This window comes from Dermochelys coriacea, chromosome 8, assembly GCF_009764565.3.
Source record: "Dermochelys coriacea isolate rDerCor1 chromosome 8, rDerCor1.pri.v4, whole genome shotgun sequence".
NCBI classification, from domain to species: domain Eukaryota; kingdom Metazoa; phylum Chordata; order Testudines; family Dermochelyidae; genus Dermochelys; species Dermochelys coriacea.
Window position 1 is genome coordinate 21,877,417 of NC_050075.1, and position 56,996 is coordinate 21,934,412.

General features: G+C 47.9%; 1 protein-coding gene across 4 annotated transcripts; it reads right to left on the reverse strand.

The window, feature by feature from the left end:
- Positions 1-15,002: 15,002 nt before the first annotated feature.
- On the reverse strand, positions 15,003-42,552 carry SH3TC2 (SH3 domain and tetratricopeptide repeats 2). 4 transcript variants are annotated; one of them, XM_038414902.2, is made up of 18 exons: positions 42,294-42,552; positions 37,408-37,527; positions 35,784-35,888; positions 34,827-34,954; positions 33,657-33,762; positions 33,062-33,205; positions 32,726-32,927; positions 31,868-31,941; positions 30,724-30,919; positions 28,222-28,352; positions 26,167-26,208; positions 24,355-26,064; positions 24,049-24,229; positions 21,515-21,653; positions 19,687-19,809; positions 18,704-18,854; positions 17,794-17,990; positions 15,003-17,577 (listed from the first exon to the last, which is right to left on the reverse strand). In XM_038414902.2, the coding sequence occupies exons 2-18, from the start codon at positions 37,415-37,417 to the stop codon at positions 17,386-17,388; spliced, it is 3,831 nt and encodes a 1,276-aa protein (XP_038270830.1). In that variant the 5' UTR covers positions 37,418-37,527; positions 42,294-42,552; the 3' UTR covers positions 15,003-17,385. The 4 variants fall into 4 exon arrangements, with proteins under 4 accessions (XP_038270830.1, XP_038270827.1, XP_043346733.1 ...); XM_038414899.2 differs by lacking the exon at positions 42,294-42,552 and adding an exon at positions 38,737-38,885; XM_043490798.1 differs by lacking the exons at positions 15,003-17,577; positions 17,794-17,990; positions 19,687-19,809; positions 42,294-42,552 and adding an exon at positions 38,737-38,885 and having other exon boundaries at positions 18,720-18,854; positions 21,515-21,661; positions 24,047-24,229.
- Between the last annotated feature and the right edge of the window lie 14,444 nt (positions 42,553-56,996).

Consider the following 56,996-nt stretch of genomic DNA (forward strand, 5'->3'; position numbering starts at 1 on the left):
CTACTGAAACTCCAGTGCTAAACTTAGATGTATATTACATCAAAAGCAGCATTGCAGGGGGAAAATATGGCAAATGAAGGAAAATATGAGATCCTTAACCTGGTTGAAATACTGGAAAGACACAGAATGCATCAACCAGGTCAACTCTGTGCCAGTTTCAAGATAGGGTTGGAAAGAGTCTGAGAGCAAACTATGCAATCAAAGATTTACAAGTGCTCATGTTGGTCATTCTGTCAGGATGAGGGGAGAAGCCCACCTGCTCTCAAGAATACTGGAACTAATGAGATGAGATAAGCATCCAAGATAGCATCATATATACAAGCTGTGATCATTGAGACTGAAACTTTCTAGAGAATAATTAATAGCCATTCTGGAATAGAAGTGGGTTTTTTACCCACGAAAGTTTATGCCCAAATAAATCTGTTATTCTTTAAGGTGCCACTGGACTCCTTGTTGTTTTTATGGATACAGACTAACACGGCTACCCCCTGATACTGGAAACCCACAGCATCCCCAACAGACCTTGGTGCACAGAGAGAACGGACCTTTTCACCACCCAAACTACCTCATTGTACATAATTATTCAGGTTTCTAGGAGCTAGATGAGCTGTCAGAAACTACCGCAGCCACCATGATAGACAAAGCTAGGAAGCATTTCAACAGGCATGGTATCCCATACAATGTAGTTCCAGACAAGTTGATTCCAGTTTATTTGCAGTGATTTTGTGCAATTTACTTGGGAACGGGAATCCAGTCACACTACATCATCACCATACCACAGCTAGTCAAATGGCAAAGCTGATTGGCAGTTAAAATTGCTAAGTCTCCGTTAAAGAAAGCTGCAAAAAGCAAAGAAAATATATGGCAAGCCATTTTTGAATGGAGAAACACTCTTACAGAAGACATTAATAGCATTCCGGTACTACACTTGATGTCAAGATGAGCGCATACCTTGGTATCATTAATAATGGTACCAACATTACTACCTCCAGCAGTGGTGGAAGGAGTAACAGACAAAAAGGAAGAGAGAGACATGCAAAGACTATGACTGACAAGCTAAAGACCTCCTAGAACTAGAGCCCAAAGATCCTGTCAGGATCATATTGTCTCCTCCAAACAAATAATAGTTTTGGAAGCAAGCTAGGTGTGGTGAAAAGATAAATCCTTGTTCATGTAATATAACAGTGGGTGAGCATATATTTCAACAAAGCTGCACTGTGAACACAAGACAAAAACCACAGACAGTAAACTGTGCACTCTGGTGAGACTTGATCAGCCGGAATACAGGCCAGTGAGTGACCAATACATACCAGAATAGCCTCTCAACACACCACATCATCAGAAGACCTATGTGCAAGGCCGTCTCCTGTTATCTTAAGAAAAACTTGCATTCACTCCAACATCAAACTGCCTGCAAGGTATAACAAGCAAACATCCTTGTGCATTCCTTCAGCTCACTGTCCTGCACACAGTCATCAGCACAATGACCCAGTGTGCTTTCACTCTCCACTTGACCATTTACCATGGGCAAGTCACTGCACCACTCTGTGACTCGGGAAACAAGTTTCAGTCTTGAAGACACTTTTTGGCCCTCTGGAATCCTTGCAGAAAGTTGGTTTCACTGCAGCCTTCCACACCCCAGACATTCAGTATCTAGAAAACAGAGACAGGGCCCACGTGCATCTAGAATCGAATCCAGATTTCACACACATGGGGGGTGTTCAGATGGGAGGTTTTGGCTTAGCCCATTATAGAAATGAGAGGCCATGATGTGCAGAGCTAGGGCTAAGGTTGGGACCATCTCTTTCAGAAAGTAGTTGGGCTCTATGGGCAAATACAGGAGACATTTTGCTCTTACCAATAGCTCACTAACAACCTGAGACATTTGAGCCCCTGCCAGGGTCCTCTCTAGTGCTCTTCCATTGACCTCATCAAGTGTTGGAACAGGCCACCAAGCAAGGAATGTTGGCCAGGACAATGAAGCGATTCTTAAACTCCTCTCGAAATGCACCTTGAGGTCTTTGCTTTCCACCAGCACAGCTCCTTGGAGATAGGTAGAAGTGAGCTGAGATTTACAGTTCACATGAAGGATGATACCTCTAATACTGCACAGCTTGGGTGGGATCCCCATGAACCTCTGGCCCATAGATAGATATGTATACCAGCCTGGAATCTGGTTCGTGGAACAAGGTGATACACACACTGTACAGTCTGAGGCTTTTCCCACCCACCCAGCCTCACTCATGGGAGATAACTGTAGAATCTGCCCTCCACCACTCAAAACTACTGTCCCAAAATCAAAGCAATTCCAACACTTTAAGAGGAGGTATGTCTATGTATAAAAATTCTGGGGCATCTTGGAACACAAGGGCTTCTGAGGCCACAGAAGGGCGTATAGGATGGGAATAACTGGGAAAGTGCATGCTGGAATCTGTGCCTCCTGATCCCAGTGGACAAGGGTTTTTCTAGCACAACTGACAACTTTGAATAGTACAGTAGAACCTCAGAGTTCTGAACACCAGAGTTACAAACTGACTGATCAACCACACACCTCATTTGGAACCGGAAGAAGGCAATCAGGCAGCCACAGGGCCAAAAAAAAAAAGCAAATACAGTATAGTAGTGTGTTAAACCTATATACTAAAAAAAATGAAGGGAGAAGTTAAAAAAAAAAGATTTGACATGGCAAGGAAACTGTTTCCGTGCTTGTTTCATTTAAATTAAGCTAATTAAAAGCAGCATTTTCTTCTGCATAGTAAAGTTTCAAAGCTGTATTAAGTCAATCTTCAATGTAAACTTTTGAAAGAACGCCCCTAGTGTTTTGTTCAGAGTGCTGAACATTTCAGAGTTATGAACAACCTCCATTCCCAAGGTATTTGTAACTGAGGTCTACTGTAGCATTATACTCTGCCCAAAGATTCTCATACACAGACACACGTGTTTCACAGCTGGAGCGTTCCTTTATTCCTCCATTCTCATAAACATTGTGCTTTGGTTTCTTTCTTGGTTGGCTATACTTTTGGGTAGATCTGAAGGGCAGACTGGCTCTGGGGAAGAATTCCAGTGAGCATTTTCTAAAGGGAGCATGATAGCCTTCGATCAGCATCTCCTTTAGTTGGGATGGGAAGATAATGAGGAGACTGGTAAACACTACCTGTTCAGCCACACCGAGGTGCATGAAGTATATAAAGTGGGCAATTTAAATTAAAATTAACTTATTTTCCCAGCAGCACAGGTTTTGTTTCAACTATAATTGAGATCATAAATATGCATGGTCGGCAGCCTATAAGAGATAGATGGTAGGAGCCCAGCAGAGCCAAGAGGCACTAAACATAACATAACTTGCTTAAATTAAACCCTCCCTTCCCACACACTACATTGTATACAGCGCAGCGGGCCTCTTGACTACAACCTGTTAGTGTGCATTAAAATAGTGGGGGAGAAATGACTGGATGACTCAACATGTTAAGAATGCAGTACCAAGCTTTTGAATGGTAGGGCTTTGGTATGCAGCATGGCAGAGTGATTGAAGAGTTATTTGACAGGTTTCAGAGTAGCAGCCGTGTTAGTCTGTATTCGCAAAAAGAAAAGGAGTACTTGTGGCACCTTAGAGACTAACAAATTTATTAGAGCATAAGCTTTCGTGAGCTACAGCTCACTTCATCGGATGTTGATTTGAACTGTGGTAGCACCCCTACAGGAAGGGATAGGGACCACAGCGTGCTAGGTGCTGTGCACATGTGAAATTAAAAAGACAGCCCCTGCCCCGAAGAGTTTACAATCCAAGCATACGATGAGACAACAAGTGGACAAAAGCAATTCAGTGGGATGAAGGATGGGGAACAGGGAAATGACAGAGCTGGGGATAGTGAATAGCTCTACCAGTGCACCTGATTTGAGTTTTAAAAAGGGACTCGAAGGAAGAAAAGGTAGTGGCTTTATGGAATTTTAGACAGAGACCCTCCCTTGCACAAGGGATGATGTGGGAGAAAATTCATCATTCCCTCAGACACCTTTGAACTAATGGGAAATGAAAGCTGGCAGTGCTGGCAGAGCAGAGAAGGGGACCAACAGCTCAATAACATGTAAGAGCTGATAGGGAAGCTGAAGCAAAGATAAGATATAGGATAAGATAGCCAGCTACTACTGAGACATGATGCTTAAAACATTTATTTGATTTGATTAGTTGAATGAGATGTAAAGTAGGGGTCAAATTGCAAAAAAGTGTGGTGCTCTTGGGAACTCTGCCCACTCAGATGCCACTCAGAATAGATTGTGCAGCTCTTCATGATACAATTGTCCTTCTCTTTTCTTCTATGCTTTCATCATTAATGAAATGGGTAACAATGCTGACATTTAAATTATCCTTGCAAAGCTTCTGAGTTAACACTTCACTGAGATGAATGGGGCAAGTCATACTTCTCTTCGCTTTTGTTCCAGACTCTCTGCAGACTCAAGCAGATGTTGCTACATCATTGACACTCACGGCATGTTTCAAAGGGTTTCTTCACAACTATAGGGGATACAATCATTTTTAAAATGAGAGCTGAGATTCTGGAGCACAAGATGGCAGTTTGGTTACACTATACCGCCAAGTACTCCCAAATTCAAGACCCGATTGATAGCAAGCACATTATCCATGCTGTAGGCACCTTTTCAAATTTGAACTACAAAGCTACAGCACACAACCTGTATCATAATATAACGGGTTGCCCATTTACCCTCCACAAATGGCCACCTGCAACTAACCACATCCGCCAGGCTAAAAGGTTAGGTTTCTGGTCTGCTATTTATGTCTGGCAGACCAAAGTAGGGAGTGTGTGGTTTCTAGGTTACCTTTCATGGAGCCCATGGTGTGTCACACCCACAAGGGAGCATAGACAGCCCTGACAGCATTTGAAAGCCAAACAGGGAAACAACTGGGGATGATAAATAGACATTCTCTTTCTGAAATCTGTTTGGACTAGAAGAGGACAGAGTAGGGAACAGGGTAAATATTTGGCTTAAAATACAGTCCCCTCCAAATAGAGATGATTGGCAGGTGGTTTATGTTGTTGGGATGGAAACCTGCAGAAGGGTGGCAGCGACATTGTGGTATCAAATGATGACTGGGTGGGAAGTATTTTAATTGCAGGCTGCTTTTTCCATCCTGCTACCCTGTTAATTCTTCCTCATCCTGCCTTGGCTCCAGGGAGGATGGGATGGTCATGGTGCCATGGTGGGCTGAGACTGAGATGCAGGACACTCATGAAGTCCTGAGCAATCTGCTTGCCTGGTAGCTTTCCCAGCTCATGCACAACACCCTGAGGTCTGGATGGCTCCTGTGCGTCACTGAGAGAGAAGTATGCACAGGAAATCTGGCAGCAGCAATCTCGTCTCGCGTGAGTGCCAGCGACTCGCATAGGAAATAGCCCAAGTGCCAACGATTCCTGTCACGCTGCTTAATTATGGTAAACTGGAAAAAAAAGAAAAGGCTCAATGCTCAAAAGCCATGAGGGCTGTCGTGACACAATCTAGGAATCAGAATGAAAACAAAGAAACTGGCCCCTGAGCACCAGAGCGCCTTTGAAAGAGGAAGAACAAATTCTTACATAACAAGAAGAAAAGGAGTACTTGTGGCACCTTAGAGACTAACAAATTTATTAGAGCATAAGCTTTCGTGAGCTACAGCTCACTTCATCGGATGCATTTGGTGGAAAAAACAGAGGAGAGATTTATATACACACACACAGAGAACATGAAACAATGGGTTTATCATACACACTGTAAGGAGAGTGATCACTTAAGATAAGCCATCACCCACAGCAGGGGGGGGAAAGGAGGAAAACCTTCCATGGTGACAAGCAGGTAGGCTAATTCCAGCAGTTAACAGAATATCAGAGGAACAGTGGGGGTGTTACACCCAGAAGTCACCTACTACAGGACAGGCCCAACAAAGAAAACAACAGAACGCCACTAGCCATCACCTTCAGCCCCCAACTAAAACCTCTCCAACGCATCATCAAGGATCTACAACCTATCCTGAAGGACGAGCCATCGCTCTCTCAGATCTTGGGAGATAGACCAGTCCTTGCTTACAGACAGCCCCCCAATCTGAAGCAAATACTCACCAGCAACCACACACCACACAACAGAACCACTAACCCAGGAACCTATCCTTGCAACAAAGCCCGTTGCCAACTCTGTCCACATATCTATTCAGGGGATACCATCATAGGGCCTAATCACATCAGCCACACTATCAGAGGCTCGTTCACCTGCGCATCTACCAATGTGATATATGCCATCATGTGCCAGCAATGCCCCTCTGCCATGTACATTGGCCAACTGGACAGTCTCTACGTAAAAGAATGAATGGACACAAATCAGACGTCAAGAATTATAACATTCAAAAACCAGTTGGAGAACACTTCAATCTCTCTGGTCACTCGATCACAGACCTAAGAGTGGCTATACTTCAACAAAAAAGCTCAAAAACAGACTCCAACGAGAGACTGCTGAATTGGAATTAATTTGCAACTGGACACAATTAACTTAGGCTTGAATAGAGACTGGGAATGGATGAGTCATTACACAAAGTAAAACTATTTCCCCCATGGTATTTCTCCCCCCCACCCCACCCCCCACTGTTCCTCTGATATTCTTGTTAACTGCTGGAATTAGCCTACCTGCTTGTCACCATGGAAGGTTTTCCTCCTTTCCCCCCCCTGCTGTGGGTGATGGCTTATCTTAAGTGATCACTCTCCTTACAGTGTGTATGATAAACCATTGTTTCATGTTCTCTGTGTGTGTGTGTATATAAATCTCTCCTCTGTTTTTTCCACCAAATGCATCCGATGAAGTGAGCTGTAGCTCACGAAAGCTTATGCTCTAATAAATTTGTTAGTCTCTAAGGTGCCACAAGTACTCCTTTTCTTTTTGCGAATACAGACTAACACGGCTGCTACTCTGAAACCTTACATAACAAGAGCACTAAGCGCCTTCCCACCTACCACTGGCATATTGTTTTCATTTTACAACCAGCAGAAGTTATTTCTATAATTAAATACTAGGCAGGTGCTCTGACACTATGGTCATGGGGCCGTATAAGAGCATATGTGCATGGTGGGTGACCCCTGCAGTGTGTACTTCCTACCTAGGCCCCCCCCCCCCACCCCAACCCAATTCTGGCTGGGGCAGCTAGAACTCCTCAAACGGGCTTTCACAGCAGCACAGCCTTTCTGTGCCCCTAAGCAATGCAGGCTGAAGCTTCCAGCCATAGTGTAGCTCCAAATGTCAGCACAATGTTTATATGAGGGGAAAAAAAGGTCCTTTACATGGAGAGTGGGATTTTCTGAAGCTCCCCATTACCTTCATGGGCATAGATTTAGGTTCCATTGAGCAGTTCTGAATATCTCACCCTTGGGATACGTCTACGCTGCAAATAAAAGGTTCTTAACTCAGGTTATCTAACTTGGGCTAAAACAGCAGTGAAGACACAGCAATTCAGCTTTTAACTCTGGTTAACTCAGCTTGAGTTTATCCCCACTCCCTTATAGGCTTGAAGTCAAGCTGATAACCTGAGTAAAGCCGAGCTGCCGTGTCTTCACTGCTATTTTAAAACCGTTAACTAATCCAAATGCAGAACACATTTGTTTGCTGTGAAAATACATCCTGAGTCTCGTGATCCCTTATTACATGAAAGGGGATTTTGTTTGGTTTTATTGTAGTTGGGGGTTTTGTTGGACAATCCTGGATAGTTACATAATGTAAGTAACTTGGTGTAACAATCTGGTTATAAAACCATTAAGAAATGTTGGTGCAGGGTGTTAGTGGGCCCGGACATTCCTTTGGAAATTAGTGATTTGACACTAAAGCTTTGCTGTTCTACAGCAGGTCTCATTTGGGGATCTCAAGTGACCTTCCCAAAGTGGGATAAGCTCCATTTTACTGAGTGTTCCTAGTCATGCCATGAGTCAAGACAAAGGATAGAACAGAACTCAACACTTGCTCTCTCTCTTTCTTTTCCTTCCTTTTGCATTTAGTGCGCAGACCTTGTGGCACCAGGCGGCATGATTTAGATTGCAACATTTCAGTTATGTTTTCATTTTCAAAATAAAAACACGACAGTTAGTTTGTACCAACTTGATACTTCTGTTCAATATTAAGGATAGGACAAAAGAGCCAAGACCGTGCACCATTCAGGTTTTAGTCCTTCCTCTACTAGGTTGCCAACTTCGAGGTAACAAAAAGCTGGGACATCCAGGATGATCCATAAGACTGGAAAAGTGGCAATGTGTACTGAGAACCTTCACAGATCTCCCAGGACAGCTATTCAAAAAGGGACAATCTTGGGAACACCTAGACAGGTGGCAACCCTATCTTCCACATATCCTCTTTTATCATGCACTCCTGAAAGTGGAGTTCTCTACATTCCCAGACGTTATCCTATACAGAAGCATACTGTCCCCTACTGGGAAGCTACCATCATAACATCCCTTCCGTCACATTTATCTGAGATAGCAAAATTAGACATGACTTCCTTAACCTACTTATATATTTAACATTCTGTTATACTCCCTTACATTTATATGTATGAGTAACAAGACTTTAAACCACTTGCCACCTTTTGAGTGGCTAACTCAACTTGCTGGGTAACTAAGGTATTTTCCTCTGAGGTTCAGAGGGCTGTTGTTTGACACCTTAGTATTGTGAAAATCTGTTAATTGTTAGGCATCCATCTTCCTCAGGAAACAGGGGTAGCCATGTTAAACCAAATGAAACCAGCTAGCTTGACATTTCTGTCTTTATCTTGAGATACATTTTTCAGAGGGTTTCTTGGCTTGGTTTTGTGGGTTTTTTTGTGCCTGGAGAAGCCATTTATAGGGCTCTGAAACACAAGATCTGTTCTTCTCATGGTATTTCCACTGTCCAAGAACTGAAATACGATCTTCCTCTCTTTCAGGCCCATAAAAGGGCCCTTGAGGCATTAACAGAATATGAACATGGAGTGCCAGATTGTGCTCTCACGCTGGTGTAAATCAGGAGTGACTGCTAAACCAGTGGAGTTAGACTGGTGCAAACTCTGCGTGAGTGAGAGCAGACTCAGACCCCAACTGCTGGAAAGCATGGGCTAGAGCCCTTGCTCATCTCTAGTAATTCCCATAGCAGGAGGATTTCTACCAAAATCTTTGGTAGGCACAGTGACTGGAGCTGTTGTTTCAGTTGTCACAGGCAAGCATATTCCCATACACACCATTTCCCCTCTTGTGCCATTTTAGCCTCCTTTGCTGAAAGATGAATTGAACTATCTCCATGAGCAGCAACCAAGTCCCAGCTGGGTCCAATGTACAGAATCAGACAGAGCCAGCTGCCCAGGGCAAGGGTCCCAGACTGGAGCAGCATAATTTGATGGCTACCTATTGTGAGAAGAGACTTGATCCGAACTTCCTTTATTCTGCTTCTTAACCCTTTGGGGTGAATTAGTATTCATGAGAAAGAGGGATGGATAGTGGTGGCTAACACCAAGTGCAGGGTGGACAGATGCTTTAAATCATAGAGACTAATGATGGAGAAAGATCTATTAGACCTCTTGGTCTGTCCCCCTTGCCAAGGTAGGATTTTCCCTATGGTCTAGCCTTTTGTCCATGTCCTACAGGATGGGGCTTCCTCACCACAGCTCTGGCCTACGCACTACAGCTGCTTCTGCTATTCCCAGCCTGTGCACACAGACACCAGCTCTGCCAATGCACCTGAGTCTTGGTTTGCAGCACGTCTTGCTGCTCCGTTCCTTGGTCCCCCTTCCCCACCCTGTTCCCCCATGGACAGTAAGAGTACAACAAACACACAGACGCCACAGCATGGGAACAGGGGCGACTGAACTCTCCAAGTTTCATTTTATTTCCACAAAAACAATGAAAAGTCCGGTGGCACCTTAAAGACTAACATTTATTTGGGCATAAGCTTTTTTTTACCCACAAAAGCTTATGTCCAAATAATATCTGTTAGTCTTTAAGGTGCCACCAGACTTCTCATGGTTTTATGGATACAGACAAACACAGCTGCCCCTCTGATATTTTATTTCCAAGCATTACTATTCAGTTGAATTATCCCTGGCTATCATGACCTCACATCCCACTAGGAAAGCAGCCCAGATTTGACAGGGTAGCAGAGAAGGGAACTGGTGCTACATGGGACATTCCCAAGAAGAGATTTTTCTGTATTTATTTTTCCCAGGCAGCACAGAATCATTCGCTGTGATTTAAAGGGGCCATGTCAGGTTACAAATCATGGCCAGATTGTCAGTGGAGCAAACTGCCATGTCTCCACTGACTTCAGTAGAGCTACATTGATTCACACCCAGCTGCGACCTGGCCAAATTTCTCACCTATGTGAGAAATAAGACCTTAGATAATTAACACTGAAAGGAATTTTTTTTAAAGAGGAATTTACTTTGCACCAATTATGAGGTTATTTAATTTCTACAAGGATAAATGCAAACTAAGATAGTGAGACTGTAATCTCTGGGGTTGGAACGATGTCTGCCTGTGTCTGTGGCAGTGCTTTGCAATATGGGATCTAACTACAGCGTCTGGGCACTACCACTGTACAAATATAATCAGTAATAATTAAAAGATGCAAATAAAGACAAGCATGAGATGATAAGTGAAAGTGCCTCAGACTAGATGACACACAATCTGAAAGTAGCCATGGTGAACTCCAGATGAAATCTAGCCAGGAATAAACTATGGGCAGAACTCTCTCGGGTCCCTCCTTTCGAGGACATCATCGTCTTAGCTGCACCATTTTACCCACACCTGAGGCTCTCTGACTTTCCATTGTTGAAAGTGATTGACACCAGAAATGCAAAACCCTGATGCTGAGGCTGTGGGAAGAGTTATTGTCTCTAACGAAAGGAATCTGACAGCATTTGACATTCCTGCATAAGTGCGTTTTCTATGTCCCTCATTTTGGGTCTTTGTTGCACTCTGTGCCCATTAGCTGGCTGAGAGGCATGACAGAGAGAGAAGGCCCCCTTTACAACTCCCTAGAAATACCAATGGCGCTTAAAGTGCATGCAAGCTACACTACACTTACACTACCAGAGTGGTGTGAAGGGATCTCAGTGTAAATGAGAATAAGGTTCTTTAATTGCATTCTTCCGGATGCTCTAACCTCCAGCTGGACCCAAGGCTGGGATACTGGATCATCTGATCCAGGGAGCCCTGCATTTCACACCACTTTCAGCTAGAAGATCTATGAAGAACTCGATGAGGAACTAAAGTTAAAATCCAGATACCATTGTACAGATCCTCAAGTCCTATATTTTCTGTGTAACATCATAGGAAAGCTCTGGGTCATCCTCTGCCACCCAAGTGATGTTGACTGCTAGAATTTCCTTGTCATGAACAGACATCCAAATAAAAACCATTTTCGTCCCTCACAAGTCTCATGTGCCTTTGTAGTGCACCTAAGGCCACTTTAGGCATTGCCAGACTGAAGCAATACTAGTGCTTGGCCTCCCATCCCAGGGCACAGCATTCCCTTACCCTTACTGTATCCATACTCTGTGTCCCTCAGAGCCAACAAACTAAGAAGTCCTGGCACAGTCAAGGAATTAATATGTGACTGGAATAACAGAGACTTGTGGGATAACTCACATGACTGGAGTACTGTCATGGATGAATATAAACTGTTCAGGAAGGACAAGCAGGGCAGAAAAGGTGGGGGAGTTGTATTGTATGTAAGAGAGCAGTATGACTGCTCAGAGCTCCGGTATGAAACTGCAGAAAAACCTAAGAGTCTCTGGATTAAGTTTAGAAGTGTGAGCAACAAGGGTGATGTCATGGTGGGAGTCTGCTATAAACCACCGGACCAGGGGAATGAGGTGGACGAGGCTTTCTTCTGGCAACTCATGAAAGTTACTAGATTGCAGGACCTGCTTCTCATAGGAGACTTCAATCATCCTGATATCTGCTGGGAGAGCAATACAGCGGTGCACAGACAATCAAGGAAGTTTTTGGAAAGTGTAGGGGACAATTTCCTGGTGCAAGTGCTGAGGAACCAACTGGGGCAGAGCTCTTCTTGACCTGCTGCTCACAAATGGAGAAGGATTAGTCAGGGAAGCAAAAGTAAGAACCTGGGAGGCAGTGACTATGAGATGGTCGAGTTCAGGATCCTGACACAAGGAAGAAAGGAGAGCAGCAGAATACAGACCCTGGACTTCAGAAAAGCAGATTTTGACTCCCTCAGGGAACCGATGGCAGGATCCCCTGGGAGAATAACATGAAGGTGAAAGGAGTCCAAGAGAGCTGGCTGTATTTTAAAGAATCCTTATTGAGCTTACAGGGACAAACCATCTCGATGTGTAGAAAGAACAGTAAATATGGCAGGCGACCAGCTTGGCTTAACAGTGAAATCCTTGCTGATCTTAAACACAAAAAAGAAGCTTACAAGAAGTGGAAGATTGGACAAATGACCAGGGAGGAGTATAAAAATATTGCTCAGGCATGCAGGAATGAAATCAGGAAGGCCAAATCACACTTGGAGTTGCAGCTAGCAAGAGATGTTAAGAGTAATAAGAAGGGTTTTTTCAGGTATGTTAGCAACAAGAAGAAAGTCAAGGAAAGTATGAGCCCCTTACTGAATGAGGGAGGCAACTTAGTGAGAGAGGATGTCAGAAAAGCTAATGTACACAATACTTTTGTTGCCTCTGTCTTTATGAACAAGGACAGCTCCCAGACTACTGCACTGGGCAGCACAGCATGGGGAGGAGGTGACCAGCCCTCTGTGGAGAAAGAAGTGGTTCGGGACTATTTAGAAAAACTGGACAAGCACAAGTCTGAGGGTGCTAAAGAAGCTGGCGGATGTGATTGCAGAGTCATTGGCCATTATCTTTGAAAACTCATGGCAATCGGGGGAGGTCCCAGAAGACTGGAAAAAGGCTAATGCAGTGCCTATCTTTAAAAAAGGGAAGAAGGAGGATCCGGGGAACTACAGGCCACTCAGCCTCACCTCAGTCCCTGGAAAAATCATGGAGCAGGTCCTCAAGGAATCAATTCTGAAGCACTTAGAGGAGAGGAAAGTGATCAGGAACAGTCAGCATGGATTCACCAAGGGCAAGTCATGCCTGACTAACCTAATTGCCTTCTATGACAAGATAACTGGCTCTATGGATGAGGGGAAAGCAGTGGATGTGTTGTTCCTTGACTTTAGCAAAGCTTTTGACACGGTCTCCCACAGTATTCTTGCCAGCAAGTTAAAGAAGTATGGGCTGGATGAACGGACTATAAGGTGGATAGAAAGCTGGCAAGATTGTCGGGCTCAATGGGTAGTGATCAATGGGTCCATGTCTAGTTGGCAGCCAGTATCAAGCGGAGTGCCCCAAGGGTCGGTACTGGGGCTGGTTTTGTTTAATATCTTCATTAATGATCTGGAGGATGGTATGGACTGCACCCTCAGCAAGTTTGCAGATGACACTAAACTGGGAGGAATGGTAGATACGCTGGAGGATAGGGATAGGATACAGAGAGACCTGGACAAATTAGAGGATTGGGCCAAAAGAAATCTGATGAGGTTCAACAAGGACAAGTACAGAGTCCTGCACTTAGGAAGGAAGAATCCCATGCACCGCTATAGACTAGGGACCGAATGGCTAGGTAGCAGTTCTGTAGAAAAGGACCTGGGGTTATAGTGGACGAGAAGCTGGATATGAGTCAACAGCGTGCCCTTGTTGCCAAGAAGGCCAATGGCATTTTGAGATGTATAAGTAGGGGCATTGCCAGCAGATCAAGGGACGTGATTGTTCCCCTCTATTTGACATTGGTGAGGCCTCTTCTGGAGTACTGTGTCAGTTTTGGGCCCCACACTATAAGAAGGATGTGGAAAATTGGAAAAAGTCCAGCGAAGGGCAACAAAAATGATTAGGGGGCTGGAGCACATGACTTATGAGGAGCGGCTGAGGGAACTGGGATTGTTTAGTCTGCGGAAGAGAAGAATGAGGGGGGATTTGATAGCTGCTTTCAACTACCCGAAGGGGCATTCCAAAGAGGATGAATCTAGACTGTTCTCAGCGGTAGCAGATGACAGAACGAGGAGTCATGTCTCAAGTTGCAGTGGGGGAGGTTTAGGTTGGGTGTTAGGAAAAACTTTTTCACTAGGAGGGTGGTGAAGCACTGGAATGGGTTACCTTGGGAGGTGGTGGAATCTCCTTCCTTCTCCAACCTCTTTTCCAGGTCAGGCTTGACAAAGTTCTGGTTGGGATGATTTAGTTGGGGATTGGTTCTGCTTTGAGCAGGGGGTTGGACTAGATGACCTCCTGAGGTCCCTTCCAACCATGATATTCTCTGATTCTAAGGCAAGGTCCATGCCCCACTCAGCTAGTCTGAGCTCATGAATGAAAAAGAGAGACGTCTTTAATCCCTATATTTCGGACAGCAAAAGAGGTTGGAACTCAACCTCAAGTATCTCAGGAGGTTACTGACTCGGGCTGGGCAAACTACACTGAAATTTGAGACTAGAGACTAAAGAGTAGCGAGAGGAGGAGAGCGATCTGCTAATGGCTCTTCTAAGAGTCTGCAGTACTTTGAATGGGATTAGGATTTACCTTCCCAAGCTATCCCCAGGACAGAGTGACAGGCTGATGGTGTTGTTGACTGGTCTCACTCAGGTAAACAAGCAGCAAACAATCCATTGCCATGTCGACAGATGCTCCATACAGCTCAGAGGGGGGAATGAAGCCAGTGTTTGCAAAAAGCATTAGGGCAATAGAAGTCATTTGTTTACGATTTACGAATAAATAAAACAGTATGAAAATGCTCTCGACTATGTCCCTTGATGAAGACAGGGCTGGACGTATAAGACGCTAGTTGTCCAAACATGGAGCCCTCCACAGGTGTTCCTGAAGCACTGGGCCTCAGCATCTTAACCCCCCTCCCATCTCCCCGAACCAGTTCGTAAATCCATATCAATTAAAATGAAAATCTTCCTTGTTTGTTTTCAATCAGGACTCAGACATGTCAAGCTGGAAGAACTGTGATTTATTGCCCTCAAGTGGTAAGACATGGTAAGAAAAAAGCCAAGACATCTAGAGCCAGGTGCGAGGTGTTCAGGAGCACTGTGTGTACTTGGCACTTGCCTATCTGCTTGTTCCATTGCCACTCTCTAAAGTGTCTTTCTACATCTCCAGCACCCCATGCAGCTCAAAGCTTCACAGTATGAGATGTCCTACTGACTTAACAAAATACAGAGGGGCTAACTGCTACTGCAGGCAACCAGGGGTCTTCACAGAAACACTCCCTCTCCCACTATCACAGGACCTATCCCAAGGGAGTAGGCGTTCAGATGCAAAGCAGGCTGGTGTGAAGATGCTCTGCATGCCCTTCCCTCTGCACAGCACACCCTTCTGACTTCCCCGGCGTCTGCCACCTGTGCAACGGGCGGTCCCTGCACAGGACGCCTGTTAGCCACTCCACTTTACAGGCCAGGAGGTCACTGTCAGATTTGGGATTTGCCAGGACACAGTCACTTCTCCTCCCTGCTGGGCAGTGCTGGTGGGGCAGAACAGTGGCTGCCATGCTCCCCCTTCCCCTTCCATCCCACCCCACCCACAATGGCTCTCCCGTTCCACAGATGGAGCTGGCTGCCTTTCTCCTGAGAACCCTGGATTCCAGGGGCTATGGAAACAGGAAGGATATGTAGCATTATGGAGACAGCAAGTGTGTTACATTCCCTCCCACCATCACTCGCCCTCTTCCCCATCACTCCCTGGGCAGCAGATATATACCTGCTTCCCCAGCCTTCCCCATCCCATCAAATATAATACCGGCAGATGGGGATGGGAGCGACAGAAACACACTGGTTCTTGGAATCTCTCCTCCCCTCCCCTTGACAGGGCTTCATACCTGGTAAGAGGAAGTGGATGCAAAGGGCTCAAGAAATAGAGATTTTGTGACATGTTTTTCCTTTGAAATCTCCCAGCAGTGAAAGGTACTAATATTTAGAAACCAGCAGCAGCAGCAGGATTGGACTGCAGATCATGGCCAGAGTAGAGACGGCACCTCCAGCACTGCTGCTGCTCCTTGTGCAATGCTATGTTGGTTACTTTTCTGCAACATCCAGGCCAAAATCTGACTGTCCCTGTGCAGACAGGGAGAAAGAGCTGGGCAGAGAGAAGAGTCTCTTCCACCCACTCTTCCCAGAAGGCACCAATATTAAGACAGACCTAGTGCCAATCTGGGTTCCCATCTGACATATCCATGCAGCACAGCCCCTAGGAGGCAAGGCCAGTGTGGCTGAGGGGATGATCACAGCTCATCATCCCTGCATATCTGCTGGGATATAACTGGAGGTGCATGTTGCAGCTTTGCACAAAGTGACAGCAAGGGTTGCAGTTTAGCAATCCCCTAACCTGTGCAGGCAGAAGGCGGACGCATGGGCTCCTCCCTCTTCCCACGACATTCATGCCGCAAAGCCAGAATCCTCTCCTACCCTTTGCCTGTGGCTTTAGGAAGGACAATTCCTCCCTCCTGCATGGGAAACTGTCACCTATTTACTGTCCCCAGATAGGTGCTGGACTAGCTGTTGGAACATACATCATGGTGCTTTGTAGGAGGGATGCTTTATAACTGACCCTGTATGCTTGTGGCATCTATGTAGCTCATCTGCCCCCTCACAGACAGGAGACAGACTGAACAGAAAATACAGAAATAAATAATACAATTCCTATCGGACACGTTAAAATACCCCTGGAATTAGAGCCAAAGCTCCCACTGATGGCCCCAAAGGCTATTTGCTCAGCCCAAGTCTATAGGGCTGCAGGTGGGAAAGGCGTATTCTCTGAGATGAGCATCGGCCCGATGACCATACAAAACACTTTCCCACCATCAGGGATGAGTTTCAGCACCAGTCCCCTCAGATCAGCTGCGTTCTTGGAGTGCCATCTAGTGGCCACTTCTATAATCTCCATCACGTGCATTCCCAAACGCTGGAATCCTAGCTCAGGCTGATAACTGAGTTGCCACTTAGCCTCCCCCATGCAGTACAGCGCATGCAGTGAGTCTGGTTTGGAAGCAGGGTATGGGTGGTGTCTCCTACTTATGTGCTTTGCTGTTAATGCTAACTGATCAGGCTGGGATGATGATTTCATCTGGTTTCCAGATGACCCAAGAGCAAAGCCTGCTAGTGAGCTCAGGGGAAGGTGTCTTGTCCCAAACAGCTGATCTTTCCATCTGAATGTTAGACACGTGAAGATAACCTGGCTCAGGAACAGGTCGGGGTGCAGGACTATTCGTGTGCTGTTTGCTGTTGTTCTGAACGCACATGGCCACCCTTCAGCAATGAGGTAAGAAGATAACTTGGTTTGGATGTTTTCCGTGTTGGAGTGTGTGGGTCCCATGAGGTGGCTTCTCAGATGACATGTCCTCCTTCGCTCAGCCACCTGGCCCGATATGTAGCACACCAATCCGGGCCCTTGTGCCACAGGGGAGCATTGTATATGAGAGCCAGCTTGGCATGAATGGCACCTTGGAGCTTCTGGTCTCCCAGCTCAGTGGCAGCAGCCAGGGCCAACAGGAAGTAAACAGCAGCATCTTGTTCATCCTAACCACAAAGGACAAGGGAAAACGTGAGGGACTGGTTTGAATTGAAGTGCCCTGTGCTGGAACTGGACCAGGGCCCAGTCCCTGGATCTCTGTCTACATTAATGTGGGACCCTTCTGTTCTAGCAGCTGAATTCCAGGATAGGCAAAGGGATACTCTAGCAGATACTCCAGCTAGACCATTATATTCAGCACAGCATGGAAAGATGCTTCTCACCTTCAGTTTGTGCAGGGTCAGGTTGCCAAGGCGGCAGTAAACCTTGCAATAGTACATGGCCTCTTCCGCACATTGCAGCGCCGGAGAGTGCAGGGCAAGTGTCTTCAGATAGCAGTCCTCTGCCATCTCATACATCTGCAGGAAATAGTACACCGTAGCCAGGCGGTGAAATGCAACCAGCTCTTGCAACTGATCTCCTGGAAAAAGATATAATGATACTGCAGCCAGCTATAAATCATTCCCATTCCTGGACAACTAAGCATGGAGCCCACAGACCCTGAGGAATTCTAGAATGGGTGTGCTTCACAGTTAGGGGAAGTGTGGACATCTGTGAATGAGGGGATGGGTGAGAATGGACATGAAGATGGTACAGTGGGGACATGCCATCAACAGGATCATTGTCACCATCGGCACAGGTTAACAGGGGATGAATGCTTCTGTGTATATAATTCAATATATAATTCTATGGGTATGCCAGGACTGCACAGGTTCTTTCAACACAGGATGCAGCTAAGAGCTATATATTGGCATTGGCAGAAGCAATTTTGCCAGGATGGTGAGGAGTCCATTGGGGATGAAAGAACCAGGGCGGTGAGGCATCACCACATTACAACCACCCTGAATATCCAAGGCTCTGGCAAAACAACGAACTTCCCATCAGACTCAGGTCTCCCCCATGGCAGTGTGGGAGAGCTGGGCATTCCATGAGACTATCAGCCAGGGCCCCATGTGCTTAAAGAAGACTTTACCCCGAGACAGTAAAAGACCATCCAGAACCTTCATTCAACTAGGAATTTACCTTCCTGACCAATACATTCAGACAGACTTTTCTCTCTTGCCCCCGCCCCCACTCTGGAAAAGACATGGGGACAGATAACTCCTTATGATGCCTGGGGACTGAACCACTCACCTACGCCACTGCTGAGCCTGGCTGCCAGTGTGGCAAATTCCAGGGCCTTCTCGTAGCCCTGCAGCCCAATGTGCAGCTCTGCCAGCTTATTGAACAGCCGCAGCTCTGTCCTGGTGGCCTTCAGTTTCCTGGCCAAAGGCACAGCACCTCCCTGGGGAGAGAGGGGGACAATAGCCCACAGCCATCTTGGGCAGTTCCAGTTCAAACCCTGCACGGCACAGAGTAGCCACAAGGTGCCAGCTACAGAGGAAGGATGGTGCATGGGTCAGGGCATGAGCCTAGGACTTTAGAAAGCCAGGTTAATTTCCCTGCTTTGCCACAGAGACCATGTGTGACCTGGGCAAGTTGCTTAATCTCTCTGCCTCAGCCCTTACGAACAGGAGTTAATAACACTTGCCTACCTCTCAGGGGAAAGCCCTTGCAGATGCTATAGTAACGGGAACTGTGCAAGAACCATAAATGGCTTCTGCCCTCAGTCCAACACACTTGGCACATTCTCTCCTTGGCTGTTTGCCCTGCCATGAAGCATCCCTACAGCCCACGCACTTTCCACCAGCCGGTGCCCTGCAAGCCTCAGAACTCAGTTCTCCTGGGTACAATGTAATTCTCTGTAAAGACAGCCACGGTTGCTCGCTATATCCTGTGAGCTTCCAGGGAAGCAACAGCTCAGGCTTCCTAGGAAACCCTGTCCCCTCTCGCAGCTGAGCTCTGACTGACGCAGCAACTATTGCCGGAGGTCTCTGGGCTTCAGAGCCGGGTTACCTGATGCGTTGTGCCTCTGGCCATGCCCAGCAGAGTGCAATGGTCATCTTTGCTCTCTCATGCTCGGACACATCCCACCTCCCCACCACCGTTTTCCCTTTTCAGCTTCTCTATTGCCTTTTCTGAATGACTTCACAAAATATGCCGCTCCGCTGGAGATCTCGCTGTGGCCATTTGCACAACAGGGTCACCCTGATGCCAATGCTCTGTGGGCTAGGTACCCTGTAATATTCCACTGCTCGGTGCCTGTTTCGGCTGCCATTGAAAAAGATATCCCCAGCCTCTTCATACAGGTCCATGGCCAAGGACAGCTCCCCTGGTTTCAGTGCAGTCTGTATGGCTGCCTGGAAGGAGAAGGACTCAGGGTGAGAGCCTGAAAGAGGCAGCACCACATTCACACTCTGAGTGATTTTCTACTATAACAATAAGAAGCGTAGGCCCAAGTCTTCAGAGCTGAGTATATGCATAATTTGCGTTCTCAGTTGCAGCAACTGTGCATGCAATTAGGAGACCAACCGGTCATTTGCATTTGGATGCACAGTTACTGCTATTCATGCACAGCTAGCTGTGATAACTGCCTTTGTAAGTTACATGCGTGCAGTTTTGACGTTAGGAACGGAACCCAAATTGCCATGCAGGTGTGATGTGCCAGACTGACATCCCTGGAAACCAAAGATATCTGAATATTATTCACAGGAAGTGGAACAGGGCAGCCAGTGGCTGTGCAAGCTTTCCCCAGATGCTGCCCTGCTGTTGGGCTTCAGCCATGACTTGATGGAACCACCTCAAAGGGTGCTGAGGGAATCAAAATCTAGAGAGAGGAAAGACCAGCTGCGCCAAATGTATGGTGTGCGTGTAGCTACATTGACATCAGTGGGGCAGCACCCGCTTGTTGCAATGATGAATTTGGCTACAAGGTCCTATTTAGGCCATCTCCCAGCCAATGCAGGATTGTTCCTTAGTATTATGCTTAGTATTATAAATAATCTTCCCTCAGACTGGGAGACCGCCACCGTTGGGAATTGCTGCCTGATATTTAGCCTATACTTCCCCATCCTTAATGAGAGGTCACTCTCCACTGCTCATTAAATCCATGGCCTCTCTGGTGAAACCACCAGCCAGGAGGTTAATTACTACCATTGACAATGGTGCCATTGATCTACCTGCTGTGAACATTTGACCATCAGGAAGGAGGCTGAGGTCACCCATTCATTACACATAGGCCCATGAGCAGCCATCTGATCCTGACAACTTCCAGTCACTAATGTCTAGGTTTAGATTCATGCTGGTGACATAAAGGTGAATGTCTCTCCCGTTACTAGCACTAAACCCCGTGTCAGCCAGTCCCAACAGCTTAAAGGGTTCCTGATGCTGTGTATCCAGGCTGTTGCTTTACTGCACATCCTAGCAGCAGATCACACCATTTGCAACCCTCTGCTCTGCTTAGTCTGGGGCTGATGGGAGGGGCACCCTCTTTAAAGGAGATTGCTTCCCACAATCAATGTTTCCACCAGAGATTATGGGCCGTTTTTCCCCTTTACTGTTCAAATGCTAGAATCATAGAAATTAGTGATGGACAGAACCTACTAGATCATGCAGTCCAGTCCACCCAGTTGGCAAGGTAGGATTATTCCCTATTCTACATGGTCTAACACTTTGTCCTTCCTGTTCTTAGTCCTAAGCAATGGGGATTCCACCACTTTCCTTTAGTCTATTTGGCTTTCAATGGGATTTGGGCACCTAACCCCTGACAATCCCTCTGAAAATCCGAGTTTCTATTCTCACATGCTGAATCCAATGCCTTTCACTCAGGAGGTCACCAAACCCCAGTGGCTGTGCATGTAACACCTGCTATTCCATACACACCAGTATGCTCACTTCTCCTTCAGTTGGTGGTTTGCCAGGTAACAGTGAGGGAGCCTCTGACGGTTGTGATCTTCTTGCCGAAGGCACTCCTAGCAAATGGGTGGCTGGATGATCGGTAGCCAGGCCTATAGATTAACAGCAAACAGCTGCCATGGCAAACTCTTCCAGCTACTCACACCCTACCTGAAAGTACATTTCCACCAGCTCATCCTCTTGCAGGAGATAATAGAGCCTTCCAGCCTGCAGCCAGGCCTGAGCTGCTTTGGCTGTCTCCCCCAGGTCGATAAAGATCCTTAAGCTCTGTTTGGTGCAGTCCAGAGACCTGTAGGGTTAACAAGTGATCAGTCATTACAGAGAAATTGTAAAGCTGCAGCTCAGCAAAATGTCCTGCATTCCTTCTCCCTTTGTCACGGCCCCATGTGGACCACCTTCCGTTCGGCTCCCTGGCACTAACCCCAAAGGTTACTCCTGTACAGAGCAAATCGCGGCTGCATGCAGTGACATAGTCCAACTACACGAGCCATGAGCACTTACATACATCAGCTCTCCAGTCAGCAACTTTTGGTTCCCCAAACACATCTCTTTCCTGTTCACTCCAGCTAAAGGGGAACTTCCACTAGCAACAGTTCCAGGGCTTAGCTCCTCTTTCCAGGCCACTAGCAGGCAAACTGACAAGCACTGGAGCATGTCATTTTTCATCCAGAAGGGGGCAGTGGCATGCAGGCGTACCAGCACAGTATGGGGGCTCTGCCTGTTTGGTTGTTGTCCTTGGGGCTCCCAGACTCCAGCTTTCCTGTTAGTTCAGGGAGGGAACAGTTCAGAGGACAGGTGTCTGCTTCCTGCATTCCTTCCCTCTGAGCTCACTGTGACCTTGCATGGGCAGGTTACTCCATGACCACATGGCTGGCCAGTTAAATGTTCCACGGAGATTGGTGCTAACTTAGTGCGATTCAACATGTTTGCTTTTAAAAAACTAAATACTACAGTTGTCTGTCAAACTCTGTGCGCCTCCCTGTCCCCTCTGGCCTCATCTGTTCAAGATATTAAGAGGCGATTTGATTAAAGAGTATAATACCTTCATAGGGAGAAAACAGTGGGTATTAAAGGGCTCTTTAATCTAGTGGATTAAACAACAAGAACCAATGTCTGGAAGCTGAAATCAGACAAATTCAAATTAGAAATAAGGTGCTAATTTTGAACAGGGAGGGTGATTCACCACTGGAACCACCTACCAAGGGAAGTGGTAGATTCTCCATCTCTTGACGTCTTCAGATGAAGATTGGGTATCTTTCTGGAAACTCTATTTTAATCAACACCAAGTTACTGGACTCAATCTAGGGGTAATAGTGAAATTCTCTGGCCTGTGATACACAGGAGGTCAGACGGGATGATCTAATGGTCCTTGACAGCCTTCAAATCTATGCCTCAAGAAACAGAACCCCCCAAAGTCACCCAAGGAACAAGTATTTGATAATGGGCTCTTTGATCTAGCAGACCAAGGTACAGTGCAATCTTGACAGATTCTGACTGGAAATAAGATGTACATTTTTAACAGCTAGGGTGATTAACCATTGGAACAACTTACCAAGGGCTGTGGTGGGTTCTTCATCAATGGCAATTTTAAAAAATCAACATTGGATGTTTCTCCTAAGAAATATGCTGTTGTTCATAAGGAACGAGTTGGGGAATCTCTGGCCTGTATTATACAGGAGGTTATACTAGCTGATCACAATGGGCTCTTCTGGCCTGGGAATCTATTAATCTGTCTGTGCATCGAGGGGCACTGGAAACCAGGCATTTCCCCTAGGAGGTGTTTCCCCCTAGAATTTGCACCCTCAGTTGATCTGACAGAGCTCTGAGCCTATTGATCTCTGTGACACGATGCAGATTTTTGCTGAAGGGTATTTAGAGTGTCAGAGGCTGAGTTCCTATTCTGGCTAGGGACAGCAACTAAATCCTAAAAAAATAAGTGCTGGAACACACTCCCAGTGCTTTTGGGGTTATCACTCAGTAATGAAAGAACTGGATCACCAAAAGAAAAAAAACCCCAGTGCCAGAACAGCATTCCGGAGTGTCCAGCACAACTCAAGCCCTAGTTAGGGAACCCCTTTCAGTTGACACTGAACCAAATTCCTCCCCAGCATAAGTCCACTGGCATCAGCAGAGTTACAGAAGGGATGGATCTCACCTAGACCCAGTTCAATTGGTTATAACTCACCGGTTTGTAGTAAGCTCTCTTTATTGCATAAGATGCTCCTATCACAGCCTCTTGAGGAGATGCTTATTAAAATTTTCGCTCTGTATCCTGTGTGCCAGGTCAGTGTAAGGCTGCCAGCTCTTACAACTTCAGGTAGTATGCAAGAGATAAGGCACTGTGTGTATTTCCATGTAGTTCAAATATCAGGAACTACTACCTATTTTAAATCCTATCGCATAGTGGTCACCATTAAAATTTAGACATTTGCCAAGTTACCATATGGTTACAATATGAGATATCGGCAGAGATGGAATAGTAAAGGCTGGCAAATGTTGCCTTTTTCATGACTTCTGCTGATAGAGTGTGAGGCACGGTAAGTGCTATGACACACATATAATTGCCCCTTCTTCATGGCCCACTGGAGACCCTGCCCTGTACATTTGAGAGGAAGCTGTTGGTCTTAAGCAGAAACTCCCAACCAGCAACCTCTGCAATGGGTATGATCATGGGACTGACTTACCTGGATATGTCTAGAGTCTGGTAGAGCCGGCTGAGGGTCTGCAGGACTTTCCCTTCTATCTCTCTGTCCCGGAGCTGCTGTGCCAGGGATACCCAGTGCTCATGGTAGGTGATGCAGGCCCTGGGATTTGGGGATACTTTGCTGTAGAAATGGCAGAGGGACTCAGTGATATGAAGCTGACCTGTATGGTATGGGGAGGGGGTACGATTAAATGGGGTACATTAGAACTAAGAAGATACAGCAAAAAGACAAGTACCTTCTCTCTATACCCTCCTCCCTCAACAAAACCCTAATTAATATACTCACTCTTCACATTGTGTGACTTCAGGGCAAACACCAGTGCCAGCTCATAACAGAGTTTGCTGTCTTCTATTCTGTGCCTGCTCAGCATGACCTGTGCCAGCCACAGCAGGACCTGCACCAGCTCTATCTCTGAGTCTTCCCCACCCTGGAGTTCAATATACAGTCGAACAGACTGGAGGAAGTAGCTCTCTGCCAGCTGGGTCACCCCGCACGAGAGAGTCAAGTGTCCAAAGTTGGCCAGGGCAATAGCCTGGTTCCGCCTGTTGCCAGTCTCCTTGGCTTTGTTTAAGGCCCATAGGTAATTCTCTGCTGCCTTCTTCACCTTTCCTTCTTCTTTGAGGGCAATGGCCAGGAGGTTGTGAACTGCCCCATCCTGAGTAACACTGTCTGTCTCGCGCAGAGAATGCAGGAGCCGCAACATGATCGCCTTAGCCTTAGCCGGCTGGCTGGCCAGAACATACATCCACCCCAAGGAAAGGGAAGATTCAAAAGCCTCCTCCTCACTCATCAGCCTGCCAAGGGCTACAGCTCTGGCAGAGTAATAAAGTGCTCTATCTAACATGTCATGCTGGAGGTACATTTTGGACAAGACAGCACACAAGGTCTTCTGAGTGGACGGAGCTCCACGCTCATGGGAGAAGGCCAATGCATGCCTGAGATACAGGCAAGCAAGTGCTGGGATGCTGCTCCTGCCCAGCTGGCTTCCCAAGAGCTTGGAGGTATTTTGGAGGACTAAGCCAGCTCTCCATATAGGCGTCGGTGCCCCCTTTATGCCACTGGGAACAAACAGCCTGGTGGAAGCCAATGTGATGTGCGGCAAGTACTTCTTGTCATAGAGGTAGCTCAGGATAGGGGTGGTGTCCAAGCATGTGGCACTGGAGTCCTGGCTGGAGATGCAGGTAGAGAGGAACTGAAGGCGCTCTGCAAAGGGCAGGACCTCGTCATATTTGCCTAACTGCAGGAAAAGCTTGACAACAAGAAAGCAGGCCCGGGCCTCCAAGGGGGCATTGCCCACGACGATGGCTTCCCTCAGGATGTACTTCACGACCTCCAACTCGTTCTCGGAGCTGAAGCAGTGTCCAGGCAAGCAGGCCAGCAGGGCCACGGCTTTCCCCAGCATGGAGAAGAACTTGTGCCTCATCTTCTGCTTCAGGTAGATAGCGGCAAGGTTCACATGCAGTGCAGCCAATAGGGGCAGATCATCAAACCCCTTGTCCATGACATTCATGGCTTCTTCAAAATAGACTCGGGCCTGGGAGAACTTGACCCTCTTGATGCACAGCCTGCCCAGAAGAAAACAAAGCCTGGTGTGAGCCCAACCTAGGTGAGTCCTCTTGGCCCAATTTCTGGAGGTCTCGAGGTACAAGACCAGTTTGTCCTCATCAGAGAAGCCATAAAAAGTGGAGTGGAGGAAGGAAAAGGAGAGGTCATAGAGGCTTTGGAAAGAAGCCACATAGCACCCTTGGTTAAGGAAAGTCAGTATGGGGTCAAAGACTTCAGAGTCTTCCATGTGCCGAGCATTCAGGTCAATAAAGAACTTGGGGTCGTCAAGATCATCTGGCTCCCGCAGAAGAAATTCTTCCAGGGCAGTGGGGGATGCTTCGCCCTCCGGGCTAGACTGCTCTGTGTCACTAGGTGTGGACAGGCTGTTCGCAGCAGATTCCCCACAGGTCTTGAGCAGCTGGACATCCTTATACCCCTGAAGAGCAGCCTCTGAAAGGGACATATAGACCACAGAGAAATGTTTCCCCACATAGAGATTCCTCCTCAAAATCCAGCAGAACAAAGTACATCTCCCCATTCACATGTACTCACCAGATGGCCCTCCTGGAAACGTGGCTGTGGGTTCGAAACCAGCTACACGGCCAACAGAAATAAAACATGGTCAGTGCTAGCAGCCAGAGGCAAGCGCTGTAACCGCAAAACCTGTCCTGGAAGGGTTCCGCTGCCCCCGTCCAGGATGCTGAATCTCGGCTAAACTCTGACTCAATGGAGTGGATTTATTTCTATATTCCTACTCTATATTCAGCTAGAATTTCAATTCCCCACCCCCCATCCTGAACGGCTAGGATCAATGCAAGAACATGGAGAACAGTACCCAAATGCTGGATGGTAGCAGGATTTATTTGATTGGGTATTGGCAACATCACACCCACACAAGAAACGAGAGAGTGTCATCTTTTGTGGCTCAAGATTTTATCAATGCCATCTCTCACTGACAATGAGGCACTCCGGGGAGCAAATTGCTAGTGGAGGGGGCGGGGGCTAATGTACTTTCTGGGGATCAAGCCTGTCTTCATTTTCATTATGTGTGCAACCCCCTCATCCCTAGAGGCTTGCTATTAGGGGACACACATGCTCTGCCTTTCACACGCCTTTTCACATACTCTGGACATGGCAGGTGATGCATTTAAGAGTAATTGTCTTGTGTGTGCAGAAAAGTGTCCTTTTAAGCACAAAGCTAGAAGGCAAGAGAATTTATAATGCTGCAGCTCTCTTGTCTCCCATCTGAAGTGCTTTACAGACATTAATGGATTAAGCCTCCCAAACTGTAGTAGAGATAGCTAAATATTTTTATCCCTATTTTTTAGATGGGGGAACTGAGGCTGCAAGGTTGGGTATCTTGCCAAAAGATCACTCAACAAGCATTGGGAATAGAAGCTGGGAATCCTGGCTCCCACGCTCTAGCAAGCAGACATCACTTCCATTCACTTTAGCCATTTAACAATCTCAGAATCCCACTGCAAGCCCAGAAATGCTGGGCTAGGGAACAGAAGTGGCGGGGTCTCTGCTCACACACATCATGTTTCCCACTTGACAAGAAAATCCTTTGAATTCTTTTTGCCTCTCAACATTTAATCCTTTTGAAAGGGCTTCACTAATTCGTCCAATCCCGGCAGGCTGAGCCCATCTCCCGAAGGAGCTGCCTCAAACCATGAGAAGGTCATTTACTATGGGCTGGGGTGCAGCATTAGCACCTACACACAGGTTGCCCAAGGCCGGGAACAGTTAAGTGCAGCAACCTCTACTGGTGAGTTACAGTTTAGGGTTAGGATGACCCTGCCTGAACCAGTCCTGGAATCAGAGGAGGGAAGCACTCTCCCAAGTTTCAGGTTGTATTAGCAAGGCCCAGATCTCGTAGGTCCTGAGGCAGGTAGGTCAGGATGGAGACCTCCCTATAGCCCCTAGGACAGGGGTGGGCAAACTGGCTTGCAGGCCATTTCCAGCCTGTGGGACCGTCCTGCCCGGTCCCTGAGTTCCTGGCTGGGGAGGCTAGCCCCCGGCCCCTCCCCTGCTGTCTCTCCTCTCCCGCAGCAACGCGGCTTGCACCCACCCACCTCCCATGCTTTCAAATAAGCCTGTCCCGCCGCTCTGAGCGGCAGGGTAAGGGTAAGAGTTGGATAAGGGGCAGGAGGCCCCGGGAGGCAGTCAGGGGACAGGGGGCGGTTGGATGGGGCGGAGGTTCGGCGGGGGGAGGGCGCGGTCAGGAGACAGAAAACGGGGGGGGGGTTGGATAGAGGGTGGGATCCTGGGGGCTTGGGGGGGGACACGGAGCAGGGGAGGTTGGATGGGGGTGGGATCCTGGGGGAGCAGTTAGGGACAGGCTATTTGGGGAGGCACAGCCTTCCCTACCCAGCCCTCCATATCGTTTCGCAACCCCGATGTGGCCCTCGGGCCAAAAAGTTTGCCCACCCCTGGCCTAGGACTTGCTCCAGACACGGCCCCTCCTGCATGCACTTAGCAGCTCATTTCCCCCTTGAAGGTCCGAACGTGGGTATAAGGCAGGGAGCTTGCTAGAGACTACCAGATTGGCCCCCGTGTAAGGAGAGACAGGGCTGCAGCACCAAGGAGACAGCTGGGGGCACTCACCAAGCCTGTACACAGAAGTGATGTCTGTGCGGGCCAGGTCCTCGAGGAGGCTGGTGTAGTGCTGCTCGCTGCCGGGGAGGAGGAGAAGGGAGGATTTCTCTTCTTCACTTAGAAACACTGAACACTTTCCCCTGTGTTTGGGGCACAAACCAGTGGGAATTAGCCAGTGCAGCTCTCCATGCCACCCGCTCCTAATCCCCCCCACCATAGCTCTACCGTGGGGCAGAGACAGGGCTCCCAACCCCTTCCCTCCACCACCATCAGCGCTCTGTCATGGTTGGATACAGGAGCCCAGCTCCTCTCCCCCATCAGAGCGCTGCCATGGGAACTCAGCGGGGTTCTCAGCTTTGCTTGCCTCCCACTCCCTGCATCCCGAGGCAAATCCTGCCAGCGGAGCTGTGTCCTGGAGCTGAGGCAGGGCTGCCAAGCCCACCTCCTGCAGTGCTCCACCACGAACCGGTGGCAGGCAGCCTTGGTCCTGAGCAGCATCCTGGAGAGAAGGCCAGGCATTCCATAACCCCACTTTATTGCACCACGTCGTGGGGTGAAGGCAAGGCTCCCCGAGCAGCTGGAGTGGAGGTTGGGAATGCCAGTCTGGCTACGCAGCAGGACTGGGCTCACGGAAGGAGATAGGCTCCCTCTGCCCTGCCCACACCCAGGAGTGCTGTGCTAAGCTGGATGTGGGTGGAAAGGAGTCTGCCGAACACATACCCGGGGTGAGGTGCAAAAAGCTTTGTAGAGAAAGGGAAGCTCCACTGTAAGAACGTTTTCACCAGCCAGGAGTGAGAGCAGGAGCAAAGGGAAGGATCTGATTTCTAACAGGAGTGTGGCCCTTTTCCAGGAGAAGGAAAATCTGCCCTAAGCAAGACGAGAACCTCTGCAGAATATAAGCGATCAGCAGGCCCGGAGCGTACACTTACACTGGAGGTGTAATTTCCAGACATCCATGTCCAGTGGGGTCGCTTTGGCTGAGCTAGGGTGCTAGAAATGGTAGTGGACGTGTGGCGGGAGGGGCTAGCCACCCACGAAGGTACCCAGGATCTCAGACAGGGCAACAATGGCACTCCCTTGGCTGCACGATTGAACACAGATGCAGAAGCCCGAGGCTTTGTTTGTGCATTCTCCCTCTCCCATGTATGGGGCACCACAGACAAGGGGTATGAGGTTTGACTTCTATATTGGGGGTGGAGGTGGGGATCTCCAGTCAGGCCCATGGGGCAGCATGTGGAGGACAAATTCCATGCCTGCCCGAGGCTTGCAGTTTGGGGAGGGGAGAACACCTCCCCTGCCCTCTCCCCAAACTATGTCCATAGTATGAGGCACTCCTTTTAGCACTTTTATATGTGTTTTTAATAGGGCTTTTATTATTTGCCTCCGGGAGCCACTTCTGGAGTGGAAAAAAATATGCAGTCTGGCTTCCTCACAGTACTTCCACCAACTAGGCAATGAAAGCCACAAGGAGACAAGATCTTGAATTATCCCACCCCCAGAAATGGCTGCCTGAAGCATTGGAAAGCCTGTGAAAAACAGACCAAAATGCTAATTCTATGAACCTGCAGCCCCAGTAGTGGTATCTCTTGTTGAAGCCTACGTCCTCCATTAGCCAACAAAGCCCACTGCCAAGAGCTGTACGGGGTAAGGGAGTTACTGCCTACCTCATCTGGTGGCTCTTGCCTTTTCCTTTTGATGCTGTTGGAGCTGGTGTTTAATGTCACTCAGCGTGACAAAGTGGCTGCATTCTCCTGCTGGCCAGAGGAAAAAACTCTCTTGAGCGCTCTCCTCTGCCTCCTTCAGGGCCCATTGTGCAACACCATAAGAGGAACCTGCAGCCTCTTTGACAAAGCTAGGTGGCCAATAAACATTTACAACTGATATTAAAAGGGTAGAGAGGAGCCAATTGTTGTGTGACACTGAGATGGGGAAGAGGAGCAGCACACAAGTGTAACTATAAAACAAACCGGAGCCTAAAATAGTACTGATCTTAGCAGGCACAAACAGCCAGTCTGAGAACTACCTGAGACAAGGGAAAAGTGACAGCTGACATAACTTGCCACAATTCAAGTGGCTAATGTGGGATGCAGGTTTGGCCTGTCTGCCTCTCTGTAGGTGGAAGGGCAGCTGGGCGGCACTGTGACCCCGTGCGCCAGGCCACAGTTTGGGGTCCTCTCAAACATGGTCACAAGGTCCCTTTCCCTGCCCCACCCAGGGTGGTCATGAATGTGGGAAATGTTCACTTCAACTGGGACCAGGGGCTTGGTGGGGTCAAAGCAGGACAGTCCCGTGAAACCCAGAACTGTGAGGAAGTCTGCACTAAGTCTGTTCTAAGTAGAGACTCCTTCAGTCTGTTTATTGTTTGGAGGGAGAACCTGGCTTCTGAGCACACCTGGGATGGAATCTAGACATAGCCTCTGCAAGAAAACCGGGATTTCTGCACATACCTGGAATGGATCTAAGTCAGCCCTTCCCTCCCTCCTGCCCCAGGAGGTTGTCTGGAATACTTACAGAGGTTCACAAGTTTCTGCTGCTATGTGTTTGCTCTGGACAAAGCCAATGGTCCCACTGCTTGTGGATTTCCCCACAAACCACAGCAGTCCTGGTATAAGAAAACCAACAACCTCTATGCTATCTCCCTTGGAGAAACTCAATTCATCCCATCCTCTCCCTCTGTGATCCTCTGTGGCCGTGCACCTCCCCGTGCCTGAGAAACAAAGGGAAACAATCTGATTTCAGTGGGTTGGCCCAAGTGCTAAGCATATTTGGACCTTCCCTCGTTGGAAGTGGGGTGGCCAATCAGAGATTATGCTTATGCAGTGGATGAAGACAGGGTCCCATTGTCCCTGATTGATCTGCTCCTTTTCGTGGTTTCTGCGAAGATGCTTGTGATATCAGGGAGGGGGAGGTATAAGCAGCAAAAGCAGGTCAGATGCCTGATGGACAAAGACCCAAATCCTTGCAAATAACCCCAATAATGAAGATTGGTTGGGGGGAAATAAATGCATGGTTCTCTGCATCATACTGCTCACAGCAAAACTGACTCTGCATAGAACAGAGTTTGCCAGAGATGTCTGTGAATATTTCATAGTCTGGCTTGCAGGGAGGCAAGTACTTGTACCCTTGTACTTGTGTCTAATTTATACATGCAGTTACCATACCCAAGAGGAGGCAAATGCCCAAAAATGATTGCGTGCACATGTGCTCACCCTATGGTGTTGTAGGGATTGCAGGCACAAGTCTGGTGTGCTATGGTGTGTGCACTTCTGAGTGTCTAATTGTTTAACATTCAGGCCCTACAGGACCAAAGGAAACAGAGGCACTAGAGAGAAGAGAGAATAAAAGTAAAGTGAAATGGCGGGGAAAGAATATAAGAGGATGCTGCAGACTGTCGGCAGCTCTTTCTGCCCTAGGCTGTTAAGGTCAGCCTTTCAAAGCACATGCCATCTCAAGGCCCCATGCAGAATGCTGGAGAACCTGAAGATGCTGCTTTTCTCTCCTCCATTGCTTCTTGTAACTCAAGTGTCACTGTTGGAGCAAGAGAGATATGCCTTGTGCATCTGTGGGAGAGGCCCTTTCATAGCTGAACCCAGTGTTGTAAGAGCCATGGTGGCCTCACATTGGAAAGATTGCGTTATTACAAAGGTGTACACACCAATGGGCTGAGAGGTTGTCCCGCTTATCTCCTTGGAGATGCTGCAGCTCATTGGATTGTTCTTCAGAAACCACCTAAACAGAGGAAACCCTGGATAAACACATCAGTTCTCTCTGAGAATGGTTCACTTGATAAATGTTAGTGTTCTCAGGCCACCAGCAACATTGTCAAGGAGAAGCTCAGATGGGTACCAAAAGTGCTCTGGGACCCTTAGGTAGCAGGAGCTCACATGGCACATGTCCAGTGCTGCCAATCCACTAACCCTGGGCATGCCATATTGCTAGGGGGTAGTATGTAAGAAGTGCAGGTACAGGCATCTGAGTGACCCTTGTATAGCACATAAAATGCCACCCACTTAAAAGCATGATGAATTTCACAGGCTGTGGAGGGGAGTTTCATTGAGCAAGTACAATGGTTGCTGAGAGTGATGCCCATGTCACGATGGCTTAGCCAGGTATCTGTCATGAGGGACCATAATATTAACAATAATTCGTCAACAGCCAGCCACTGTGGCAGCCTTCAACTTCAACCAACTTTATGTAATCCTTGGGCTGTGCTTTTCCTCCCACTTACACCAGCATAAATCAAGAGTAAGTCCACTGAAGTCAAAGGACCAACGTCAGAATAAAGGAGAGTGAGACCAGAATTAAACCCTTGATCTTACAAAGGTGCTGAAATTCCAGACCACTACTGTTCAGGTATAAAGGTCTGCCCCATCACTCTCAGCGATAAGAGTACTCCCGTACCCTGGATTTGGTGCTACCCTGGCAATAGGGACCCTGAATGTGCCATGATCAGGAACAAACATTGGGTGGGCAGTACGGCCCCTTGTGTAGAACATAACAGCTGTGTACTTACTGGTAAAATGGGTGGGGCAGTGGCTCTATGGCTGCCACAGCCACCAGGCCTCGCTGACCTGTTGATAAGGACATCCCTTCCCATTTCGATTCTTTCCCAATGTCCTTCACGTGGATTAGCTCATTCTCATGCAGCTTTAAACTTTCCTCTCCCCCCTCCAGGTGTTGAGGCACATTGAACACTGCTCTGGAAAAGAAGTGACCTGCAAACAGAAGCAGGGAAGCAATTAGCAGTGTTCTGTATATAATCACGCGATCTGGAACCAGATTGGCTCTGCACCCTCTAAACCAAAATCCTGCTGGGATGCATGTCCCCAGATGGGCAGTCGCTTCTCACCTTCCTGGAGTAGCAGACCCAGGTACATGGTGGCCAAGTGATCTTCATCTACAGTAATTCTGATCTCAGTGTCCTCCACCAGAGAACAATTCAACCAGTACCCGTAGTCAAAGAGAAGATGCTCCAAACAGCAAGCCACGTAGCCTTATAAACCGAAGAAAGAACACAGTCTAAACAAGCTCCTTTTCCATATACTCCTAGCCTGTAAAAGGACAAAGTCCTGTTTCTGCCATCCATCAGAGCAGCTATTTGCAACCAGTGCAGCAACAGCCACTTTGGTAATGATATTGTCCATCCTTATCAGTGATTCCCACTTCCATTGTATGCAATGAAGGGGTTGGCAGATATGGACTCAGTGTCTCTTGCACTGAGCTGGACAGTGGCTTCATAAATCTGTAGCTGGGTACCATGCTACATATTTCTCCTGCACCATCCCTTGCTCATTAAGCTTTCCACCCTGTTAGCCGATGGCATCCCTGGCATGGCTTAATGCCTACTCACAGGCTTTCTCTGGCATGGGGCATTTGAGGATCTGATTCAACTTCCCCACTTACTGACTACCCCCTCTCCCTGCTTGGTGTGATGAGTGCTCTACCTAAAGCCAAATATGTGGAAAACTTCCAGATTTCTTCTATGGTCTTGAAGGTGAGGAGGAACCGATCCTTCTGGGCCTGGATACAGACCAGCCTGGCTGAGAGCTCCTACAGAGAAAAGATAGCACAAGGATGTGAGAAGGCCCTGGGGTTCAGCTGGTTTCTGCCCTGGCAGGCATGCTATGAGGGAAGGACAAAAGGGGTAGCCATGGTACATTTCATGTTTGCTAATAACAGAAGGGCCTAGAACTGTTATACAGAACCAGGATTCTGATGTGCTCCAACCTGGAGCTCTGGGACTCTGAGTTCACGGCCAGGGTTACAGGCAGGGCTTTGCTGCCTGCTGGAGGCTGTGCCATTTGGGTTCTTCCAAAAGAAAGGGCTGAATCTCTTCCATTTTTCCCTCCTTATCGTCACTGATGCTCGTTGATGCAGCAAATGAGTGGGAGAGAGTTAACTCTCTCCCCACAAAATCCTTTCCTAACTTTATTGCACATACCAGTGCACTTCTGCTTATGAAATGCAGGTATCTGTATTGTTCAATGGGGGTGGAGGGGCAGTGTTTAATCAAGACAGGGGCACCTCCCAAACTACTGCTCAGCTGGATTTAAGGGGTGTAAGAAATCCTTCCCTCCTGTGACTTGATCCAAGGGACCCTCTGATTCTGAGAGCTGTAGATCTGCCTCTTGAGATAAAGAGACTTTCCCTTGTCATTTCTTCTTCCAGATCTCCAGCTTCTGAGCAGCTGAGACCATCACAGAGATATCAGTAAAGAGCATGGTGGTACTACATGGTGGCAACACTATGGGACTTGAAAAACTGAGGCAGAAGGATAGATCAGACCAATGAACATTAATACATAGCATCTTTTAAATTTAAATTTAATCTTACAACATCCTGACATCTTCTGTGAACCTCGGCTGACACAAAATGAAAGGGAATTGCCCTATCTCTAAAGTGGTTATCCATTCATCTATCTGCATAGGCTAACTTTCAGTGGGATTTTGGTCCCCAATTCCCTCAGACACCTTTGAAAACCTCACAACTCTTTGGCTGCCTCTAGCATCCACCACTCTCCTATCACCATGTGGCTCCCATCCAGTCAAGGTGCATGTGAGCAGTTTCCCTTCCACCCTCTCTTGCTCTTGCATGCACACACCTGGGACTCTCACCTTGAAAAGATCACAGATGTCCTTGTCATCATTTTCCAGGGCCCACAGCTTCTTCCTTGCTGCCTTCTGTAGCTGGGAGTTGACACACTGAGAAGCACGACTCTCAACAGAGAACACAAGCGCAATCTCTTTAAAATGAAACACAGCTGATTAAAGAAGAGCAACTGTTACACGTAAAAAAATAAAAGACAATAACCCAAGCACCAGTGCCCCACCTGGCCATTTTGGGCACTGACCTCACCCTAGACCGAACTAGTGTCTAGTGGGGTTGGGTTAGATGACAAGCCAGATGAGTATGGAAGGCTCATCCTCATGGACAGTCATCCACATGCAAAACCATCACATGACTGTGTGTTACACAGTCTGACTGGCTGACTCTGCAGAAGACAGGCTCCAGGACTGGAACATCAGGGCACTGCAGGTCAAGACTGAGATGCATTGGCTTAGCTGTGTGGAATAGCAAAAGGTGCAGTTGCAGAGCTGCAGACCCCACACTGAGGCCTGCTGGCTGAGCTGTGTGGGAGAAGCTTGCACAACACCAGCCTGCACTGGCTTTGCTCCATCTGCTGCTCTCAGTCTTTCACTTTTATAAACGTCCCTTAAACCTAATGGGGATTACCTACAGCCTAAAATGGTGAATAAGCACTGTAAAGAAGGAGGAAAGTATTATGGTATGGGACATGGAGACATCTGACCAGCCCAGCTGTGACCTGCTATGACACCTGGCATTAAAGCCGCCTGGCATAGAGTTGCATGCCCCACCCATGCCTCTGACCCTCAATTTGCTACATTGCTTAAATAACACAGGTCATACCAATGCTCACCCCAAATAGTTTCTCTGGATGCTAATATTAAAGAGGAGAAACTGGTGGGCTGGGAAGATCCATTTGGGTTTGGGTCAGTCTTTGCTACATACTATCATTAGAAACACTGACCATGGATAAGACAATATCTTACCAGTTGGAAATCCTTCCCCTACAGCCAGTGACACGGACTCGGTCTCCAGAGGGCTCTCTGCTACCTGTACAGGCTGATCTCCTGGATCCAGCTGCCTGGGGTTACCTAACAAGATATCACGGAGACAGAAGGGTGGTTGCCAGTTTTCACAGAGGAGATACAGTAAATTCTACCTTACAAAATGCTCTTTAAACAAATTTAGTGGGTTACACACTGTCTCTTATAAAAGGAAGGAGTACTTGTGGCACCTTAGAGACTAACAAATTTATTAGAGCATAAGCTTTCGTGAGCTACAGCTCACTCACGAAAGCTTATGCTCTAATAAATTTGTTAGTCTCTAAGGTGCCACAAGTACTCCTTTTCTTTTTGCGAATACAGACTAACACGGCTGCTACTCTGAAAACTGTCTCTTATATCACACTGACTCATGAATGAAAGAGAGAGAGAGAGAGATTAGTGGGATTATTGTGTTCTTAACGACCCTCACCATGGAACACCCCTTAATGACTCTTTGGTTTTGCCCCAGTACGAGAGTAGCACTGAGCTGTGGTGTTTTTCCCTTCTTGTTTTCAATTCAGACCCTTAGCATGCTGATCTGGGCAGTAACATGACACTGTAAAAGCGACATTTTGGGAGATCCTGTAGTTATTACTTTTCTTCAATGCAGAAGGCTCAGTAATTTGAATAACACCTTTCTCGTCATCTTGACAGTCAAAATGAGATTTTCCAAATTGCTGGCTCAGGCCGGCATCTGAAAATCAAGCCTCATTCTTTCTGCTTCACACATCATCAACCATCGCCATAAAGATTCTGGAATTGGAACTTTAGCTGGCAATTACATTAAAGATGCCTGAAGTGCATTAAAATCCAGTGTGCTCTTCCACAGCTGCATTGGCTCTGCAGGGATAACAGGATTAAAACCCAGTTTTTGTCAGTAAGCCGATGTGACTTGAAAGATGAACGTGCACCAAGAGATGAGAGACTGTAACAAAGCAGGTACTTTTGTAAGTCACTTTTCTGACCATAACTGTTCTCTAATGTTCTTTTTATTTAGTCAGCTTTGCCAGTTTGTAAAATAAACTGCCATTTGCACATGGAATTATACACCATATTTATTGTTAGCAGTAGAAAAGACAGCCCGAGGCTGCTTATTTAGTGAGCTTTGCTTACATGCAGAAGCCCCTATGTAAATGTTTATATTTCACTTTACATCTGAGGAACTCAAAGCACTTTACAAAGGAGTATAAGTAGCAATATCGCCATTCCCCAGATGGGGAAACCAAGGCACAGGTGAAATGACTTGCCCAATGCCAGAAAATGAGTCAGTGGCAGAGCCTGAAATAGAATCTAAGTCTCCTGACTCCTATGTAATGCCCTATCTGCTAGACCACACTAGCCTCAGAGACTAGGGCTTGACTAGTATTCATTTAACAAGTCCCTCCCCCAAGTCACTTTTTCTTTCCTTTCTCCACACTAAATGCTCTTATTGCTGTTATAACAAGGAGAGCCCTATCTCCAACTCAGTGTGGCCAGTAGCCCTGCAGGAGGTTGATTGGCACCAATATTGCAATGTCCATCTGACTGTGACCCAGTGGGATGTTCCCCTTTTCCAGTGTTCAGATACCTGATGCCATGGTCTCCTCCGGGAAACATTTTTCTTGAGGCTCAGCCGTGTAGTTCTGCAGACTGGACCAAGTGGGCAGAAGTAGGGCTGGGGTGGGAGAACAGGAATCCGGCTCTTCACCTGAAGAACACATGGTGCAGACAGAGCAGATCAGACACAGAGTAGGGTATTCTTGGCCATGGGACCCAGCTGGAATGGTACATCAACAAAAACGAAGGGTACTACTTCCAGAGTGTTGCATCTACTCTCACTGCTGCTGCCATGGGTTTGCCAAACAGCTCTGGCGGGACATCGCTGGGGACATTTGTCTCAGGCAGGCTCAGCGTGGATGACTGGCGGACAGGCTTGCCCGCACCAGTGTTTATTTTTGTTCCTGCTGCCTTGGAAAGGGAACTAGGAGCGCTTTGATACATGAATTGAAACTGGTTGCCGGGTTTCGGGGCAATTCCCAACAGTGACTCATTCACCCCGCCTTCGCTGAGATGATATTTTGTAACGTCTAACAGCAGGTCTCCTGAGTGAATCCCAACCCCGAGCTGAACTCCTCCTCCAGCAATGGGTTCAGGGGAACAATAGGCCAGGTTTGTAATTCAGCTACTGCAGTGCAAATTCACAGGGATTCTGCTGCCGTGGACTCACTCCAGATTTATGCCAGAGTAGCTGACATCAGGATCTGGCTGTCCTCTCTTTCCAGGAGAGAGAGAACCCAGCGAGTCAGAAATGTTACAGCCCGTGGGGGGAAACATCCCTACTAGATCATCCAGCCATTCTTCATGCCACCTCAGGACTCCTCCCTACAATACGTTCTCTAGCATGTTAGTTCTGCCAGATCAGGTCACCAGGCCTGACAGCACCAAGACAAAGGGTCCTGCCATGTACATTCAGACCTAAAAAGGAAAACACCACCAGATGATGCTGTCTCAATCCCTACTATTTCCCCAAAGAGCTGTCAGTCAGGAGGCAGAAGTGGAGGCAGAGGGTTGCTGAAGGTCTCCCAGGGAAACCTGGAAGAAAGTTCCACACAAGCAAATTGAATGACTCCTTCCTTCCCTTCCCTGATGACACAGCTGGTTTCTGCAGAATGCCCTCACTGCATGTCAAAGGCAGAAGGCACTGGCAAGGCAGTGGTAAGGGAAAGGGAGGGAAAAAGAGAGAACAGCAGCTATCCCTGTGCGTGGGTGAGCAGTCTGACAGAGCCAGACCTGACCACTAGGGCCTTTCCTGGCAAGTCTGGCAGAGCTGTGAGATATAAGGCTAAAGGACCCACAGCTCAGCATTGTACAGTAGCTAGGAGAATGCAGAGGGCTGATATCCCTACATACAGCTTACCTGCGCACCATAATGAAAGATCCCTTTGCAAAGGGGCACCAAAGCAGCAGCCCATGTGTCCACCATCCCAACCAGGCCTGAGGCCGGCAGGTCGTCCCTTCTCACGGATGTGGGGTGAGTCCGCTGCTACCCAGCCCTGCAATGGCGCTCTCTCCCCACTGGCACTGGGACTCAGACTCTCAATGCACAATGCATCTTTTGATGGCTGCTGGGCATCTGTGAGGCGGGGGGTGGGGCTGGGCCCATCTCCCAGGCCGGTGCTGCTGCGGCTGCCCAGTGTCAGCTCTGTGATTCCAGTGGGTTCGTTTCTCTCTCTGTCTTTTCAGATCATATCTCGAATGCCATGCAGTACATTCCTGACATTCCAGGCTTCAGAGAGTGGTGGAGGAAATCCACATGTAGGCTTTCGTTGGGGTTCTCCTTGAAGCCATCTGGACCCCCCTCTTCTGCTGTTCTGCCTCATCTCAGACTTATACCCTCTCTGTACTGACACTGAATCCCCCTCCATCCCTGCCCCCAAAAGCCAACCCTGCATCTGATTCTTTCACGAGCACCTCTCACCTGCAGTAATAATATTGCTGTGGCTTCTCTAACATCCTCCATCCGGGGATCACTTTGCAACCTTTGACGGATTAAGCCTCACAACTGCCATGTGGATTAGGAAAGTATTATTCTCCCCATTCCACAGACGGGGAGACTGAGGCCCAAAGAAGGAAATGAGTCGCCCAAGGTCACACAGAGTTCATGGCAGAGCCAGGCACTAAACTCTTATTGCCCAGTCCTTAATTCTTGTCACAGGCCTATCTTTGAGATGCACAAATACAACCAAATGGCACAGGGAGAGGTTTTAAACTCATGGCTCAGGTCACTGAAGAGCAACACATTGGCCTGAAAGGTCCTTTCCCACCCCCAGACTCAGAGTGCCAAATGTCACTGCAAGCTCCATGGCGTTCTCCCCAACAGGTAGGCACATTAGGGTGGCAGATGCCATCAGAATGTCTATAGCAAGGGTGCAATTTAGTCTCAGTCTATCAGACAACCTCCAAAAGTGCCCGGGGATGGAAAGATGGCATGGACAGTGCTCTTGTTGGGGAAGGGGGTAGGGGGTTAAACCAGGAACTGAATGGTCATAAACCTACCCAGGATAACTTGCTTTGGTTTTCATCTGGAGCATCATCGGCTGAGGACATGACTAGACTAAATGAGCAGTGCTGTGGCTACCCAAGTAACTGTGTGTATCACACCCTTCCTGCGGTGTTGGAGCAGGGCACGGCCAAAGGGAACAATGGACCAAAGATAGAATTAAAGGGACAAGTGCTGATTTAGAAAGTGTTTCCTCAACTTAGAACACTACTAAGCCAGGCCGGACAATGGCTTGTACTTCTCCCCAAGAAGCAGCAGCATGATAGACTGATGGACAGCACCTAGCACAGTGCAGTCCTCCTGTGCCATACTGAGCCTCCTAGGGACGACAATAATATAAATAATACTAATGCCTGGGACAGAAGGAGGCAGTGTGGCTCAGCCTGGTCCATTTAAGCATGCAGGGCAGTGTCTGTATGCTACAGGGAATTGCTCCTTGGCCAAGCTGGTACTGCTGCCTTGGATATCAGTGCATTTAGCCCAGTTATCCCCCAGCACAGAGTACTCCTAACTAGAGCTGGTCCAACAAATTCCAGTGAAACATTGTAGCCATCGGAATTTGCTGATTCAGCCAAACTGCATCATCTTTGCAGAGACGATTTGATTTTGACAAAGTTCAGATGGGACCCCGAGCATCCTGCCAGCTCATCTGCGCAGCTCCATGGCAGCCCACCTGGAGGGCTGCTGAGGACTCCAGACTTTCAGGGACAGTTCGCCAGGCAATCTGCCTGAGAGTCAGAGACTCCAGGGCCCGTGGCACCAGGGTAGGCCACTATCAAGATCTACTCAAAGCCACGGACCCCAGGGCTTCAAAGCCACGGCCCCCAGGGGAGCCAAGGTTCCAGGGCCTTTTGAGGAGAATTTCAATGTTTTCGTTCCTATTCAGAACAAAACCAAATTTTGAACGATCAAAATCCTCTGCAACATGCAGTTCTCTTTCTCTGCCCAGTTCTACTCCTATTGTTCACCAGTGCCTGGACTCTGCCTAGCTTTGGTTTAGCCCTCCCTGCCCCCGGCCCCACACTCTCACAACATCTTGTTGTGACTCGCCTTCTTTGCAGCCCTCCAGACACTCTGCAATTTCCTCTTCCCGGCCTTGTTTGTACAGAACAAACAATCCCTGTTTTCCCAGTCTCTGCTCTCTCCTAGTCCGCCTACTGCTAACTCTCTGTGCGGCTGAGGAGAGCAGACAGAAAGTGGGCTGGAAAGCAACCATATTGGATTCCCTAGTATTGCCCCATTAGTCCCTCCAGAACAAAGGAGCATGTTCCTGGCCATAACATAAGAGATGCTGGAAATGGGCTCAAATCACAAAGTTTAGCTCCAGATTTTGAAAACCCCAAAGTCAGGAGGTATTTGGCCTGCCAGCATAAAGATCCAGGAGCCAGTGGTGAAATTCAGATTCAAGTGTGGATTTCAGCTGTCCCTGTGAAAGCAGGAGGCTGGGGGCTGAAGGGAGAGGGCTAATCCACACACATCCCTACTAGACTGGTGCTGATGTGCTGGGAACAAATTTTCCAAAGAACTTGGCACCCAGAGGAGCACTTCCCCCATTTCCTACCTCTCCATCCCCCCACTGAGCTCTGGCTGCTGAGCACTTGGAAATCTGGCCCCAAGCTCAGTTGAAAAGCCTCATCCTAGTGACTAAGCAAATCATTTCACATGCTGGTTTGAGGAGGAGCCTCACCTGGTTTAGGTGAACAGCCAGTCCTGCGAAAGACATGAGCAGCCTCCACTCCCAACTCCTCATGGGAGAGGGGTCCCTACCCAAACCCTCCTGCACAACTGGCACTAGCTGCCCCCTGCTTGGAAGTCTGTGGAAGGAAGCCAAGTTCTGAGTGAACCACAGAGACTCACTTCCCAGCCCTCCCTTAGGTCTAACCTCCAGGTCAGCGTCAGTGGGGCACACGAAGCCATGGGGTGGGGAGCTTGCCCTGCGATTGCCTATTGCCCAGGCATTGCCTGTACTGTGGTAATAACACAGCAGGCTTTGGTCTCTGGCGCTGTCACAATAGCACCTTTCACCAACACTAAATTCACCTCAGTAAAACCTGAAAGGCTGCCAGCTCTGTTCTGCGTTTCCCTGCTCATTAGACCTCTGAACTCTGAATCCCCTAGGAAATCAAACTAGTCTATTCAGCTCCGGCTCTTAGGCCGTGCCCATCACCAAGGTATCTGAGCGCCTAACTCAGTTGGGACTGAAAATCCCAGCTCCATTTCCCCAGCACCTCCGCCGGGCTGCCTGTGGCTGTGTACCATCCACAGGGCTGTTCGAAATGCCTGAAAACCTGCCTCCCTGCTATGTTTACTCAGCTGAGAAATCTCATAGGTAGGCAAGAGGCACGGCAGCGGGACAGGCAGATTGCCACAGAAGGCAAACGCAACTGCCCAGCAGAGCGAGCGGCTTTACTGACCTGATTCTTCATCGGCACAAGGTCGCTCTGCTCCCCAGCATTCTCCCTAGGTGTCTTTGTAGGTCAGACCCTTCAGGAAGTGCCCCAGAGGGACTGTGTGGACGCCCTTGTGCCTAAGGATAGCAGCACTGCTGGGTGAGTCAGGGAGAGCATGTGTATGTGTGTGTTTTCGAGCCAGGCAAGCAGGCACAACACAGCCACTCCCTCGCCCAAAGAAAAGAATGTCTTGTGAGAGCAGCTTATCATGCAGGAGACCTCTGTTTCCCAGCAGTGCAGCTGAATGCTGAGGTCAACGAGTTACCCAGGAGCTGTGCTGTAAACAGCTCAGTGCTTTCGGATTCCTGGCTCACATACGGGAAGCACCAAAGCTACCTCAGAGCTGGGTTTCCAGCAAGTAAATCCACCAGGAGCTGGAAAACAGGTTGGGGTTCTTTTGAGCCAGATTAGCATCGGTCCAGGCTGGACCAGCAGCCTGTCCGTCTTGTTCTTGAGCTGTTGTTTTGACTAAACTAGCTATTCCGGCCTGGCTACCTGCCCTGCTCTCCAGCTTCCCCAGGCCTCTGACTCCCCTCTGTGCCCTTGAGGTTGATATGTTTTAATGCTGGTTAAACATCAACTCTGAGTGGAAAAGCTCTGCTCTGTCATCAGGCCCTAGAGCAGGTGACAAGAAGGGTGACTTAGAGACTAACAGATTTATTTGAGCATAAGCTTTCGTGAGCTACAGCTCACTTCGTCGGATGCTCGAAGCTTATGCTCAAATAAATTTGTTAGTCTCTAAGGCGCCACAAGTACTCCTTTTCTTTTTGCGAATACAGACTAACACGGCTGCTACTCTGAAAGAAGGGTGAGGAAACAGAGACAACCACAGGAGAGATGGCTTGGACTGGAAGGGGATGAGGAGAGACTTGGGCCCCAGTCTGATAGCTGCCATGAACGTAGGGGAGAGGACTCTTCTGCTGGGGCAGCACAATGGGGGTTTCTCATAATCTAGAGGTTTTATGCACAGCTCTACGGTCAGGCGATGTGACTGCAGTTCCTGGTTCTGCCATTGACTTGCTGTGTAGGGTGACCACCTGTCCCATAGTTCATTCATTTGTCCTTTAGGGTGACCACCCATCCCATAGTTTATTGATTTGTCCCTTAGGGTGACCACCCATCCCACAGTTCATTGATTTGTCCCTTAAGCGTCATCCTTTGACCATTTTAAACATTAAATTGAAGCTCATGATAATTGCATCACATACTTGCAGGCAGTAGAAATGTATAGGGGAGAAAAATACATGCAGTGGAAAGGGGAATGGAGTTTCCCTAAAACGTCCCTTCAAAAAAAAAGCGTTGTCCCTTATCTTTCCCGCGGTTGTCTCTTATTTCCATCCCACAAGGGTGATCGCCCTATTGAAGTGCGACCCAGGGCAAATCACTTTCCCTCTCTGCCCTCAGCTTCCTCCTCTGTAAAATGGGGGTGAGGAGAGTCTGTCAGTGTTAGCAAGGCACTGAGCTCCTCCGGTGGAAGGTCTACGTGGGCTGACCCAGCCATTTGCTTTCTGGCCTAGCATTCTAAGTCACTCTGACACAGCGCCAAAGGGAAGAAAAAACCCGGCTGCCCAGAGCTCATGTCCATCCTGCAACTTCTGATGCACTGCAAGCTGCAAACAAGTTCTGGCATGTCAGGCGGCTCAGGGGTGGGGGAACCTGCTTCTTGATTGCGCCAGGCATTAAGGGGGCGAGGGGTATAGTCTTGTTTCCTGGGTGCCCCTAGAAGGCCAGGTACAAAGAGGAAGGCCCTGGGACATTGGGCAGCAAGGAGGAAAACTTGTTTCTTGCCTGGGCAGTGGACAGCATGGAGGGAGGGTGGGAGGAGACCATTTGCTGGGCATGTGTTTGGCTGGGCAGGATTGGAGGGGTTCACTGAAACCAGGCCTGCCGACAGCAATTCCATGCCCAGGGCAGTACAGTCAATGGGCCCCCAGGTCCGGCATGGCGTCGCCACATGGGCGCGGAGCTAGACCACGTGCAACAGCTAGAGCATGCACAAGGTGCGTCTGTGCGGACGCGGTCCGCCTGACATTTGGGCAGTGCCACGCCTGTGCTGGCTGGTGCCCAGCGAGCTGCTGCCAGCTGTGCTGCTGGGTGTGCTCTTCCAGCACGGCCAGGGCTTCCACGTGCCCACCCTGCTGCCTTTGCCACCGCCAGTACCACCCCATGCTTGCCTAGGAGCCCTGCGGCCTAGTCAGGCAATTTAAAAGGGTCTGGGGTTTCCAGCTGCCACAGCATGGGCCCTTTTAAATCACTCGGGACCCTGGGCAATTGCCTCCTTTGCCCCCCCATCGGCGGGCGTGACTGAAACAGTAGGCAGCAATGCTGTATCTGGAGATCACCTAACCCTGGTCTACACATAACATTTAGATTGACCTAGCTACATTGCTCGAGGGGTTGAAAAATTCACACCCCTGAGAGACTTAGTTAAGCCACCCTAACCTCCGGTATAGCTCCAGCTAGGTCGACGAAAGAATTTTTCCGTCGACATAGTCACTGCTGCTCAGGCAGGCGGATTACCTGCACCACTGGAAAACCCCCTTCCGTTAAGGAAGGGAGCATCTACACTATGGTGCTACAGCCGCATAGCTGCAGCTGTGCCATGGCCACACCTTGAAATGGAGCCAGCTGGTCCTGCCTTTATGGACTCTTTTCATTCATACCTCAGACATGTAGCTCAGTATCAAGAACCTTTCACTGATCCACTTCTTCCTTATGCATGCTTCTTAACCTCCTTTCATCTGCGTGAACTGCAGTCAGCTGAAGCTGTCTGTTGTACAGTGCTACTCAATTAGTCCAGCAACTCAAAGTTATGCAACTGGACTAAGCTGCACACCATGTGTCTAATTTTCCCACATGCTGAACCTAGCCTCCCCCCTGCAGCTCTCATTGTTTTCAGTCAGAGCTAGAGATGCTCAGCACCTTTGAAAATTAGGCCACATGGATCTGCTGTGTTTCTATTGGCCAGAAGCTGCTTAGAGCACACAAAAAGGTACATTGTTGCAACAAATGGTGTAGTTGCAGCTGTGTTTAAATTGATTAGTCAGGCGACAAAGCCATGCGGGAGAGTGGCTGAGAGCATTGGTGGCTTAGGAGCTGACTGAGAGCAGTGTAGGCTGTGGCTTTGATCTCTGTTGCTCCGTGAGAAAACATGAATTTGGTTATTAATTAATTCATATTATTGTGATCGCTTGTATTTAACACTGTGAGTGTCCCTGGTGCTTCAAACACAAAGACATACTCACTGCCCAGAAGAGTTTCCGGACTAATCAGGGACAAAAGTGAAGGCCACAGATAAGCAGTGGGACGAAGGAAGTGAGAACATTTCCCATTGCCCTGCGATAAGGTGGTTGTGAGGATTAGTTCTACACGCCATCTGGAGTTTCCCATCTCAGAGGTTCTGCTTTTTAAATTCAGTTCTGTTGTTTCTAAGCAAATGTGTCATTTATTCTTTGGACTGTGGTAGAGGCCAGAGGCTCCCAGCAGTGAGGGCCTCATTGTGCTGGGTATTGTACCAGAACCACAGCAAAAGACAGTTCCTCCTCCAAGAGCTTACAAACAATGCACAAGAGGTGGGTGAAATACCCAACAAGGTGGGAGGAAGAGTGAAGTAAGAGTGATAACAGCATGTTTTCACAGAGGGTGGCTAGCTATCCAGGGTACTTCTGAGGTGAGAATCACTATGGTTCCCAAGCACCGTTACTCACTTGGTTGTTTTATACCCCAGGATAACTCAGTTCAGAATCAGGCCCATAATTCCATGTGGCTAACCATGGAGGGGAAATAAGATGGCCATCTTCCCTATGCTATAAGTCACTATCACTTATCATGTGCCCTTTCTTGGATCTATAGGGCTCCTGGATATATAGGGGACCGATTCTCAGCCCCCCTAGCAGCTTGGCTTTGCTCATGAAAGCTGATGTAGGGGAATCCCCAGGTGGCATAAAATAGGTGTAGCCCATTCTATGCCAGCTCTGCCCCACTCTTTTCCTTTACCCCTGTGGCTTGCAAGAACATTTTGTACTCCAGCAGTTCTCAGATTATGGAATGGTCCGTAGGAGACTTTACTGCTGCTAGTGCAGAGGAAAACAGACACCAGCTCCAGGTGCAGGGGAGCTCAAAGGTGATGTAATGGTTTCTATCAGCCCTAAGCACAGCTAACCAGAACCAAGAATCTGGCTCACAAAGTCCTGATACCATCATCCTCAATCCAACACTCCTACCTTCTGCCTCTCTACATGCTTGTCCCTGACTGTCCTCAGAAACTGTTATAATAAAGAGTGTGAAAGGGCTGCTCGCATCTCTGTGGCAGAAAGAGGCAAATTTCAAAGACTTCCCTAAGGTTTCTGCATGAGAACCAGGCCCCACAGAGAACACAGAGTGACATGCAGGAACTGGGTGAGAGCATGCAAGTGTACACTCTGCTCTGCAGAGATTTCTACCCAGCCTTGGAGTCCATGGAGAGTTCAGTCCCAGACACTCTGCTGGCTGCCACTGACTCTTCTGCAATGGAGCAGAGACTCCTCATGTGATACCCCTGCACCTCTCCAAGGACAAAACAAGTGAAAGGTCCAGAGTCTCCCCATCATCTGCACTGATTCTGACCAGTCCACTTCAGATGGTGTGAAATGAGTTGGGAGGCTTAGTCCAGGTCCTGCTAGGCTGGCATTCTTGTCACAAAAGCCATCAGCACAGAACCCCCAGCGCTGTCAGTCTATGCAAAAAGGTCAAAGACTGAATGGATCAGGAAGAGTGATCTGCCTTCTCTCCCTTAAAGGTGAACTTTCAAGACCAAGGTGGAGGCTGCAGAAGATGCTTTTGTCCGTGTTGCCCGTGATACTCTGCAGAGAGGCAACTGTGGTTTCCAGACCTGGCGATACAGAACCTTTCATGAGTGTTACATTCACTGTAAAATGGAAACAAGAAGCCACCTGAGGTAAAGGCTCCAAAAGTCACCGCTCAGAGCACATTTGGGCTACAGACCTAAAAGTGGCAACTCCCAGCTGGTTTCCTGTGGGACACAGATTCCCAAACTACTCTGTGGGCCTGATGGTTTGCCGAGAGCAGGCTGGGAACATCTGCTGGCTCTCCTTGTTTAAAGACAAAAGATGGAAGGGGGGTTGAAATGAAGAACAAAAGGAAGCAGAGAGATTCAGTGAAGCTTTTTTCAAAAATGACAAAACATTCCCCACTTTAAAGGCAGCCAAAATACCCAGGTACTTTGCCAACATCACTTTCCCATGTGAGTAACTACTACAGTAACCATAGGGCTGCATGATGAGAGAGTAGAGGTTTGATCTGAGTGATGCTGAATGGCCGGGGAGATGGGTCACAGATGGGAATTGGGGCTGAGTGAGGGTGAATGGCAGGGGAGATGGGTCCAGGTGGTCACAAAGGGGTGGAGGAGGGGCTCGATTATGCTCAGTGTCAGGGTTCACTCACTAGCCACACCCTGCATTTAGATCTCTGTATTCCCTAGCCTGGATGGATTCCTAGCAGACGGGCCGTGCGTCCCAAATGTTATGGGCCCATCCGGATTTTGTTTCCTTGCTCTCCAATCCCTGCCAAAGGCTTCTGTGCACCATGTTGATCGCTGCCTGGAAGCACAGTGTGCCCCTGAATAGAGAGGTAGGGGAACATCCTAGACCACAACAGCCAAGCATGCAGGGTAGTGAGGAGGAGCTCCTGCTACATGGGGCAGGGGAGGGGCTGGCCAGCTGACTAAAGGCCAAAGGGCAACTGGAATCTGCTTGCTGCACCTGGCAGGAGGCAGCTCCGGCAGAAACCTTGACAGGAACTCTGATAAGGGACATGGACAAACCTCATTAAACTAGTCTGCTAAACCTTCAGCTCAGCCACACTGCACAGATCCACTGGCAGGCAATCAAAAACACCATTGTTACACTTACACAGTCTGTCAGACAAAAAAAAAAAGCCAGTTCCCCTTCCTCCTCTACCTCTGGAATGTCAGAGGAGCCTGTACTCTGCAGTATCACAGCCCCCCAGCCGGCACTTGGCCACTGTTATCTGCAAAACTAATAAACAACCTTGGAAGAACTTTTGATTGCAGTTTCCAGTTCTGCTATGCACAATAAAGGACATTAATGAGTTTTGGAGCACAGCCCTTTATTGCATAACTTCTGCTTGATTTGGGTAACTGAGCAAAGGATCTTTGCTGGAAATCCTTTAAATTTCCCCTTAAATTTTCCAGGTGAATTGAGCATTGTCTGGCATCCCCAGATTGACAGTGCTAGAGCCTGAAGTCCTCTGTTTAGATCCCCAGATCTGTACGGCTGGAGCAGGGGCAGGTAGTGCTGATGTGTCTGAACCCTGACCTGGATGGACTGCCTCCACAGCTGAGAGGGGAGGAGTCCCCAGGGCTTGGCTCTGCTGAGGCTGCCAACACAAGGGCAATTGAGGGGATGGATTCCTTGAGATGCCTGTTTGTTCCCTGTAAACTGGACTGGGACTCAGTACAAGTCACATAGCCATAGCCCATCAAACAGCCCTTAGATGCAGGGGACACCGTGAAGGTTCTTGCTGGTAGTCCAGTAAGCTGTTCGATGTAATTTCACACACAGAAACCTGAATCTGGAGAGCAGCACTAGCTAGGCAGGCAGCCTTCCAGGTGATTGAATAGTCTGAACACCAGGCTAGGCACCAGGAGCTCCTGAGTTCTGGGCTCTGACTTCTACTGTGGCCTTATGCAACTCACTTTGCCCCCTGCCACAGTTTTCCCATCTGCAGAACACAGATAACAATAGTCCCTGGCCGCCAAGGGGGGTGTGAAGATTCATTTGTTAATATTTGTAAAGCTGTTCGGAAGATGAAAAATGCCAAGTGCAAATGTTATTCTGTTCTCTGAGGCATTAACTGTTACAGCCTGTAGGTGGCAGCAGCTACTGTGCCAGAAACAGCTCAGGTCTCAGCCAGGATAGCACTTGGGTACATGCCTCTTATGCGGCATCCCCAGAGACCATAGAAATGAGCGTGTTAGAGCTAGAGTAAGGGCTGGGGGCTGGACTGAACCACAAGAGGGAAAAGCAGACTGCAGCATATTACAGAACAAGGCCTGCCCCAAGGATGAGCCAGGGTTATGACTATGAGCTGACAGTGTGCAGCTACCACAGAGACACACAGCTACCCACAGGGAGAGATTGACGTTTCTGGAATGGAGAGGGGACCGCATTCTTTCAAACTAGGGTTGCCAACTAGGGTTGGACACATTCCTGAACGTTTCATCAGATGACAATCTTTGATTAAAGATTAATCTTTAATTCCTGGAGACTCCAGGACAACCCTATTTCAAACTTCTGCTGATAGTGAGATTCCAGATAGCAATCTAACCCACTGCCCTTCTCTATCGCCGTCCTACCAAGGATCTTGCCGTGCTTCACCCAAATGAATTCAGCTAGATCTAGGGAAACAGCCAGTGAGAGCCAGAGGGACTTGCCCAAGATCACACAGCCAGTCAATGAGAGTCAGGACCAGAACCCAGGGGCCCCAGCTCCCATTCCTTTGCTTTAATAATGAAGACCTGTTCCCTCACAGTGATCATTCCAAATCCAAACCAGAGTTGTAATAATACACTAACTTCAGTTAACCAGTTAACCAGCCAGCCACAGCCCTTCCAGTAAACAGCTTTGTACTTTGTGACATATGTCTCAGAGGGGGAAATACTGTGAGATTAAGGTCAGGACGTTGCAGATGCTTGCAGCTGTAAGAAAAAATGAAAACAAACAAACAAAGAAGTCATATTCAGGGAAAGGCTTGTGACATAGTGAAGTAGCATCCTCAGCTTTTACCTCTGGGCACCTGGCCGTGGACACAAGTGAAATCATCTTGATCTCAGATTAGCCCCTAGAGCAGTGGTTCCCAGCCAGGGGTACATGTACCCCTGGCAGTACATAGAGATCTTCCATGGGATACATCAACTCAGCTAGATATTTACTTAGTTTTACAACAGCTTATATAAAACACACTAGCAAACTCAGTACAAACTAACATTTCATACAGACAATGACTTGTTTATACTGCTCTATAGACTATACACTGAAATGTAAGTGCAATATTTATATTCCCATTGATTTATTTTATAATTATATGGCAAAAATGAGAAAGTCAGCCATTGTTCACTAACAGTGTGTCTGTGACACTTTTGTATGTTTATGTCTGACTTTGTAAGCAAGTAGTTTAAGTGAGGTGAAACTTGGGGTGCGCAAGAAAAATCAGATTCCTGAAAGGGGGACAGTAGTCTGGGAAAATTGAGAGGCACTGGCTTAGAGGACATTTGTCCTTAGCGGATGTTCCAGTTCAGCTAGGTGATGCCTGTAGCAAACACATACTAGAAAGCGTTTGCTGCTAACTCCCAAAAATCATTTTCTGTGCCATGACGTAAAAGTCCAACTCCTTTCCCCAGGGTCTGTGGGGAATATGTCTCCGCTTTAAAGGCACTGCAGGCTGGTAACACAATAGGCAAACACTGCACCAGATTTTTCTGCAAAGATTTCTTCAAATTTTGTCAAAAAATTGGAAGAAAAATTGCCAGAAATGTCAGTCATTTTCGTCCTGTGGATTTCAAACAGGAACAATTTTTATCGGAAAATTTTCATGAAATTATCAAAAATGTTCATTTTCAAAATGCCTCGTTTTCTTTTTTTCTCCCTTCCCCACTCCATTTACCTTTCCCCCATGCCCGCCTTCCCTTTTTACCCTTTTTAAAAAAATTATTTTGCTATTGCACTACAGGTGGAAGGGAGTGGCAAGGGTGAAAAATGCTAAACTTAAAAACTTCATTTTTCAGTTTAATCCAAAAAAAATGGAAATTTTTGACAAAAACCTGTTTTCACAAAAATTTCCAATTTTGTCCATCTTTGGACTAAAATTTTTCCAAAAAAATTGCAACTTAATGTGGTTGAAGTTTAATAATGTTAAGTGAATTTTAAATCCCATGCTCAAATAATAACAAGAATGAAATTTTAGGTTTGATTTCTCTGTGCGCATTAACACCAAAAATGTGGTGTTAAGAGTTATGCTCAGTCAATCAGGGAGCACAAACAATACCACATGACTTATGACCAATCATATCTAAGAGAGACACAGGGGTGGCCAACCTGAGCCTGAGAAGGAGCCAGAATTTACCAATGTACATTGCCAAAGAGCCACAGTAATATATCAGCAGCCCCAATTCCGCTACCCCGCTCCAATCCCTAGCGCTTCCCGCCCACCAGCAGCCCTGCCAATCAGAGACTCCCCCACCCTCCCCACACCTCCCAATCAGCTGTTTTGTAGTGTGCAGGAGGCTCTGGTGGGGAGGGGGGAGGAGCAAGGGCAAGGCAGGCTCAGGGGAAGGGGCAGGAGTCTTGCGGGAAGGGGTGGAATGGTGGCAGGACCTGGGGCAGAGCAGGGGGTTGAGCAGTGAGCACCCCCCAGCACACTGGAAAGTTGGCATCTGTAGCTCCAGCCTCGGAGTCAGTGCCTATGCAAGGAGTCGCATATTAACCTCTGAAGAGCCGCATTCGGCTCTGGAGCCACAGGTTGGCCACCCCTGGAGACACAGCTCAGATTTCAAATTTGGAATATCAAACCATCAGAAAAAGGAAATTGATGGGAAAAAATCATTGAATGATTTTGACTAACCAATAATTTTGACAAAATCACCATATATCTGTGGGCATTTCTCTGGCAAAAAAAGAGACCACATTAGCTGAATAAAGTATTCTTTGTACATGAATCGCTCAGGTCCAGTTACTGGAATTCTAGAAGGAAATTTGATTTTACTGACTACATAATTCTGTCCAGCTACTGAAATGCAACGATCTTAATTCTCCTGCATTGGCCATTTAGCTCTGGAGGCCTGAGTTCAACTCCTACCTTAAAACAAAAGAGTAAATGAGTTTAGTCCTGCTGCCTACATATGATTAGGTCCACATCCCAGAACTATCAAACAGTGTCACAGGGTGCCTGAGTTGGGAATGAGAGAGGATGTTGTGAGTCATGGCTGAGGGTTATTGACAGAGCTGTGGGAGTACCTGAACTAGATCAGCAGGAGGAGCGGAGGCTGCAGATCCGGACTGAGGTGCACTGGCTGGGTATATAAGAAGTGTGGAGGAAAAGGAAGGACTAGAATAGCACTGGGGATGGGCAGGCCACTGCTGAGGTTGGCAGAGCTGGTGGGAGGGGAGGAAAGCTTGTGCAGTACCTGCCAGTCCCGTACTTGGCTAGTGCTGATTGTTCCTCATGTTCAGAACTGAATTTCACCCCCAAAATTGCAGGAACCGCTTTGAGTTTGAGTTTCCCAGTGAAACAATGTGAGGAACAGAAGGAAAAAACACAGACCTGTGATGAAGCCATTACAGCAACAAGACAGAAGAAATGTTTGCCAAGGCTAAATTTCTCTTACTGTGTTATCCCCTAAGGAGGTCTGGGAAAGTTGAGGGAGAAGAGCCAACGAGCCTCCATGAAGGGAGGAAGCTCTGAGGTTGTTTTACAAGAAACTCTCATGTTTGGTAGGACCATCCATTGACCACGTATTGGGATCCTGACCTCATGGGTGGGGGCAGTGTGCTTGCTCTTTCAATCAATCCTCATTGCTGCAGGGAAAGTTGAAAGGGAAAACAAAAAAACTAAAGTCAACTTCTGTGACCTTAATGGCCTGATACACAGCAGGACTCTTGAAAGCAGCTCAGATACTTCAGCAGGCAGAACCTGAGCTATTATAAATCAGCAGAGCCCCACTGACTTCAGTTCCCTGATGTTGCTTTATGTCAGATGATCGATCTGACCCCAGAACTGCTTCAGAGCCTGGCTTTCACAAGGCAGTGTGAGTAACTTTTCACGTGCACATTTTTTGCACAGTAAATTGTCCACATAGGCTGTGGTGTGGTGTAGGTGTCATGCACCTACAGGTACATGCATATGTAAAGTTTCACATGCACAAGTAGTGAAAACTCATGGCCAGAGTGTCTGACCTATGGTATCAATCTCTATCCAACTACAAGGAGTCCTAGCCGCAGAGCAGGTCCCGGCATGCTGCTGTTCCTGGGAGCTTCCTCCCAGAAGCCTGTGCTGTCAGAGCAGACAGCATTTGGAGCAAGACACCAGAAATGTCTGGGTTTAACAGCTGTAGGGCCTCTTGTGAATCCGCAGTGCCACTACATTGGGTTCAGAGCAGTTACCCCAGGAGTGACTTAGCCCCTAGTCTTTAGCATGGTTAATTGTCTGTACCATTCTCCCTATTCAGCACAAGTGGATATTTGTCCCTGTGATGGGTTTATTCCTTTCTCAGGGACTTATCTGAGCTCTCAACCTGGCCCTTCTGAAATGCTGATCATGTGGCGGGCAACCCTACGGATTTGTCCAGGGCAAGGCTATAAACTCTACCAGAGAGGTTGATGAAAACTAGACACTGAGAGGTGAATTATTTGCCGCTTTGTGCTCTTAGTTCCACTCCCCCAGGCAACCCTATTAAAGTCACCCATCTAATTAAGCCTCCCAATTCCCCTGTTGGATGGGTCTGTATTATTATCCGCATCTTAGATAGGGGGAAGTGGAAGGATAGAAATTCTCACATGGCAAGGCAGGTCTCCCCAGGCGTCCTGGTGTCCACTCTTCTGATTTCCTCTTCGAGGAACACTTCCACCCTTTCACAGGAATGTTTATGCTGGGATGTTGGTGTGTTTATTGGGTGGTAAAGCAGCTAGTCAATTTCAAAAGCCCTCTAGCTCCTTCTGTGATTTGAATTCCGTGAATAGAGGCCAAGTTTCTTCAGAAGCGCTGTTCCTTTAGTCACATATGTATTGTCTGTGTTGCAGGATGCTCATAAAGAGCTGAGCAAAACTGCACTCCAGCGATGCTTGAGCAATGCTTGAGCGGGGCTAGCCCACAACCATTCCAGACAGTTTGTGTAGTTTTTCCCCCCTAAATATTTGGACAGTGCTAAAATTAATGTCTGAAAATGTGAGTTTGCTTGAAAAGAACCTATCATTTGATTATCATTGTAATGCATGCAGCCCAGGGAACATCTGCCCTGTCTCTGTGTCTCCTCCTCTCGGCTCTGGGAAATGCCGGGAAGGGCTGTCATGCGGCTGTGTAGCCTAGCTGCCTATGCTCCTGGCTGCTCCACTGAACCAGAGCATCTCAGAAATTAACCCCTCCCCTGCCCCTTGTCCTGACTGCCAGCTTATCTAGGGACTTCAAGGGCCAGTTTATGATCTCAGGTACATCTTGAATACTCCATTGACTTCAAAGGCAGTGACTCTGGATTTACACTAGAGAGCAACATCTGGACATCACTCGTTTTCCAACTGACTTACAACTAGAGTTTCTGCATGAAATTCCACCAGCTTCTAATAGGTCAGGACTTTTCTCCTTGGAGCAATTTAGTTCACTCCTGCACTGAAGGCAATGGGGCTGCATAGATGTCACCCAGGGCCTCATATTGATGGTGTTTAGACTTGCACAGATTTCTATTAAGAGGGAGTTCCTGTCCTGACAACTCCTGGCACCCTTGCCCCTTCCCAACAACCTATGACAATGCAGCAGCAAGACACGTATCTCCTACAAAAAGCCTTCCCACTCCCACACCACTAGGGAATGCAAATGGGCCTCACAGTGTACCCTGAAAGGCAATAGATGTGGGTAGTATGGAAGGGGTGAGGGAGACAGGTCCAAAGCTGAGGGTCCCTTGTGGAGAACACTCTGGCAGCTGCCCCCTTTCTCTCACCACAGCTATCTACAAAACAAAGCTAGATGAAAAGGGACATTAAGGTTGCCAAGTCAAGCATTCAAAAGTTAGGAAATGCCAGAATTAAAGCTACCTGTGCAGCCTTCATTCAGCCCTCTTGTGTGTCTACATTATGATACAGTCTTTAATTAAATGATCACATACTGTACAATTTGTTCCAAAGGACCCCTGCTTCATACAGTACACCATATGATTCGGTAGTTAGTTATTCAGTATTTCTTTTTATCCCCATCATACAATGTGTGGCCCAATGTCATGTTTACTGCACACCATCAAATCCTGTACTGAATACTGGGTTATTAATTTCGTCCCTGGCTTTCCTATCATGCTTAGTACTGTAGGATCTGGGTGCCTTACAGACATGAATGGATTTATCTTCACAGCAATCCTGTAAGATGAGGGGGGTGCTATTATCCCCATTTCACAGGTAGGGAACTGAGGCACAGAAAGATTAATTTATTAAGTGTCTAGTAGTTTTGGGAGTCCAACCTGAGACATCTAGAGCCTGATTTTTCAGAGTATGTAAGTATTTTCATAGCATTTTGCATGTTCAGAGCACCGCTCACATTTACTTCACTTACCGTTGATTGCTCAGGACTTCTGCAAATCAGACCATGAGGTCCCAAGTCAGGCATCAAAAAAAATGAGGAACACAAGCAATGGCCACTTGTGAGAAGTTGGGTTTAAAAGACTTGCCCAGCATCACGCCTGAACTCTGTGGCAGAGGCAGGGGTAGAATTCAGTTCTCCAGGGCGCATTCAACAGCCTAAATCACTAGATCACCCTGTCCTTTCCTGCAGTCCTCTGCCTCAGTCGCTACACATCTTCCAACTTCTGCACCAAATGAAGCCAGGACAGGCAGCTTCATTTACTACAACCCCAGTTCATCACGTAGCACCATCCATGCTGCGCACTGAATGAGGCAGGAGTCTTGTGGGAAAAAAATGTGTTTGATTGTATAATTAAGTGTTATGGTGCAATGTTTAGGCACAAGAGAGCCATATTAAGGTGGCACAGGCAATCTAATTCCTGGCATTTCCTAATGTGTCAGTGCTTGGCTTTACAACAGTAATGTTCCTTTAATATAGGAAATTACAGATAAAAAACCCAGTATTTTAAAAAAAGCAAACTGAAAAAGCAGCAATTCCATTATGGGGAACTATATTGATACTCTTCTTAGGTCAGCAGCAGCAGGACCTTTAGCTCCGTAGCACAGCCATCTACCACTTGAGCTAACAGAGTCAGTGGTAGCAGTTATCCACTATATGGACCAGTCACTAGAGGGAGATAAGACACCCCCTTTGCTAATGGGTTTCCCAAATATTTGCTGTTAGCCAAGGAAAGTTAGGACTCAGGAAACCTGGACTCTCTTCCAGGTTGTGGAAAGCAGTGCTCTCTAGTGGTTATGGCCTATCGTGCCCCATTCCTATCCAGACTGCTCCTATTCCACCACCCTTGCCCCTCCCTCCCTCTACATTTGATTCAGGCTGCCAACTTCCTCTGTCATGTACACCTTATACAGGTTGCAGGACTGCTAATAGCCAGGCAGGCTTCTAGCTACCGAGCTGCCTTCCCAGAGATACACACCAGATATGCTCACTATCATTGCGTTGCCAGGAATGGCTGTTGCAAAGTCAAGGTATGTTACAGAGGGTACCACCTACTGGCTAAACCTATAACACCATAATATATTCTATTATATCCTCCTTTTCCTGGTTCCACTGAGAGCACAAGAGAGACAGTCTCCTCTCTCTGACACAACAGCCTCTGGTTGGTGGGAAAAGCAACTTTAGGAAGAGTCCTACTCAGCGCCTCTGCCCTGGTGGAGCATGCTCAATACAGATGGAACATTTGGAGAATTTAGTTGCCAGCCTCTAACAAACGTCTAAATATGCATGTGCAAATGGTGATTTTCAGAGGTG

Coding starts and splice junctions, on each gene's coding strand:
- SH3TC2 (XM_038414899.2), bottom strand. CDS start 38,791: ATGGGCTGCTGCTTTGGTGCCCCTTTGCAAAGGGATCTTTCATTATGG. Junction 37,528..38,736: donor TCTTTCATTATGGTGCGCAG/GTAAGCTGTATG, acceptor TGTGTTCTTCAG/GTGAAGAGCCGGATTCCTGT. Junction 33,206..33,656: donor TTCCACATATTTGGCTTTAG/GTAGAGCACTCA, acceptor TCGGTTTATAAG/GCTACGTGGCTTGCTGTTTG.